Genomic DNA, 72,089 nt, shown 5'->3' on the forward strand with positions numbered 1-72,089 from the left:
GTATTCGCAAAAAGTCCGACAAAGTACAACTGCTCACAGAGGGAGGTACTATCGTCCCCAAGCGGTACTACCGCTCAACTCGAACGGTACTACCGCTCATCTGGAGCGGTACTACCGTTGGACCCTTTGGCAAATGCTGGGAAAGACCGAGCGGGTGCTCCATTGCCATAAAGAGAAGGTGATGGAAAGAAAATGTGCGCATGTGTGAGTTGTATCCACCCAAACCTTTCCGACGCGGACCCCCTCTTAATAGTACGGCTTTCCTACTACTCAACACTACCAAAGAGAACTGTAGGAAACACCGTGCTCCAACAACACCGAGGGCGACGAATCATCTTGTGCCCCGTGATGTATTATCTGAAATTCTCAATGCGCACGATTAGTCCGCAAAGGTGTTGTCATCAATCACTGAAAATTCCTTAGAACAAAATATGCCCTAACAAGTGGGTTCAGCAAGATTGGCAGGAAACCAACTGCACATGCCATCGCCTCTCCCACATGATTCCTGAAAACCGCCCCCACCCTCCATTACACTCGTTTGGATTGAACGAGCCATCGATGTTAATTTTAATCCACTCAATCGGCGGTGGTTTCCATCGCTTCATTGGAATCATCCCAGTATTTCTTGGCTCGAGCTGGATGTCTCAAAACTCGCCCGTGTGATGCTCTATAATCCAAACGAGCTCCTCGCTCAGTTTTCTTTTTCTCCTTCTATGCGGTTGTTGCGTTCACACCACCAATTACACATGAGAGTGGAAATGAGAGCGTGCTTCTCCCCAGCAAGATTTGTCAATTTCTCCATCATTGAAAAAGTTGTGCTCTGATTCATAGGGAACATTCTCTCCTCCTCCAGCCCACACAACCTCCATATCTCCTTTACTTGTTTGTAGTTGAAGAGAAGATGCCCTCCATCCTCACCATTTTCATGAGAGATAGGGCACCACATGGAGATATTTAGACCTCTTCTCTGAAGGTTCACGCAGACAGCCATCAAGTTGTGAGTCAACCTCCACATGAAATGTGAAATGTTTTATCTTACCTGGGACCGTCGTCCGCCAGATCTTCTTCCACGTGGATGTGTTGTTCACCTCCTCAGCCCCCGATGCAACACCTCTCGGCCCCTCCAAGTTTTTATCGTGCATATGCACCCAGTATGCAGACTTAACAGATAATTTGCCCCTCCTTTCAAAGTGCCAAGTCGGTAGATCTTCCAGCTCACAATTTATGGGGATTGCCAAAATCCAAGAGGTATCTTCCGCATTGAAAGTGGCCCTAACAAGTGCTTCATCCCATGAACCCATAACCGGGTTGAAAAGCTCTCCGACCTTCGACAAAATGTTTGTGTCCCTTGGTGTAGCCGGCTACCTAGTTGTTCCCCTAGGTATCCAAGGGTCCTTCCACATATTTGTTGACTATCTGTCGCAAATCCTCCAGATAAGCCCCTTCTTCTGAATTTTGATTCCCTCCAGAATACTCCTCCAAATATAGGACATATTGCTCGTTTCCTCCACATTCAACAAATTTCCATCAGGAAAATATTTAGCCCCCAGAACTCGTGCACATAGGGACTCTGGCCGTTGCAACATTCTTGTGACAGCCCGAGACCGACGCCCTAGAAGACTCTCCTTTTATTCCGTTGTTGGCGTGTGATTATTTATATTTGCCGCATCATCATCGCATCATGCGCATCATCGGCATTGCATCGGCACTCCGTTGCCGCCAGTTTTCAAAACTTGCATCGTTATTAGTTGTCGGTTCTCTTCATACTTGTCGTTGACCGTCTTGAGACCAACCACACACGCACGCGCCCGCGGCATCGTTTAAATCTTGTTTTTAAGAGTGTGTTTAAAATATTCTTCGATTGGGATGAAACTTGGCATGCGGTCTTATTTTAATATAGGTAGGCCGTCTGTCAATTTTCATCGCAATCGGAGTCCGTCTGGTACCCGAACGGTCGTCCGTAGCGGCACCGTATTCGGTTTATCGTCGGACGTTTTTCGTGTTTTAAAATACGTTGCCGGGTGCCCATTTTCCCTCTCATCTCTAGTTAGCATACTCTACACAGATTCTTATCCCTTCCCACGTTTGAGACCGTCCGATTTAGATCGTGCAGTTGAAACCGGGGCGAAAAACTACTAACGCTATCCCCTCTTGCTATAAAAGGAAGGCTACCCCTTCCTAATCTGATCCCTCTCTCTCTCTCTCTCTCCTCCTAGAAATCCGTGCGCAGCAAACCCTAGGAGTCAGCCTCCCACCTCCTCCTCGCGTCGCCGGGCCTGCAAGCCCAGATCCGTCCCAGGGGCCCGGATCGCGCGTTGCCGTCAGAGCTCTAGATCGGGAGAGAGCCGATCCAGCGCGCGAGCACCTCCCACCTCGCGTCCTCCTCCCACGGCTCTCTGCCCCACCGCGCTGGACCGGCCCATGCCCCGCCGTCGCCGGCCACGAACGCCACCTCGTCCAGTGACCAGTCGCAGCCCCCCCCCCCCTGGTGCCAGCCCGTGCAGCCACCGCCGCCTTGGGAATTGCCGCCGTCCGCCGCCAGCGGATCCGGAAGCCCTGGTCCGATCCCCGCCGAATCCGCCTTCTCGCCGGTCCCGAGGCCTCCGCCGGCCGCCGCCCCTTGACCTCCAGCCTGCGCCGCCATGGCTCGGGTCCTTGCTTCCATGCACGACGGGAGGGAGACGAGGCTCCTCCTTGGGCCGCCTCGAGCCGAGGCCCAGCAGGCGCGCCGGCCCAACGTGCCCCGAGTCGGCGTGTCATCGCCCCGTCACCCGGTCTGCTGTGCCAAGGCTAGTCGGCCTGCCTTCCCCGCCGACCAGGCCTTGGCCCATTAGGTGAGTGCCCCAAGCCCTCTATCAAGCGCCCCCGGCGTATTTTAGTTAAATGTCGCATGCCCCTATTAGGCATGTGTAGCATCAGATTTCGGCACATTTAGATTTTTTCGGTGCGTGCGAATTTAATAATTTCAAGAAATAGGATAATTCAAATGTGTGTAGCTTTTAATCCGTGCGTCGGATCGGAATATTTTATATATATATATATATCGTGTAGAATTTCGCGTAGATTATCATTTTACAACTTGAATGCATGTTTGGAGTGGTTTAACCTACTATATGCCTAGATTGCGTGCTGTCCTAATAGGGAATTATTCTGTAGCTATTTTTGTGCGCACCGGATTGCTCAAATCCCATAGATTAAATGTTCATGTTGTCGGGGACCCTTTGCCATGTATTTTAGAGTAGTTGTTTGTACTTTTGCATGAAGGTTCCGTCAATAGTTTGAGATGTCGTGTTAGGACATATTCTCGCATATATGTGTGGTGTTAGTTTTATTTTGCAACCCCACATATTATATATATTTTCGGGGTACAAAAATCCATAGAATTTAACTATGCATTTAGTTTTCGATTTTGAACAAGTTAGCGTGCATGATATTTCTGCCATGTTGCCCTCTTGTCTATTTTGTGGGATATATTCCGTGCGTGATATACATGAGTTGTGAACAAGAGATATGCTCTTGGATATGTATGCTAGCCCCTCGTAATTTTGGTTGCAATAGAAATCCATGTTTAGGTGTTGTTTGCTTGTTCTCAACATGCTAGAAAATAGTGTTGATTTGGAGATGCTTAAATATTTCTAAGTCTGAAATCTGTTATATTTTGTTTCTGTCTTGCCATGAGTTCTGCTAGTAATCTACAGCTCCTTTGAGGTTGGTTCAATGGAGTTATTTGTGTTGGAATTATGCCCTAGAGGCAATGATAAATATAGTTATTATTATAATTCCTGTATCAAGATAATAGTTTATTATCCATGCTATAATTGTATTGAATGAAGACTCATTTACATGTGTGGATACATAGACAAAACACCGTCCCTAGCATGCCTCTAGTTGGCTAGCCAGTTGATCGATGATAATCAGTGTCTTCTGATTATAAACAAAGTGTTGTTGCTTGATAACTGGATCACGTCATTGGGAGAATCACATGACGGACTAGACCCAAACTAATAGACGTAGCATGTTGATCGTGTCATTTTGTTGCTACTGTTTTCTGCGTGTCAAGTATTTATTCCTATGACCATGAGATCATATAACTCACTGACACCGTAGGAATGCTTTGTGTGTATCAAATGTCGCAACGTAACTGGGTGACTATAACGATGCTCTACAGGTATCTCCAAAGGTGTTAGTTGAGTTAGTATGGATCAAGACTGGGATTTGTCACTCCGTGTGACGGAGAGGTATCTCGGGGCCCACTCGGTAATACAACATCACACACAAGCCTTGCAAGCAATGTAACTTAGAGTAAGTTGCGGGATCTTGTATTACGGAACGAGTAAAGAGACTTGCCGGTAAACGAGATTGAAATAGGTATGCGGATACTGACGATCGAATCTCGGGCAAGTAACATACCGAAGGACAAAGGGAATGACATACGGGATTATACGAATCCTTGGCACTGAGGTTCAAACGATAAGATCTTCGTAGAATATGTAGGATCCAATATGGGCATCCAGGTCCCGCTATTGGATATTGACCGAGGAGTCTCTCGGGTCATGTCTACATAGTTCTCGAACCCGCAGGGTCTGCACACTTAAGGTTCGACGTTGTTTTATGCGTATTTGAGTTATATGGTTGGTTACCGAATGTTGTTCGGAGTCCCGGATGAGATCACGGATGTCACGAGGGTTTCCGGAATGGTCCGGAAACGAAGATTGATATATAGGATGACCTCATTTGATTACCGGAAGGTTTTCGGAGTTACCGGGAATGTACCGGGAATGACGAATGGGTTCCGGGAGTTCACCGGGGGGGCAACCCACCCCGGGGAAGCCCATAGGCCTTTGGGGAGACACACCAGCCCTTAGTGGGCTGGTGGGACAGCCCACAAGTGCCCTATGCGCCAATGAGAAGAAAATCAAGAGAGAAAGAAAAAAAAAGGAGGAGGTGGGAAGGGAGGGGGACTCCCTCCCACCAAACCTAGTCCAACTCGGTTTGGGGGGGAGAGTCCTCCCCCTTGGACTCGGCCGACCCCCTTGGGGCTCCTTGAGCCCCAAGGCAAGGCCCCCTCCCTCCCACCTATATATACGGAGGTTTTAGGGATGATTTGAGACGACTTTTCCACGGCAGCCCGACCACATACCTCCACGGTTTTTCCTCTAGATCGTGTTTCTGCGGAGCTCGGGCGGAGCCCTGCTGAGACAAGGTCATCACCAACCTCCGGAGCGCCATCACGCTGCCGGAGAACTCTTCTACCTCTCCGTCTCTCTTGCTGGATCAAGAAGGCCGAGATCATCGTCGAGCTGTACGTGTGCTGAACGCGGAGGTGCCGTCCGTTCGGTACTAGATCGTGGGACTGATCGCGGGATTGTTCGCAGGGCCGATCGAGGGACGTGAGGACGTTCCACTACATCAACCGCGTTCTCTAACGCTTCTGCTGTACGATCTACAAGGGTACATAGATCACTCATCCCCTCTCGTAGATGGACATCACCATGATAGGTCTTCGTGCGCGTAGGAAAATTTTTGTTTCCCATGCGACGTTCCCCATCAATTTGTAGTCCTTAAGATTCTCTAGCATGCTGTAAATTTTCATCTCATTCGGAGCCCTGTAGCATATAGTTTTGCTGCTGCCAATATGCCTTCTAGTTGAAAACTGCATTGTCAAAACTGTAATTTTCTCTAAGTCTGAAACTGTGTGCGAGATGCCATTTTGTGAGTTCTTTTCCTAGTGATCCATGCTTCTATGTTAGATGTTATTAGTAGGGGGTTGACGTGCATCTTGACTACTACTGTCTCATGCCTTGATTGAGCATTTAGATTTATGTAGCTTGTTGTTTTGGGGTGTAGAAAATATCATGTTGCTATTTTGGGCAGATTGTAGCTATTTCTTGTGTAGCTTGTATTTGTTGAGCCGTTACTCCGTTTTGATCGTGTCCTATATGAAACTTGCTTAGAATCTCGTGTAGTTTCATATTATGTTGCTGCCTTCTTGGTTTGGAATGCTTGTGGCTGTCATTGCATACATATTGCATTCATGGCATCATATCTTGCGGTGATCATATCTTTTGAACCGTAGCTCCGTTTGCAATGGTCTCTATGGGTAAATTGATTGGAACGACGCGTAGAATCAAGTGAACCTATTTATTTTGCTGTTTAACAAATATTAAAACGTGTTAGTTCAGATCTGGACAGCATTATAAATTAACATATGAGGTCAGTTGGGAGATGTTATAAGTCGTTTCCGACCTCATTTGAAATGCCTAGATAGGTAGGTTAATTACGCTTCACCTCTTGCCATGTTTATCCACAATTAATATTGCCGTGTACCTAATCGGGATAGAACTAAATAATTCGTATCTGGAGTTTCGTCAATATGCAACTCGTTGCATATTGAACTTCACTTAATGTGTAGTGTTTGATTGGAGTGAATTGCCATGTCATGCCTTGCATTAGACTAATCATGCATCATACATGTTGAGCATTATGTCGTGCATGTGCTGTGGTGAATATTGTGTGTTGATTCTTGTTTCCGATTTGCTTCCTCTCGATAGAGTTCCGCAAGCGTGTCGGAATGTGAGGACCCGTTCGACTACATCGGTTCGTCCGATTCACGGAGTCATTCTTCTTCCAAGCGGGATCTCAGGCAAGATGACCATTTCCATAGATACCATTACTATCATTGTCATGCTAGTTATTTCGTTTATTTCGCTATGTCTCGTTGCCTACCACCTGTTAAATATCAGCCTCCCAACATTGCCATGAAAACATTCAACCCGTTCACAACCTAGCAAACCACTGATTGGCTATGTTACCGCTTTCTTAACCATGTGTTAGCGTTGCTAGTTGCAGGTGCAGTTTCTTCCATGAGATAACATGGGCTCCTTGTTATATCACCCTATTAATTGATATTTAATTTAATGTACCTATATACTTGGTAAAAGGTGGAACGCTCGGCCTTCTAGCCTGGTGTTTTGTTTCACCTTTGCCCCCTTAGTTTTGGCTACCGGTGTTATGTTCCATAAATGAGCGCTCCTAACATGCTTGGGGTTGTTATGGGGACCCCCTAGATTCTCGTTTTGGGATAAAGCTCGCCTGGCAAGGCCCAACATTGGTACTATATTTGCCCAACATAATAACTTTGTTAATACTGAAAACATAGGGAGTTAGCGCTACCCGAGGAGTAATTAAACATAATACAGGGAGGGCCAGTGCTGACGGTGTTGGTCCAAAACAGAGCCACTTGCGGGGCCACCTGGGGCAACTCAGGGGATTTCTATCCGGCCACCGTACGTATTGCTCATCTGTCGTGTCTTGAGAACGAGATATGCGGCTCCTATCGGGATCGTCGACCCGCCGGGCGGCCTTGCTGGACTTGTTTTACCTTTATCGAGCGTCTTGTGCGAGGGATTCTGAGGATGCTTTGAGCTAACTCGAGGTTGAGGTTTTCCAATAGGAACCTGAGGAGATCACGGGTTTCCCTGATCGAGGTCATTCTGCCGCAGCATGTGGTAGTTTGTGATGGACTAGTTAGAGCACCCCTGTAGGGTTAAATCTTTCAGAAAGCCGTGCCCGCGATTATGTCGCAACATGGAAACATTGTTTAACATCCGGTTCTAGATAACTTGAAGTAAGCTTAATTAAGATATGCCAACTGAGTGTGTAACCGTGACTGTCTCTTTTGTGAGCTCCTTCTCCGATCGAGGACACGGTGGGGTTATGTTTGACGTAAGTAGGTGTTCAGGATCATTCATTTGATCATCGGTAGTTCACGTCCGCTATGCGTAGATCATCCCCCTCTTATTCTTGTACTCGGAAGTTAGCCACCTCAAATAATGCTTACTCACTTGCTGCAGCCTCACCACTTAACCATAACTCACCCATTAAGCTTTGCTAGTCTTGATACCTTTGGAAATGAGATTGCTGAATCCTCTGTGGCTCACATATTACTACAACACCAGCTGCAGGTACAGGTAAAGGATATTAAGACGTGAGTGTGATGATTGTTCATTTGGAGTTTCTTCTTCTTCCTCTTTGTTGATCTAGGATGGGTTCTAGGCCGGCAGCCTGGGATAGCAAGGATGGACGTCGTTCTTTTCTCGTTTGTTTTCGTCCGTAGTCGGACCCTGCTCTTCTTCGTGATATTTATGTATTGTACTGATGTGACTATGATGTAGCTTGTGGCGAGTGTAAGCCAATTCCATATACTCTTCTCTTCAGTACATGTACTTGTTACGATATGCATTCTTGCGAAACGACGAGATGCGCTTCTATCCCTGTTGAGGCCCTCGCGCCAAAATAAGGATAGGGTCGCATCTTGGGTGTTACAATTCTCCATCCTTGTCTCGCGAGCATAGCCATGTTGAACCTTTCGATGTCACGGGAAACCAGACCCCCTCACTCTTTGGCTTTATCATCTTCTCCCAACTCAGTAAGTGAATCTTATTTGATTTATCCTGCAGGCTCCACCAGTATTTGCACACCAAAGTGCTAATTTCCTCACATATGGTCTTTGTCAAAGTCAAAACATGACATAATGAAGGTGGGAATCGCTTGCGCCACCACCTTGATCAAGAGTTTTTTTCCCATCCGAGAGAGTAGCTTCTCCTGCCAACCACTAATCCTTTGGAGAATCCTATCAATTATATGCCTGAAGGTCTTGGATCTTGATTTCCCCACATGGATTGGCATGCCCGGGTATCTTTCATTCAGAGCCTCCTTCTCAATTCCCAGAGTGCCCATGACATCCTCCTTATCACTTGCCTTCACATTACCACTAAATGAAGCCACAAATTTATCTTTGTTAATGGTTTGGCTCGAGCTTGCTTCATAAACCTGCAGTAAACGCTGAATTTGCTCCGCACTCTCTTTATTTGCCATGAAAAGAATGAGGGAATCATCTGCAAAGAGCAGATGGGAAATTCTAGGGGCATTCGGACACACCTTAATCCCCTGGATCAAATTGTTCTCCTTTGCTTTTGTTAGTAAACACGAGAAAACTTCCGCACACAGCAAAAAAAGATAAGGGGACAGTGGGTCACCCTGTCTCAGCCCCCTCTCAGGTAACACTTCCTCGGTGAGGTCTCCATTGATTTTGATGCGGTACTTTACTGTCCTCACACACTTCATAATCAGTCCCACAAACCTTCGGTGGAAACCCATTTTAGCCATCGTAGCTTCCAAGAAATACCACTCAACCCGGTCATATGCCTTGCTCATATCCAATTTCACTACAGCATAGGCCTCGTTCTCACTTCTTTTCTTGCGCATATAGTGGATAGCCTCATAGGCAAGCAACACATTATCAGTCAGGAGCCTACCAGGCACAAAGGCACTCTCGATCGGAGAGACGATCTCGGGCAAGATCACTTTCAACCTCTTTGAGAGAATCTTGCATATGATCATATATACCACATTACAAAGACTCGGAGGTCTCAGGTTCTTGATGCAGTCTGGGTTCTTCACCTTTGGGATCAGCGTGATGGATGGGTTGTTCTAATCACTTCGCATAGGCCACCCATTCAAAAAATCTAGCACTTCCTGTGTGATTTTGTCACCCAGTTCCGCCCAGTAGTGCTTGTAGAAAATTGTTGGCATACCATCCTCCCCTAGCACCTTTAAGTCCCCAATATCCTTCAAGGCCGCCTTAACCACATCAGCACTAAAATCTGCCATGAGGCCACAATTCATCTCCCTTGTTACCCTACTCTCGACAGAATTTAGAACCTCATCATGATTTGTTATGCCCTCTGACCTAAACAGTAGCACAGAATAGTTAGTGATAACCTCCTTCCTGTCCTCCTCTTTCAGCGCCCAACTCCCATCTTCACACCTCAGCTTCCCTATCCTATTAATTCTTCTTCGCTTTTTAACACTTGCATGGAAGAAAGAGGTGTTTATGTCCCCCTTCCTCAACCAGGTCATGTGTGCATGCTACTTATAGTAGGTGTTCAGTTGCTCCTCCATCCTCTCCAGTCTATATCGTGCCACTCCCTCCCCTCCCACCTTCTCCTTACTTACCGGCATCCGCCTCCATCTCTCCACTTCTTTCCTTGATTTCTTCAGCCTTTTCTCCAAACCGCCCAAGACGTTCCCACTCCAATATTGTAGCTTCCCCGCCACCTCCTTCGGTCTCTCTCTAACACCCTGACCACCCTCTGCCATTATGTGACACCACGTCTCCTTCACTATTTGATCACACTGTTGCTCCTCCAGCCAACACGCCTCAAACTTGAACTTGTGGCTCCCACCTCCCATTCTTCCCTCTCTTGTTCCTCCCTCCCCCTCATGTTTCTCTGTTGTGATGATGATGGGCCCATGGTCCGAGTGTCTAGGATCCCCATTCACAACCTTAAACTCCTCAAAATGCTTCCTACATCCCTCATTTGAGACTGCTCGACCCAATCTTTGCTGGATATAGGTCTCCCATCGGTGATTCTTGTTCCGCCAGGTGAATTTGTCCCCCTCAAACCCCAGGTCCTCCAACCCACATACCTCCAAGGCTTCTTTGAATCTTCGCATGCACACCTGGGCTTTTTCATTTCCGGCCTCCTTCTCATCAGCGAACAACACCTCATTGAAATCTCCCGCTCACAGCCACGGGAGTGAGGCCTGATTACGAAGGATCCTCATCAACTACCACATGAGAAGATTCTTCTCTGCCCTCGGCTCCACATACATGCCTATGAACCTCCACTTGAAACCGTCTTCCTCCTTGATCTCCAGGTCCATATGGAACCTAGAGAAATTTTGTAACTCCACACTTAAACCTCTTCTCCAAAACAGAGCCACTCCACCCCCTTTGCCCTCACTATCGCATGCCATCATGCACGGAAGCCTGAGAAACCACTTAAACCTCTCCATTCTCTTTGCCTTGAGATTTGTTTCACACACAAACAAAACGTCTGGGTCCTCGGAACTCTAGACATCCAGAAGTCCACGAACTATCGGGGCGTTTCCCAACCCCCCACAGTTCCACGTCACGATCTTCATTGGCGGTTGCAAGGTTGTGATTGCAGCCCAGCCTCTGTTGGAAGTTCACTAGCCATCTCCATGTTGATCTCCAGACTCCTCTATCTTTTTGCCTTTATCCCCTCCTCCAGTTCAGTCTCGATCTCCATTGCCATTACGTCTCGTTCTGTGCCCACCAAACTCACCACCCCTTCTTCGGGCATCTGTCCCTTTTCCTTCTGTTCACCCTTTTGTATGTTTTTCCTTTTGCCTATTTACCTCCCCCGCCCTTCTTACTGTTACCCTTTTTGTCTTTTGTACTAGTTCCTGCCTCTGCACTTCCAGCCCCCAGCTCGCTTGAGACAGGTCCCCTAGGGAAGTCGCCTCTCCCTTCTCTCGCGTCACCTCTCCCATGTCATCCTTATTCCCCTCCCTCCCTCCTTCCTTGACCTTCTCACCCCCACTGTACATTCCTTTTTAGTATCATCCTTCACCGTATCCCCATCCGGGAACACAAGCTTCTTGTAGTTTTTGGTCATATCCACTCTTGAGTCAGGGAGCTTTAACAGACTCGTTACCTCCTTCTCTTCCCCTTTCTTCTTTCTCGTGTCCCATGCCTACCCATCCTCCTTCCCTCTCCATGACTCTGTATCACTCCTGGTCCAACTTCACCTCCCACAAGAGCTATTGCTTTTAGCAAAGGAACCTCCCCTTCCGCCACCCCGCTGTCCTCTCTCCGCCTCACCGCCTAGCCTCCTTGAACTGAATAGCATGTTCACCTTCATCTCTTTGTTGTACAATTGCACCTCACCCCTTTTCAGCTTATAAGCACACTCTTTATCCGTATGGCCGATGATCCCACTAGTGTAGCAGAAATCCGGTAAGTACTCATAGGCGAATGAGCACCACTTTTTCTTCTTTATCTTCCTTCCGACTACCTCCATCCTCTCGCCTTCGTGGTCCTCATCGCTCTCCTCCTCACTATCCTCCACTTCTTCCTCTTCCTCCCCTTCCCCATTACCAGGGCTCACTTGAATTTTAATCCCACGCATCAGTGGCTCTTGGACATTGAGTTTGACCTTGATTCTCATGAACTCCCCCACTGCCATGTCCTCTGCATCGACCTCCGCTTCTAGGAATTCTCCCATTGCTTGTCCAATCAGCTCTCATGTCTCTTTGTTCATCATTCTCAGTGGGATGTTTGACACCCTAACCCAAATTGAGAAGTACCGGAACTCAAAATCATCCAAAGTTTTGCTTCCAACGAAATAGTCCAGCACTAAAAGTGCATTATATCAACTAGAGGGGGTGAATAGGAGATTTTTAGAATTTCATCACTGAGGAAATTCCTTTTGAGGAAATTTCTCAGTGATGAATAACTTGCAGCGGAAACAGCAAAGGATCAGGAGTGCAAAGTATTACTACAACAGTTTCCTCGATGAGGATTACGAAAAACAATTTGCACAGTACGCAAGCACAGCGTAAGCAGGTGAGGATTAACTAGTGTGAAGAATTTGAGGTTGAGGAAATTCAGAGAAAGTCTTCAGCAAATTCTTCAAACAGAGAAAATGAAAATATTCAATATACAATATTGAGGAATTGAAAGAGTTGAAGAAATAGAACCTGTCTCATAGTGAAGACACTTGTTGTTAATCCAGTTCCAACTGCTGTGACAGTCGTACGTCTGGTTTGGAGCGGCTTGGTATTGAAACCAAAGGACACACAGTCCTGGGACACACTGTCCCTATTGTATTCTCCTTGACCTCAGGACACAAAGTCCTCGCCCAACACTCGTGGTATGTCTTCAGGGCAGACTTCCAAACCCTCACAAACTTGGTCACCCGGCGATCCACAATTGACTACTAGATTGCTCTAGACCATGACGCCTAACCGTCTGGAGGATGCACAGTCCTCAAAGGTAAAAGGCTTTAGTTCCACACAGGAACAAATTCTTCAGTGATGCTCAATCACTTGGTTTTTGGTTTGTGGTTTGGTGTTTGGGGTATTTCCTCACTGATGATTTACTCTCGAAGACTCTGAGGAATTTGGGTTGCTCTAAATGACAAGTGTCAGTTTCTTGCTGAGCAGCCAACCAACTAATGGTTGTGGGGCGGCTATTTATAGCCTAGGAGCATCCCGACATGATTTGACATAAATGCCCTTAAATATTATGACCGTTGGTGTGGATAAGATCGGTGATGTGGCGCAAATTGCGGCAACGGTCGAGACCCTCAACTATGAGAGTCCTCATGTCTCTCATATTCCTCACTTAAGGCTTTTGTAGGATTAGGCTTGGGTTGAGCATCATGAGGAAATTCATTTCGTAGTGTTACCTCAACCCCCTTTAATAGTACAGTGTTCCTATGACTCAAGAGTGAAGAAAATGAAACAGTAAGAATAAATATTCACGCTTCAAAGTCTTCAGATTGTTTTTCTTCACGACACACCAAATTCCTCATCTTTAATATCTTCATGAGGAATATCAATTTCATCGCAATTTCTTCGCGATCAAAGTCTTCAGCAGAAGACCAATTTCTTCAGCATAAGATATACATTTTTAACGGTCGATATTCATCATATAATTCAAACTCCTCGGCGACTTATAGATCCTGTGTACACTCATGAACACATTCGATACTTAACCTATAAGTCTTCAAACCACCAAAATCACTAAGGGCACTAGATGCACTTACAATATCCCCCTTTTTGGTGGTTGATGACAATTAGGTTAAGTTTTCAACGAGGATAAAAATATGAAGTGTAAATACTCAGTTTGAGGAATTTGAAATCAAGATACTGAGAGACTCCCCGTGAAGATGTGCATATTTTGAGGATTTTGCTTTTCACAGCAAATGCACATTGATGATTTATATCATGGAGATCTCCCCCTGTGTCTTGTAAATCATGCATACATATGACATATAATATGAAGAATTTGAGAATGCATGATGAGAAATGGTATCTGACGAATTTCAGCATGCGTGCATTAATATTTTGAGGAATAAGCATGGGAAGAAAAATGTTCAAAAGCGTCAGAGTACCATCGGGCTTAAGTTACAACTCATTACATAAAACACTTCAGAAGAACCAAGAGTTTGTAACTTAATAAAGTTCATAAGCCCCAAAATATATCTCGCATGAAGACTAACTCAGATTTCTCCCCCTTTGTCATCAAGTGACGAAAAGGGACAAAACTGAGGACTAACGCCCCATGAATACTTTCACTTATTGGTTGATGAAGAGGCGTGAGGATTCTTGGCGACGGGCTTCTTCCTTGGTCCAGTAGCAGTGTCTTCTGGTTCTTCATCAGACTCTATAGTGCGGAATGAAGAAAAGGAACTGTCCTCAAGGTCTGGAATAGGAATTGGCTTGAATTTCTTCTTGGGCGGCCACGACCAGTTGAAGTCCTGAGTAAACTCCAATTCATCAAGCTCTTCTTGAGACTTTAGATGAGCCAGGGTGGCCCAGGTACGATCAAACACCTCATGAAGATAGTAGTGATTTTTCTTCACTGCATTCTGAGTCTCGTTGAGGGTTTTCATAATGGCGCTGAATTGACGTCCTACCCATTTGTGATTCCGATCGACCTTCTGATGAAGACTGAGGAGTAGTTCTCTGTTAGTCATTATCCTTGGGGCAATAGGGCTAGGCGGATCCTGAGTAGCTGTGTCATCATATGAAGAATATGATTCTGCTTCGCTAAACTGGCCATCAAGGGGCCGACTTCCTTCATCGATGACAGATTTAACTTTTCCTTCAACAGGCTCAAAAGTCTTCTTGATGATTCTAATCAGAGGCAGATATCTAATGTGATTGTTGAAATCAGCATGATAGTTGATGCCTGACCTGCGTCTGATGAGTCTCATGATCCATGGAGCATAAACCCTCATGTCAAATGGCGACATTGCATTGTCAGCCAAAGTCCTCAGGAAGAAATCATGAAGATTTATAGGTATGCAATGGATGATGTTGAAGAGGATATTCTTCATTATGCCTACTACATCTTCTTCATCATCATGGCCTTTGATTGGAGTGATGACATTGCACAGGATCCTGTAGATAGTTCGGGGTTCATACTTCAAGTCTTGAACCAGAAAGCGAGTCTTTGGAGGTTGATTCTTGGCCAAAGGCTTCGTGAGGACTTCCATCAGTTTGTTGGGCAGCTCCCGCTCATCATACATCAGCACTGCTTGTTCTGGGGGAATTGAGACTAGAAGCACTCGCAGCATTTCAGTGGCAAGAGCTTTGTATTGAGTGTGATGTGTCATCCAGTCCAGCACCCAAGTGTTGATATCCTTCGGGTCTCCAGAGATGTGCAAAGTAGCATAGAACTGAAGAATTATATCACTGTTCCAATCACCTATATCTGTGCACAGAGGCAGCAGTCCAGACTCATGAAGAACATTGAGGACTGGGGTGAAGCAAGGAATTTCTTCCATCTCAACATGAGGAATATGCTTGTGCTGAAATATTTTGTTTCTCCCACAGAGCACAGAGGCATAGTAGTTGAGCTGGGTCCTTGTCCAAAACTTCCTGTGCCTCATGCGAAGCTTGTCATATGGATTGTCGCCGATGAAATACATCCATTCTTCATAGAACGCTTCTTTCTGAAACTTTAGCCTTTTTGAAAAAGGCTGATTTTTCTTCGGTTGAAGATTATGTTGTTGTTCTTGAGGAGATACTATCATTGTTGTTTCAGTGTTGACCACAACAATAGCAGTTTCGGTATTGGGTGTGGGAGCAATTTCTTTAGCCTGTTCCTCAGGTTGAGGATTTTCTCCAGGTTGAGGATTTTCTTCCGGTTGAGGATTTTCCTCGGCTTAAGGAATTTGCTTGGTGGAGGAGGCAAAATCTTTAGTTGTTGCAGCTGATCCTTGAGCAGTTTCATCAAATGTCTTGTGAGGAATGAAGGACTGAGGAATATCATCAATTTGTATTTCCTCATCCATGGTTTCTTCAGATTCAGCATCTTTCATTTCCTCATCTTCTTCTGGAATGACATAATCAATTCCGAAGGGAATAAGTGCATATGATGGAGCTACCTTCAGAGGCATAGCATCCACTGGAGCAGTTTCATCAAATGTCTTGAGGCGCTTGGCCTCTGATGATTCTGAGGTCATTCAAGCTTTTCTTTTCTTTGCTTCTTTCTCAGCAGCCTTGGTTTTCTTCACGTCCGATGCACACGGAACCATGTTCTTCACCTTTGAGGGTTGAGGTGAAGGAATTTTCTCTTCAGGAGCTGGTGTAGTATCAGTCCTGGCAGTTTCCTGAGCTGAAGCATGTTCATCAGTTGTGGTAGATTCATCAGCTGGAGTATCTTGAGGTATTTCCTCAATAACAGGATCATCAACTGGAATATCTTCTTCGATCAGCTGAACCGAATAGCTAGACTCAGGTAGCTTTTGTTTCATAGGAGGAGGATCACTCTTGTTGTATTCATCAACTACATCAGTTGCAAATTTGATGAAATTCACCTTGAGATTTTGACGATCAGATAGGTTCGTGTACCTGTCAGTCAAAGTCTTCAGTTCAGCCTCGGTGGACACAAGAGCTTCACGCGTCAGATCGAGGAGATTCTGCCTAGGGAATTTCTCCTTTTTTAGTTTTGCAGCCTTTGCTTGCTTGGTTTGCTGCTCTTTCCATTTAGCCTCATTGATGAATGTGGCAACCATGTGGCTGAGACCAGGAGGAAGCTTCAAATCATCAATGGGAGTGTTTGGGTCTTCATACCAGACATTGATGAAATCGAGCAGAACCTTGGGGTCCATAGCAAGAGGAATGGAGCTACCCGGGGCTTGTGCAACTCGTTCCTGCTTGTTTCTGATGATGGCTTGAAGAGTTTCATCATCGAATTCATCACTTCCTTCTGATGCAGAAGGGATGTTGATAACTTTGCTTGGGCTGGGCCTGATGCCCCTTCCAGCGGTCATTTTAGTCTTCAAGGGTGTTGGTGAAGACTTTGTCTCTGAGCTTGTGGCAGATGGTACAAAGGAGCTGGAATGAGCAGGCTGATGCTCGACAATCTTCTTTTGTCCAGACTTTGAGGCCTGTGTAGCTGTTGAAGGTTTTGGCGCGGGTGCTGCCTTCTGAGGCAATTGCTCTTTAGGATTTGAAGTCTTTGGTTTCTTTGGCACAGGTTTCACTTGAGGAATAGCTCTACCAGAAGCTTCAGCGGCAGAAGAGGTGGCTGCAGTGGCAGCAGCAGATTCCTCATTATATTTCTTCACTACAGCTTCTGCTTTCTTCTGAAGTTTAGACAAGTGTTTGTCTTTCTCCTCAGGGTAATCCTCAATTGTTTTGATGCTTGAGGGATGTGCAACCTGATGATCACCAAGAGGAGGCCTTTTGCAAGGTGGCTTGAAGGCGAATTTCTTCGCATACTTTGGAGTGACGAAGCGATATTCCTTCCACTCCTTAGTCCACCTGCATTCTATCTTTTGAAGCCTAATTTTCCTCTTCGCCATAGGTTCTTTCTCATCTGGCGTGCAGTAATCAAGGTATATATCCTCAGGGATATCAACAGCAGTCTTCTGTTCAAGTTTCTTTCCACCCTTTTGCTTTCTGTCATCTTCCATTTTCTTCAACTCATGCTTTTGCTGAGGAATTTGCACTGTTGAAGATTCTGATGACACTGGCAAAGTTTCTTCGAGGAACGCTGCAAATGAGTTAAGTTGATGAGAACCTAGAGATTCATCAACTCACATTCTGTACCTATGAACAGAGTATAGGTGCAAGGAGGTCATATGCGTTCTCAGATTTGAAGAAATTGAAATTTTAAAAGTTGAGGAATTTGACCAGTGGGTTGAGGAATTTGACTAGTGGATTGACGAATTTGACTAGTGGGTTGAAGAATTTGACTAAGCATTCTGATCTTGGGTTCCAGAGTTGTGCGGATTCGGAAATTTGTGAGGAATCACATGAAGAATTTTTGCGGCTTAGTGAAATTCATCAAGTGTTTGAGGAATCGAGTGTGCGAAGCTGACAGACACTAAGGAAAAACACATTTCTCGAATCTAAGATGAAATAGTAGATCAAAAGGGGCAGTAAAATAAGATTTTAATTACCCTCTGAGACGAACACGAAGAACAGAGATAGTAACAGTAAGAAGCTCTTCGGTTCGAATCCGCTGCACCCTAACTTGGCGCCAGAAGACAGCTACAGTTGCGGCGGATGTAGATGTTCCGCTTCCGGCGTGAGTTCGGCGACGGAGAGGTCGAGGCAGTGAAGCTGTACCTCACCGGCGGCGAGATTGCTAGCCGTGGCACTAGGTTTGTGCTTGAGGCGGAGAGAAGGACGAGAGGACGAAGAGTTTTGACAGAGGGGAGTAAGGACCTATTTATAGCTCAGGTGCAAATGGTCCGGCCGAAACTTTTCGGACCGAACAGCCCTTGCCCATTCGTCTCCCCACGACACGTGTAGCCTGAGATTAAAGCGGTGGAGATCGTGCTTATCTCATTGTGGGAAGTGGGGTTCAGTTACTGTGTAACAATATAAATTTTATTTTTTGAGGATTCCGTTGTAAAATCATCGGCTGACAAGGACACACTAAGGATTTTGAACAAAGTTTCAAGTAGAACGCATATGAAGAATTGAATAGACTCGGTTGAGTATAGCATAGAGGGGAGTAGGGTCCGATCACATTCACTTAGATGAAATATCAAACTGAAGAAATAGCTATAAGTGAATGCTGTTGAGGACATTGAAATCTCAGTATATATATATAGGCAAATGAAAATCATCAAGTGTTTTGAAGATTTTGAAGATATTGAAAAGCTTGAAGATTTTCAAAGTTGGGTGGTGGCGTGACCCACCGTATAAGAATGATGATTCCAGGTGCCGCGTACAATTGTCGTAGGGCCCTGAGAACCAGATTCTTCATTAATTTCTTCATACTAAGAGAGATATTCTTCATTAATTGAAGAATATCGATTCTTCGTGTGTTGCACATCTAAGTCATCAATTTTGCATAGGTGTTAGGATGTGTGCATGTTTTTACAAAACATTTGAAGATTCTAAGATATTTAGCTCACACCTCAACTTGCAAAACCTTTTCTCATCCAAGAGCTTAGTGAAAATATCTGCTAGTTGATTGTCAGTCTTCACATGGTCGATGAGGATATTGCCCTTGAGGACATGGTCCCGGAGAAAATGATGACGAATTTGGATGTGCTTAGTCTTCGAATGTTGTACTGGGTTGTATGCAATCTTGATTGCACTCTCATTGTCATAGTAGAGAGGCACATTCTTCATGTTGATGTCGTAGTCCTTGAGGGTTTGCTTTATCCATAGCAATTGAGTACAGCATGATCCAGCAGCAATGTACTCAGCTTCGACAGTGGAGAGAGAAACGCAGTTCTGCTTCTTTGAGGACCAGCAGACTAATGATCTTTCGAGGAAATGACAAGTGCCAAAAGTTGATATGCGACCCACGCGGTCACCAGCATAGTCAGAATCAGAATATCCCACGAGATGAAGATTTGAGCCCTTGGGGTACCATAATCCTAGTGTTGGTGTATGAGCTAAGTATCGAAGAATATGTTTCACAGCCTTATGGTGTGATTCCTTCGGTTTTGCTTGAAAACGAGCACACATGCAAACACTAAGCATTATATCTAGCCTAGATGCACATAAATACAGTAAAGAGCCAATCATTGAGCGATATACCTGCTGATCGAATTCTTTACCATTTTCGTCAGTGCAGAGGTGGCCGTTGGTAGGCATGGGAGTCTTGGCGCCTTTGCATTCATGCATGTCGAATTTCCTCAGAACATCCTTGAGGTATTTCTCCTATGATATGAAGATGACATTGCGTTGTTGACGAATTTGAAGACCTAAGAAGAATTTCAACTCCCCCATCATAGACATCTGATATTCTTCACTCATCATGTAAGCAAATTCATCACTATAACGTTTGTCAGTACAGCCAACTATGATGTCATCGACATATATTTGGCACACAAATAGTTCATTGTCATAGGATTTTGTGAAAAGAGTTGGATTGAGTGAACCAAGTTCGAAGCCTTTCTTCATGAGGAATTCCTTCAATGTATCATACCACGCACGAGGGGCTTGCTTGAGGCCATAGAGTGCCTTTTTTAGTCTGAAGACTTTGTTTGGATTCTTCGGATCCTCAAAACCTGGGGGCTGAGAAACATATACTTCTTCCTCAAGCTTACCATTGAGGAATGCACTTTTCACATCCATTTGATATAAAGTAATGTTATGATGATTAGCATAAGCAAGTAGTATTCGAATAGCTTCAAGTCTAGCAACAGGTGCAAAAAATTCATCGAAATCAATTCCTTCAACTTGTGTGTAGCCTTGGGCTACAAGTCATGCCTTATTCCTCACCACTTGACCATCCTCATCTTGCTTGTTTAGGAAAATCCACTTGGATCCAATGACATTGTGCTTGCGAGGATCTGGTCGTTTGACGAGCTCCCACGCGTCATTTAGCTTGAATTGAAGAAGTTCATCTTGCATGGCTTGAATCCAGTCAAGTTCCATGAAAGCCTCAGCAACTTTTGAAGGTTCTGTGATAGACACAAAAGAAGAATGCCCACAAAAGTTAACTAAGTGTGAAGCTTTTGAGCGAGTGAGAGGACCTGGCGCGTTGATGTCATCGAGGATTTTTTCAAGTTCTACTTCATTTGCAATCCTCGGATGAGATGGTTGAGGATTTCGTCTGGGCTGAGGAATTTGTTCTGGAGCAATTTCCTCAGGAGCATCTTCTTGAATTTCATCAGGGTTGGGGATGATTTCTTCAGCAATTTCCTCAGTCGAAACAATGTCTTCAGTAGCTTTGAACTTGATTGCTTCCTCAGGAGATAGTTTATCTGGATTAGGAGGCAATTGCTCTCTTTGCGAGCCATTAGTTTCATCGAACCGCACATCTACAGTTTCAACAACCTTGTTGTGATAGGTGTTGAAGAGTCAGTAGGTGTGCGAGTCCTTTCCGTAACCAAGCATAAAACCCTCATGTGCTTTAGGTGCAAATTTTGAGCTATGGTGAGGATCTCTAATCCAGCATTTTGCACCGAAGACTTTGAAATAACTTACATTGGGTTTCTTGTCAGTGAGAAGTTCATATGAGGTTTTCTTGAGGAATTTGTGAAGATATACCCTATTGATGATATGGCAAGCAGTGTTGATCGCTTCAGGCCAGAAACGACGAGGATTCTGATATTTTTCAAGCATGGTCCGTTCTATTTCAACCAAAGTCATGTTCTTTCTTTCGACGACGCCATTCTGTTGAGGAGTATAAGGAGCAGACAATTCGTGAGTAATACCAAGTTCATCAAGATAAGCATCAAGACCAGTGTTTTTGAATTCTGTCCCATTATCACTCCTGATGTGTTTGATCTTGACGTCGAAGTTCGTCGAGGCCCTTGAGGAAAATCGTTTGAAGACTTCCTGCACTTCAGTTTTATACAGAATGATATGCACCAAAGTATATCTGGAATAATCATCAACTATGACAAAGCTGTATAAAGATGCTGCATTTGTTAGATGGCATAATGAGAAGGTCCAAATAGATCCATGTGAAACAATTCAAATGGACGAGTAGTAGTCATGATAGTCTTCGAGGGGTGTTTGGATCTGGTCATTTTTCCAAACTCACAAGCACCGCAGAGGTGGTCCTTGAGGAATTTGACTGATTCGATGCCAATGACATGCTTTTTCTTCGCCAACGTGTGCAAGTTCCTCATGCCTGCATGACCAAGTCTTCGATGCCATAGCCAGCCTTCTGAGGTTTTTGCTAGTAAGCAAGTGGCTGGTTGAGGACCTATAGAAAAATCAACAATGTACAAATCCCCTCTTCTAACACATTCGAAGACTTTGGATCTGTCAGATTCCATGATGACTACACATCTATATTTTCCAAAAAATAACAACCATATCAAAATCAAAAAGCATTGAGACTGACATGAGGTTAAACCCAGGGATTCAACAAGCATCACTTTGTCGATGTGCCTGTCCTTGGAGATAGCCACTTTGCCAAGTCCCAATACCTTGTTTTTACCTTTGTGAGCATAAGTGATTTGCTTCAGTGGTGATGGTGTCAGTGGCATATTCATCAGCAAGCTTTTGTCACCAGTCATGTGATGTGTGCATCCACTATCAAGAACCCACGCAGTACTCTTGGGTTTGTCATCCTTTGAACCTTTTGCCATGAAGAAATAGGTTGGAGCGAAGTCATCAGCATAGTCATCAGTGTGGATGGCGTTGTCGTTTTCTTCAAAGTTGAAGATTGACTTGCTCACGAATGTGGTAGCCAGTACAAAACTTGCCACACCAGACTCTGAGTCTTCTTCATATCCTTCCTCTTCATCACATTCCTCAGATTCTTCCTCAGAATCCTTTCCTTGCCAATGAGTGTCCGAGCCTTTCTGAAACTGGTCTTCTTGTGCGATGATGACTTTGAGGATGAGGATTTTGAAGATTTCTTCTTTTTCTTCGAGTCGTCACAACTTTCATCCTTGTATCTCTTCTTCTTTGATTCCTTCACCCATCGAGGACAATTAGTACCTGATTTCTTGCATTTGTGGCAGGTTCTTTTCTTGTAGTCCTTAGATGAAGATTTTGATTTCCTCATATCTCTTCTTGAAGATTTACCAAACTGGTCGCGTCTTGTAAACTTCTAGAATTTCCTCACGAGCATTGCAAGCTCCTGTCCAAGTTCTTCAGGATCACCAATGCTGCAATCCGAGTCTTCTTCTTCAGATGAGGAAACGGCTTTGGCCTTCAGTGCACGAGGTCTAGAATAGCTTGGTCCATACATATCTCTCTTTTCTTCCTGTTGGACTTCATGAGTATTGAGTCTTTCGAGTATATCAGCAGGATCAGGCATCTTATAGTCTGATCTTTCTTGAATCATCAGAACCAAAGTATCGAATGATGAATCCAAAGATCTTAGCAGTTTCTTCACAACTTCATGGTCAGTGATGTCTCGAGCTCCCAGTGCTTGTAGTTCATTTGAGATGTCAGTGAAGCGATCAAATGTATCTTGGCAGCTTTCATTGTCAAGCCTCTTGAAGCGATTGCGAACAACATCAACACGAGAGTCACGCTGAGTTGATATTCCTTCATTGACTTTGGACAACCTTTCCCAGATTTGTTTTGCTGATCCCAAAGCACTCACTCTGCCATACTGACATTTGCTCAGATGACCACAGATGATATACTTCGCTTGAGAATCAAGTTGCTTGAATTTTTCACATCAGCGGCAGAGACAGTAGCAGCAATGGAGGGAACACCATGTTCCACAATATACCAGACATCATTGTCAATTGCTTGTAGATGCATCTGCATCTTGGTCTTCCAGTAGGGGAAGTCCTTTCCTTTGAAAGTAGGACATCCTGCAGTAACCTTGATCATGCCTGCAGTCGATATAACTAAAACTCCAGGTGGTCAAACCAAAATCACACAGAACAAGGGAGTACCTTGCTCTAATACCAATTGAAAGTGTGTTATATCGACTAGAGGGGGTGAATAGGAGATTTCTAGAATTTCATCGCTGAGGAAATTCCTCACTGATGAATAACTTGCAACGGAAACAACAAATGATCAGGAGTACAAAGTATTACTACAGCAGTTTCCTCGATGAGGATTATGAAAAACAGTTTGCACAGTACGCAGACACAGAGTAAGCACGTGATGATTAACTAGTGTGAAGAATTTGAGGTTAAGGAAATTCAGAGAAAGTCTTCAGCAAATTCTTCAAACAGAGACAATGAAAATCTTCAACTTACCATATTTGAGGAATTGAAAGAGTTGAAGAAATAGAACCTGTATCACAGTGAAGACACTTGTTGATGATCCAGTTCCAACTATTGTGATAGTCGTACGTCTGGTTTGGAGCGGCTTGGTATTGAAACCAAAGGACACACAGTCCCTACTGTATTCTCCATGAACTAAGGACACACAGTCCTCGCCCAACACTCGTGGTAAGTCTTCAGGGCAGACTTCCAAACCCTCACAAACTTGGTCACCCGGCGATCCACAATTGACTACTGGATTGCTCTAGACCATGACGCCTAACCGTTTGGAGGATGCACAGCCCTCAAAGGTAAAAGGCTTCAGTTCCACACAGGAACAAATTCTTCAGTGATGTTCAATCACTTGGTTTTTGGTTTGTGGTTTGGTGTTTGGGGTATTTCCTCACTGATGATTTACTCTCGAAGACTTTGAGGAATTTGGGTTGCTCTAAATGACAAGTGTCAGTTTCTTGCGGAGCAGCCAACCAGCTAATGATTGTGGGGGCGGCTATTTATAGCGTGGGAACATCCCGACATGATTTGACATAAATGCCCTTAAATATTATGACCGTTGATGTGGATAAGATCGATGATGTGGCGCGAATTGCGGCAACGGTCGGGAACCTCAACTGTGAGAGTCCTCGTGTCTCTCATATTCCTCACTTAAGGCTTTTGTAGGATTAGGCTTGGGTTGAGCATCATGAGGAAATTCATTCCGTAGTGTTACCTCAACCCCCTTTAACAGTACAGTGTTCCTATGACTCAAGAGTGAAGAAAATGAAACAGTAAGAATAAATATTCACGCTTCAAAGTCTTCAGATTGTTTTTCTTCAGGACACACCGAATTAATCATTTTTAATATCTTCATGAGGAATATCAATTTCATCGCAATTTCTTCGCGATCAAAGTCTTCAGCAGAAGACCAATTTCTTCAGCAAAAGATATACATTTTTAACGGTCGATATTTATCGTATAATTCAAACTCCTCGGCGACTTATAGATCTTGTGTACACTCATGAACACATTCGATACTTAACCTATAAGTCTTCAACCACCAAAATCACTAAGGGCACTAGATGCACTTACAAGCACCAACAGATCTTTGCCCACTAGCCACGACCCCCCTTCAAGTGCTTTCCTCTTCCCCGAAGCGTGGCCGAAAGTGAGCAGGAACAAATTCCTCCTAAGCTTCTTGCACACTGTCCCCTCCGGCACCAAATCCTTCCCAGTGTCTGAGCAATGCCATCTGCATACAAAGCTTTTTCGGACAGCACTTTCCCGATAGCTTGGTTTGGGTTTACCTTCGCCCCTGCGCTCGCCGTCCCCAGCACCACACACTTCTTCTTCTCTGCAATCCTCAGGTTCTTGAGCAGGGCTTCCACTCCTTCCGCCCCCTCCTCCTTCCCTTTCCCCTTCCCCGTCGCTATTTCGGGTAGGTGTATTACGACCCCGGGCCCCGGGGCCCGGGGATCCTAAGGAAGGCTTTTGGTGGCAGGGGCGCTCAAGCTCCCCCCCCCCTCGTCGGCGAACTACTCACTCTCTCTTCCCATCTCCAACCTCCCCACCCGCAGCCAAAATCTACCCCAGCCACAACCAGGGAGCGGCGACAGTGGCTAGCGGTACTGGCAATGGGGGTGGGCAAGAGGACGTCGGATTGGACACGCAAGGCGGCTATGGGATAGACGACACAAACCCTAGTTGCCCACGCGTTGCTGCGGAGTACCCTACCGCCACACACAGGACGAACTAGCACCCACACTGGCGTAAGCTAGATGTCTTGAAACAATGGTAACAGACATAGGATGTACAAGTTGGAATGAGATTTGTGGAAATTCTGAGTGGTGTAGATATAGGTTGCCTTGTGAACCCACAACATTAAAGATTTCTTTTTAGAAGAAAAATAATATTTCTTAGGGAAGGGTGGTGTATATCCTTACAAGATTTTTGGTTCCTTGATCCACCTTTCTTATGGCCATAAATTAAATACAGTAAAAAAAATACTCCTTCCATCACGGTTTAGAAGGCACGTTTGGAAAATCTCTGGGACCAAGGTAGTCATCGATTGGTTGTGAGATGTGGCAGGTGTAAATGCTAATGCGTCTAATCAACTGAGAAAATACTAGTACTAATGTGTGAGCAACAAATTGGGAGGGCACATGCATGAGTAGTACTAGTTCTAATTAATAGGACTAATTGCTTTCGCGTCTTAAACCTTGTCTATTTTAAAAATGCGCGCAAGTTTAACTGTGCCTTCTAAACCGTGACGGAGGGAGTACAACAACAACAACAAAGTGTGGGTAGGCTAGAGCTGAAACCCATAAGATCTCAAAACAACTTATGGTAGTACGAGTAAACCATCAAAATTCAAGAAGTCCAAAGAAATCCAATAAAAGGGGCCAAAAATCAAGGTGTTACAACCACCCAATACTTTTTCTATTGGAAAATATGATACATTTGTAAGATAGTCACATTGTTTCACAAAACACAACACTTTCAAGACTTCGACCAGTCTATAACAAAATTATTATTTTTCCTTTAGTAAAAGTTGCACCCTTTTATCGTCTTTTTATCATTATGAAATGGCAAAAGGTTTCAGAATAAATATTTTTCCACTTTCTTGGATTTTTAGTATTCATCAGGGTGCATATGGCTTGGAACCAAATATCAATGTACCATAAACATCCACATAAGTAAAACATATCTATCAGCACAAGTTGCGCAGGTCACTCCACTAGTTAATTGGAATGGAGAAGACGTTAAGCCAACACCAAGAATTGTTTCTTTTTTCTTATTCGGATGATCCCAAATTCCCAAAGCTAGCACAAAAAGCAATGGAGGAAAAGGCTTGAAAACGTCTACTACAAATTATGAAATTGGAAGGACTCAACAAATGCAATCTCCGAGTTGATCAGCAATGTCTGGTCATTCATGTGATAGACGGCAGACGGCAACGAACTCTTTGTACACCAAAATATTCCCTCAAGAGTCAAGATTAATGAAACCAGCCTTTCGAGAAGCATTAGTTGCAACAATTTCAGTTCTGATTTACCAGCATAGATGGAGATATTGGAGCAAAAGCGAGATGACCACATGGACGCATCATATGAAGGTTGATGAAACTGTTGATGCCTCAGCTATCAACCAGAGAGGTTGTCGAGCTTGAAGACAAGCAGCAATATCAAAGGGGTGTAATTCGACTCCGTCAAAGATAAGGTTTAGTCCTGGCAAGGCTACATCCTTGCTGTGTGCATCTTCTTGATCTGGTTTTCCTTCATGGGTGCATGACTGTTCGCCAGAGATATGTTTGGTGGTAGCCTCGTCATGCTCCAGAGAAAGTGAATATGACCTTTTGAGGTTCACAACATTCGTCAAAAATAAATAAACATGAGAAGAATATGAAACATATGACATAAAACCATAAATTCACAAATACTCCTCCATTCACAAATATAATATGTTGGATATTTCAATATGGACTACATGCAGACTGAAATGAGTGAATACACTAAAACGTGGCTATATACCGATTCACAGAATAGTTAGAACATCTTAATACTCCCTCTGTCCCAAAATTCTTGTCTTAAGTTTGTCTAGAAATGGATGTATTTAAATACTAAAATGTGATTAAATACATTCATATCTAGACAAATCTAAGACAAGAATTTTGGGACGGAGGGAGTAGTATTTATGACGGAGAGAGTACCTGACAGTGCTCCCATCAAAGCCCACAACTTCTGTGTGGCATCTCTGTCGCCCAGCAAGTTTTAGCCTCTCGTGTTCACTTGGTGTTCTTCTGTTGGTCGGTGCTGAAGGATCATTTGTTCGATCCCATCTGCCACTAATACTATTGATTAAAGTGCGAGGTAAATCCCTTGAGCTTCCCTTCTTGTTATATAACTTAGCTACTGGACCAGTTGCTTGATATTCACTACAAAGTTCTCTGAGACGCCTCCTTACATTTTGCATAACATCATAATGTTCTGTGAGATCATCTTTCTGAAGTATATGAGACGCAACCACCCTTTCACAAATCCTCTCACATAAGATTGGATTGAACAAGGGAATTCCAAACTCCAAACTCAAGGGCACCCACTGGTAACTTGCATTTTCTGGGTGAAACTTATCGGATTCAACAAGATTGTTAAGTCTTAATAGACGAAGATAGCCAAGTGTGGTCAACCTAAATTTACTGGATAGATCTTTCAGTACTGAGGTCAAATTAAAGATCTGTTCCTTTGGTAAATTTGCTTGAGCTACCACAGATGCAATTGATTTATCATCATTCTTCAGGGGTAAAGGGATATCCACTGTGACAAGGTTTCCTGATGCGTTAAGATCATCTATGCTAAGTGGTTGCACTAACACAGCAGATTGCTTCAACATTGAGTTCAAGCAATGTAAGAGTAGATTGCCCTTGACCAAATTACCTTCAAACTTCCCTCCTAGTCCACCAACCATAGAGCCATCCCAAGACCATATCAATGCTTTCTCACAACCAGCTAATGGTTCAGGAAGCAATCTGAAGCGCTGTCCTTTCAAGAAAACAGCAGATAGTGGTCCTAAATGGCCTGCGGTGTACAATACTAGCTTCATCCAAGGTGTCATCGCAGAATAAGAGGGTGGACCAAAATGAATTGTGCCTGAAGGACCAGGAAGAACTGATGAAGAAGGAAGAGGAACCATTGACACAATAATGTCATAGTCACGGAGAAACAGCCGTTCTAGTGTTGCTGGAGCAAGCGAAGCAAGGCTCTCACATCGCAGGACATCAACAGTGTACTTCCTTTCTATGAACACATTCGTGCCAGTTGAGCCATTCTCAGCCTCAATTCTAACCATGTTTTCCCCACGTTCTGGTAAACCCATTGTCACCAATGATTCCTCGTCTTTATTATCTAAAACACCAGTAGAGCAGTTATCTTGGGGCACTTTACCAAGGCCATCCTCGGCTCCATCCTCGATGTTCGCCTTGGCCAGATGGGCTGTAACATTTTCACGCAATAAATTTGTTGGAGTCTTTGTTTCACCATCTTTATCAGTATTATCATTAGTAGAAACTCCACCAGACTTTAAACACTCGAGGGACCACCGCAGACTGAATGCATGATTAGCAAACTCCTCTAGCACACCCTCAAATCTTTTTCCTTCTAAACTAGCCAGATCACTGCATAGTTCCGCAATGCAAGAATCACCTAATTTCCCAGCTTCATACAGCGTGACAGCATGAGATTTTAGACCTGCAGTAGGTCAATTAAGGTGCTTAGTACTGTACTTATTTAGGCAATGCACTAGGTACTAGACTATTAATAAGTACTAAACTATTAATAGGAGAAGGGATCACTTTATTTCTATATATTATATAAATAAACAGAAGTAAAATCTTAAACAATGAAACATGAAGGTGTCCCAAGTAATTGCTGTTCAAGAGATTTCATGTTCTGCATTACAAATAAAGATAGTACCTAACCTGGGGACAATGAACCCATCATCAAATATGAAGTAACATTGGCATCAACAACAAAGCCTACATGAGCTGTCCCAGATATTCTCCTGGGTCCATTAGTATCAACGCTAAGCAACTGTTGATTGGACTTTTCTGAGTTGATACTTGCATTTGAACCTTCATCATCATCACTAAGAATGTTACTGGGAGATGGAGGTTCACCTTCGTCTTTAAATACAGAGTCACCATCCACAAGTTTTACAGCCCAGCCCAATCGGCAAGCAAATGATGCCGCTGCCTGCAGCTGATAAAGGTCAGCTTGTAAAGTTGCAGCCAGTTCAGCCACAGTAGCACTAGCACTTGACACAACAAATACAGCATAAAGTAACCTGAAATCAAGAAAATCAGGTAATGGTTTATCACGATACAACATTGCACGTGAAATATATATTGGAATAAGAACTAAAGGTCATCCACACAGAAGGATTGCTAGCCCTTACTCTTCGATTGGGTCTTCATAGGATTGATCCTTGTTAGAAACAAAGCCTTCAAGCCTAGAAACTGAACAAAAAGAAACAATATAGTAACCTCAATACATGTTTTCTTAGCACAAATCGCAAGGCGTGCTTATTACTTCAATCAAAGGAACAACCTTACATGGCCAATTTACCAATTCTTATTACCAAAAAAAAGTAAGAAAACGACTAGGAGATTTTGATATGATGACTAGCAGCATTAAACTGACACCATTACATTAAATGGCACTTCTTTTCTAACAATGCTCTTGGGTTTGATATCCATAAGAATGACTAGTTTTACATTGTTGTCTTTTCTAACAATACTAACATGGTGAGCTACACATAGATTGAAAAGCCATTTAAGATAGCTTTGTTCGCCATACTAGCATGCAATTTCGTATAGAAAGCAAAAGAATGTGATCCATGGGAAGGGGTCTCGGACCACGCGACCATGGCAGAGGCATTTTTCAATCACTTCCTCACTTCTTGGCTAAGCCTCCTTGGTTCCCACTCGAAAGATTGGACATTCGAGGGGAAAGCTGACATGATGGCTGGGTATGTGGGGCAGCACGATTGTGAGGTGCTGGCTGGTCCAACAGGGCGTTGACCTGGGCGGACGGCACGATGGCCAAATCGCAACAAGAGGCAAGTGTGGGTGGCAGACAGCGGCAGCAGCAGTCAGAGGTTCGGCAGCAGCAAGGGAAAAAGGAAAAGCGGCGGCCAGGAAGACAACGGTGCAGCATGAGATCGGACCTTAGCACGAGTCCACGTGCGAAAAGATAACCTAGGGCTCTGATACCATGTTAGAAAATATGCAACTTGTATTTCCAGGTGGTCATAGGCCGCCAATATATTATGCAGACCCCTTACAGAACGGAGAAGATACAAACGGGTACACAGTACTTCTCTAAAATGCACAGGCGATGTGTTAAATGCTGAACCTGTCAAAGCAGAAAAACTATTCGCTTGCATCTTTGTACAACATATATGTTTGGTTTCCACCAAAGATAAGAAATTTAGGACAAAATCATTTAGGTCATAACTCAATCGGAAAGGGAAAAGCCTATCCAAATCATTTATTGGCAGTCACGAGACAAGATATTACATGCCCATGAAACAAAGAGAATACATGAATGCGGCATTTAGATCCAAGACAGCATGAGCAACAACGCCAACCAATTAGAGTAATTTTAATATGAATAAACTAAACATTACATGGGTGTCTTATCCTCAAAAAGTATTTCATGAACTCTAAAAATACCTTTGAAGCGGTCATCACTGTAAACAGGCACATCAAAGTACACTAAACCTCTTTTATAGAGGTCATCTATAATCTTCATATCAAAAAGAACATATGAATTGGCTTCCTCTTTGCAGATTTTGTCTATGGTTGCTGTTTCTTCTTCTGAAAGTTTCTACAGTACATTAATAAACATTAATTCTTATCAGTTCTACATAAGACTTCACAAAGAAATGATAGCTTCATATAGAACAAACAAGAAGCTCATCTTCCACACTGAGAAAGAGGGAACCTGACCTTGAACTCTTCCAATGTAAAGTTAACCAGACAAACTCCCCACCAAGGCTCGATTGGAAAGTTAACAGGCTGTGTAGGCAGTAAATCTTTTGCGATTGATTTGTTCAGCTTCCACATTAGTTTCTGAAGAATTAAACAGAGGGAAACCCATCATTTACTAGGAAGATCCATCTTGCTGCAAGATAGTTTACCAACATGATAAACCTCTCTAGGTATACTGAGAACAAAGTTAACCTGATTTCCAAGACTAATCATGAACTAAACTAACTTGATTTTTTTCAAAAAGGAGGGGGAAAAACCCGGCATAATAATACTTTCATGACTTCCAACTACACTAGACATGACTGGCTAACACATTGCATTACAGTAGATAAATGATGTGGCTAGACTATACCTGGGCATGGGCAGCCCGGCCCGGCCGGTCCGACCCGGCCCGGCCTGAAAATCCCGGGCCGGGCCAGGCCTATTTGTGCCATCGGGCCGGGCTCGGGCCGGAAAGTTGAGCCCGATGGTCAGGTCGGGCCGGGCTCGGGCCTATGGAAAAACAAAATTAAACCGCGGTCGGGCCGGGCCGGTCGGGCCTTGTCGGGCTTTTTTGGTCTCGGGCTGGGCTTGGGCCCAACATTAAGGCCCGACAGTCGGGCCGGGCAGGGCTCGGACCCGGGTTTTCAGCATCGGGCTTGTTTTTGCCCGGCCCGAAGAATGCCTAGGTATAGGCTAGACTCTCCCTTTAAGCACTCGTGCATAAGTACCTCACACTATACATGCCCTTAGGGTTCACCAGATTAATGGCTAAATGAATTTATTCTTGAATGAGAAAAGCTACTTCGATTTTTTTGGCAAGCTGAATCACAACTTGATGTCTGACGGATGGCTCCGCTCCCATCCCTCCCTAGCCTAGGTTAGCCCACCCCACCACGCCGCCGTCGATTCCCGCCGGCAGCGCTCCTCCAAGCCCCACCCCACCTCCATGGCGTCTCCCAGTGCCTCCCCTTCCCGCTCCGGCGACCGCGTCTCCTACGGCGAGCGCCGCTGGGCCGAGTCTGATGGGGAGTCCTCCTCGGCGCGCTCGTACTGTGAGGTCGCGCGCACGCCGGCGGCCCCGCTGCGCCTTGCTGCCGCCGAGCCGGAGGCGGCCGGCCCCGCGGCGGCCACGGCGACGGCTGCGGGCAAGCTCCCCGCCAAAGACCGCCTGGGACCCCGCTCCGAGGTGCACCGCGTCGGACGCGAGGTCACTATGGACGCGGACGGGTTCCAGCACCCCCGGCGGAAACACCACAGCCGGCCTCATCGTACACCTACGCCGAGCCCCCCATGCCCGCGCAGCCCCTCCCCGGAGGAGGTTGCCGGCCTGTGCTTCCGTTGCCTAGACCGCTACCACAGGGTGCGGGACTGCACCAATGATGTCAGGTGCCGACGGTGCCTCATCTCCGGCCATGTTTCCCGCGACTGCGAGACCCACCTGCGCGCCAGGCCTGCGCCTCTGCCCGCCGCCGCGCCGCGTGCTGCACCCGCACACCAAGCTGCAGCCCCACCCCCTCCGGCCCCAACTCCGGTAGCGCCGATGGCCGCTGGCCCTGTGCCAGCGCGTATCATCATGGCTCGCTCCGTCGAGATGGAGGAGGCGGAGGTGGTGTTGTCCCACGCCCTGGTGGCCACCATCGCTGGAACCAGGCCGCGTGTGACCCCGGAGGACGTCGCCGGCGAGATGTACCGCTCGTTCCAGCTCGAGGAGGGGGACTTCACGGTCCACTCCCACCACCCCGAAGATTTCCTCATCATCTTCGGCTCCCAGCATTCCATGGACCGACTCCGCGGCGAACACTTCGTGCGAGGACTGCACTTCACCGTCACGCTTCGTCCCTGGAGCAAGCTCGCTCATGCCGGCTGCGGCGCGTTCGAGTATCGCGTGGAGCTCGAGCTCCGCGGTATTCCCGCCCATGCCTGGCACCTCGCAACGGCAGAGCACATCCTCGGGCCCAGCGTGTGGATCGAGCGCCTCCACCCACACACGCGTTCTCGCGCAGACCTCGGCGTGTTCCGCCTCTCTGGCCGCGCCCACGACCCCAGCCTCATTCGCCGCTCCGGCGAGCTCGAGATCGTTGAGCTCATCCCTTCCAGCTCCACATCCGTCGCGCCCTCCGTCTGCACGCTCATCTACCCCTTCACGGTCGCGCTCTCTCGCTCCGAGGTGGACAGAGCGGTCGCCCGTAGCGCGGGGGGTAGCGCAGACCCTGGCGACGGCAGCGGAGGGGCTGGAACCGGCAACGACCCGGCCACTGGCCCAGGGCCTGGCCGCGCCCGCCGCCGCGGCCGCAAGCGCCGCCGCAACGATGCGCCGCCGGCCGGCCGTGCACATGGCATGGCAATCGACACCCTTAGCTGGCACACGGCAGGCCGTGCGCTTTGAGCCGACGGGGTGGTCGTCTCTAACTGGCCATCTACTCGCTCGGCAGCGCCGCCGCCCGTACGCTACGCGGGGAACAAGATGGACGGATGGCCCGGTGAGCGTGGCGGGGCCCAGCACCCTCGTCGCTTTGCCAAAAAGGGAAAGCAAGTTTGGCAGCCAAAGGGGCCACCCCCTGTGGCCGCTCCTGCGAAAGCTGTCGTGCCAACAGTGGCCTGCCCGACAGGATCAGAGGCACCGCCAGCTGGCGAACACTCATTGGCCCAGAACCCACCCACGACTGCGGCCCGGACCAACGACGATTCAAAACGCATGTCGCCTAGCGCGGGGTCGTGCGGACCCATTGGACCTAGCAACGCTGCGACCAACCAGGGCGCACCTCGGGATCAGGAGGACCCCCCTCCCTGCAGCGAGGTACCAGACACCCAGCCAGCGGGGCCCATCTGCGCCCCTGGCATTGATCCTGTGTCGGGACAAAGCGGCGATTCGCCTGGGTCCCGCCCTGCTCCTGGTTTGGAGCCTTCTGCAGACTGGCCCACACGCAGCCTGGCGCGGGAGGATGAGACTAACGGTGCCTCCACCGCCACACCGGCCGGTATTGACCCCGACAAGGACGGCCCATGCGAAGGCCCAGACGCAGCAACCCCGTGTGCAGGCCCAACTCCGCTCGGGCCCCTTCCGCTACTGGGCCAGGAGCCCAGCTTTGTGGCCGAGACGCCATGCACGCCGCAGCTGATCAACGACGAACCAACACCCGTGTTGGCTACCCCAACGCCTGGCAAGTTCGCTTCGCCTCCGGTCACGATGCGTCGCACAGGAGTGCGGAAGATGAAGCCTCGCGCGCTCATGCTGGGGGAATTCCTCACGGCCGCCACCAAACACCTCAACGCGGCTCTCCCCGCACCCGAGAGACGCCCACGACATCGCCCATTGAACTTCTCCCCCACCCAGCGCCGCGGCAGATCAGCCACCAAAGCTGCACAGTCAGCCACTCCTCCGACCGCGGAGAGAAGGGCGCAGGTCCAAGTGCTGCGCACACTCGGCATCATCGGGCTAGACCAGAAGATCACGCAGGCCGAGATGCGCGCCTACGATGGGGTCTTCGCCACGCCCATCCCCTTGACCATGCTCGCAGCCATCGCTGCCTTGGTGGACCGGGAGATTCCATCTAGCCTTGAGGAAGCGTCGAGCCCCTCCGACCCCATCGTCGCCACTGTCGCAACTTAGCCATGTCGCACCGCAAGGCCCGTCGATCTCGTGTCTATGGATCACGGCCTTCAGATAGTTGTGGCAAATGTGCGAGGCATGAACGCCCGCGCGCGCAGGTCGAGCATTAGGTCGCTCCTTGGCACAACGAATGCATCGGTTGTATGTCTGCAAGAAACGAAGATGGCATTGATTTGCTCGTCGACCGTCCTCGAGGCGTTGGGATCGGAGTTCGATGATTACACGTACTTACCCGCCGATGGGTCGAGAGGAGGCATCCTCCTAGCGTGGAAAAGCAAAGTGGTGTCCATCACAGACCCTTTGTTCACCACAAACGTTGTCTCCGCCAAGCTCTCTACCGCGACAGGGACACCATGGTGGATCACCGTGGTATACGGACCACAGGACGACGCGGCAAAAATAGCGTTCATGCAAGAGCTCCGTAATGTGCGTGCAGACTGCACCGGCCCATGGATGGTGTGTGGGGATTTTAACCTCATATACAAAAACGAGGACAAGAACAATGGGAATCTAGACAGGCGCATGATGGGCCGCTTCCGACGCCTCATAAACGACCTGGCGCTCAAGGAGATCTACCTAAACGGACGGCGGTATACCTGGTCCAGCGGGCAGTCAGCGCCCACCCTGGTCCACTTGGACCGTGTGTTGTGCACATCCGACTGGGAGGACATGCACGGAGAATGCCACCTACGCTGCCTTGCGTCCGTTATATCGGACCACAGCCCGCTGCTCTTGGATTGCTCGCCACTGCCAAAAGGACGCCCACGGTTCCATTTTGAAGATTTCTGGCTACGCCTCGACGGCTTCTAGGAAACGGTGCAAGCTGCATGGCACTCTGTCCACGACGACGACCCATTCCGGCGCCTTGTGCTTCGCCTCCAAGCCACTGCGCGCAGCCTGACTAGCTGCAGTGCGCGCTCCGTCGGGAATGTGAAACACAAGCTTGCGATAGCCAGGGAGCTGTGCCTGTGCTTCGATGGTGCGCAAGAGACCCGGATCCTAACCCCCAGCGAGCAATGGCTGCACAAGCAGTTGAGGCTGGTCCACCTCGGCCTGGCCTCCCTGGAGCGCTCCATCGCACGCCAACGGTCGCGCATCACCATGCTCCAGGACGGAGACACCAACACCTAGTTCTTCCATCGGCAATGCACCTACCGCAGGCAGAAGAACAGAATCCATACCCTAAACGCTCATGACCAGATTCTTACGGACCAGAGAGATATGGTGGAGGCGGCCTTCGAGCACTTTGACGCACTGTTGGGCACGCCGTGGAGCACGACTGTGCGCTAGACCTGGAGCAGCTCATCGAGCCTCGCGACCTGCTCGACCTCGACGCGCCCTTTGGGGCCGACGAGATCTGGAACGCCGTGAAGCGGCTGCCGGCCCGGAAGGCGCCTGACCCGGATGGATTCACTGCTGAGTTCATCCGTGCCTGCTGGGATATTATCCAGCACGACTACGTCGCCGTGTTCCAGCAGCTCTACGAGATGCGAGGGCGAGGGTTTGGCCGGCTCAACCAGGCCCTCCTCACGCTGATTCCGAAGCGACCCGACGCGAGCAGCCTGGGCGACTATCGCCCAATAAGCTTGATACACCTCGTGGCGGAAATCTTCGCCAAGGTCCTGTCCTTGCGACTAGCGCCAAAGCTGAATGACCTGGTGAGCCGCAACCAGAACGCGTTCATCCCCGGCCGCAGCCTCCACGACAACTTTGTCCTTGTGAGGCAATCAGCCCGGATGCTGCACCAGCTGGGAGCGCCACGAGTGCTGCTCAAACTCGACCTAGCGCGCGCCTTCGACTCCATAGCATGGCCCTTCTTGTTCGAGGTGCTGCGTCGGTTCGGGTTCGGAGATAGATTCCTGGAGTGGCTAGCAATCTTGCTATCCTCGTCAAGCACTAGGGTGCTCGTCAACGGGGAGCCTAGCCCTCCCATATGGCACCGGCGCGGGCTTCGCCAAGGTGACCCGCTATCGCCGCAGTTGTTCGTCCTCGTCGTCGACGTGCTGGGAAGGCTGGTCAAGTGCGCTGTCGATCTGGGTATCCTACAACAGCTACATCCACGTCGCGCCATCCCAGCGATGTCCCTCTACGCGGACGACGTAATGCTATTCTGCCACCCCGTGCGCAGCGACATTACTGCAGTCAAGGAGATGTTGCTACTGTTTGGGCGAGTGTCAGGACTGCACGTCAACTTTGGTAAGAGCTCCGCAACACTCTTACGCTGCAACCAAGAAGAGGCTGGACCGATCGTTCTTCACCTGGGATGCCCAATCGTGGAACTACCCATCACATATCTCGGCATCCCGCTCACGGTGCGACGACCCACTGCGGCGCAGCTGCAACCGGTCGTGAGCCGGACTGCCGATGCACTGCTGGCATGGAAGGCGCACCTCACAAACCACGCCGGCCGCCTCGCGTTGGTAAAGTCAGTCCTCGCCGCGATCCCCATCCACCAGCTCCTCGTGCTCGCCCCGCCCAAGCGAGTCATCAAGCAGCTCGAGAAGATACAGAGAGGATTCCTATGGGCTGGAAGAGCCGAAGCTAAGGGAGGGCACTGCCATGTCAATTGGCGATGCGTATGCCGGCCTATCTCCCTTGGAGGCTTAGGCGTACGCGACCTTGAGCGTGCTGGGCTTGCATTAAGGCTGAGATGGCTATGGTTTTCACAAACAGACATAGATCACGCATGTGCTGGGCTCGACCTTCAGTTCTCAGCCACCGAGCGTGCGCTGTTCTTTGCCTCCACGACCATGGAGCTGGGAAACGGGCAGATGGCCCTGTTCTGGGAGGATCGCTGGATCCAGGGCGATCAATCAGCGAGATCGCGCCAGTGGTATACGCCTGCTGCCCCAAGCGACGGCGGAAGCAGAGGACGGTGGCACAAGGTCAACATGGAAATAGCTGGACCCACGACATCCAGGGCATATTTGGCATACACGAGATGGGGCAGTTTCTCCAGCTCTGGCAGATGATTGCGGACACCATCCTCACCGAGGAACCTGACCGCCTGATATGGAAATGGACTTCCACGGGCGCATACTCAGCACGGTCTGCCTACCTCGCCACGTTCCATGGATCAGTAACCTGCCCTGCTTGGAAGATGATATGGAAGGCATGGACGCCGCCAAAGGTTAGGTTCTTCCTCTAGCTTGCGCAGCAGGACAGATGCTGGACTGCAGACCGACTCGCCCGTCGCGGCCTGCAGCACCATCCACGATGCCTTCTATGCGACCAGGCCTTTGAGACTATCCACCACATCATCATTGCATGCCCATTCACCCAACAGATTTGGCATGAGGTCCTCGCGTGGTTTCGATTGCCAGTAGGATGCCCCAACCAGGAGGACTCGCTACTCGACTGGTGGAACCGCGCGCGACACAACACCCCCCACCCACAGCGGAAAGGGATGGCATCCATCACCCTGCTCCTACCCTGGATGGTATGGAAACACCGCAACGATTGCGTGTTTGACAGGGCACAACCCTCCATTGCTGCACTAATGTCAAATATCAAGGAGGAGGCTACCTTATGGGCACGGGCTGGAGCCAAAGGGCTTCGGGTTATCCTACCGTAGACATGGGATGTACACTAAGTAGCATTAGAATGCTTGTATCCTGCCTCCTAGGAGGATTGTAACAAACTCTATCTTTTCAATATAATGAAACGCAAAGGTCCTTTGCGCTTTCTCGAAAAAGAAAAAGAAAAGCTACTTCCTCCGATCCATATTACTTGTCTTAGATTTGTCTAGATGCGGAGGTATCTAACACTAAAACGTGTCCACATACATCCGTATCTAGACAAATCTAAGACAGGTAATATGGATTGGAGGGAGTAGTATTTTATTTTAGAATACTTTTAAATCACATGTTATTGATCTTTCTAATAGATAACTCAAAGTTCCACATAATCAACTATTTAGGCCAATACTAAAAGCAATATGCCAGAGATATAAATGCATGTGCAAACAGAGGACTGGAAACACAGAGGAAATTAGATCATATTACATTGAACGTGCAAGAGCACATCCTATGATACGAAGAAACAACAACAAAGCCTTTAATCCCATACAAGTTGGGTTAGGCTAGAGCTGAAACCCATAAGATCTCGCAACCAACTCATGGTTCTGGCACATGGATAGTTAGCTTCCGTGCATCCCTGTCCATGGCTAGTTCCCATCACACGAAGAAAAGCAAAACAAATTTACAAGTCCAGACACGTCAGGCTTTTCATCTGAAGGGAAAGGAAAAAACTGAGGACCAAACCTAGCAATACACACCCTGAAGCCTATTCCTTGGCGACCCAGAGCTTAGATTCTATGGAAAGAAACCATTTGATTTCATAGTAAAGCTATGGTGTTCTCATGGTTAGTTTGGGGTGCAGAATTGGAAATGGAAAACAGAATTTAGCAACTAATTCCAATTTCATGGAACCGAAAATAGTAGATGAATTTCAACTGTTGGATCACAATCTATTCAGCCAGAGAGCACCTTAAAGCCTATGTATGTTTCACAAGATTGAAAGGGCAATTGATACAATGAAAATAGAGTAATGAGAACATTGACAATAGTGTAGTACTACCTTTGATCTGCATTTGTTCATGATATCAATAAATTCATTTCTTCCAATACCAGTAAGCCTTAGGGCATCAGCAGCAGTGAAGTTTGGAATACTATCATATGGTTGTTCTGCAATGTAATTACACATGTAAGAAATATAAATCAATATTGTCGATGAATAAAGCGAGTAAAAATCCCATCACATGTGATATTTCATCTCATTTGTTCCAGCGTGGCTCCTAACTATTGTTAGAGTACTATATATATAGCCGTGTAGCCTTCTGTATTTACCCCATTGTATAAGGTGTTTTCTGCATATTTCCTGCACCTATACACGGAGGGAGTACAAGACTAAAGAGCCATATTTGCTTCTACTATCATTAGTGATTGATTATAGCTGGACATGCTAAACATCCAAGTGCATGAGACGCCCATGATAAAGCAAGAGGTGGAAAACCAAAAAAAATTGTGTGTGTGCGTGTGTGAGGGGGGGGGAGAAGGCATGAATGCCATTACATTGCCCTGTTCTACAAAACTGAAAAGGACTCGCATGAAAACCTGAAGCATTCAGTTTTGTAGAACAGGGCAATGTAATGATAGGTGTGTGCCAACCTGAAGCATTCATGCCTTCGCCCCCCCCCCCCCCCCTTCGCCCCCATGATAAAGCAAGAGGTGGAAAACCAAAAAAAATTGTGTGTGTGCGTGTGTGAGGGGGGGGGGGGGTGGGGGGGGGGGGGCGAAGGCATGAATGCTTCAGGTTGGCACACACCTATCATTACATTGCCCTGTTCTACAAAACTGAAAAGGACTCGCATGAAAAACAATTGAGTCAACCTGGGATACCAGCAGATTTCAAAGAATGAAAGGTGGAAATTTTCCAGCAGAAAATAATTAAAACGGATCTGTAGGACTACAGCACAAGATATAATTCTTTGAAAGAATCTTGCAGTTAACAACACATTACCGTTCTTCATAGTTTCGAACAGGATGTCACAGTAATATCTGAATGGCGAGATCCTCAATACTCGGCATATATAGTCTGCAAGATGGTATGGATATAACTGCAAAAAATTATGTATGAAGTGAGATATTTGAGCTTTTCAGGTTGGGTTAGACTGGTTTCTGTTACATACACAAAAATGACAGTTCCATGCAAGATGTAATTCCAAGTGCTGTTTCATCTTTTCAAGATAAGAGAATGTTGAATCATACCATATACCCAACAACCATCAGAACACATCAACAAAAGAGCAACATGAGCTTGCAGAAACAATTACAGAAAAATAATAGAAACTGTAACTGGCAAGATACAGTGAAAACAAAGTATCCAAAAATCAAAGAGTAAATTCCACATTTTACCCATTTGATGTTTACCACATATAAAATTTTCTGCCACATTTTACCCCAAAGTTGTTACATTGTGTCAAGTTCAACCCAATTTAATAAGTTGCACCAATTTTGAGCGGCTGGGTCCACTTGTCAGGCCGACATGGCTGGTGACTGGCATTCCAACTCAGAAGCATAAACCAGTTGGGAGTGTACTACCTACCCACACAACCTGAACCAGCAACCCCGCCCATGTGGAGAAACCAGCGATCGCTGCCGCCGAGCTCTATCATGCGCTGCCGCTCCTCCTTGCCGCTGTTTGCTCATCTCTAGCCCACTATGTGGTCTCACAGAGTGAATCTGGCTTGACCACATCAACAAATAGGCGAAGTCTAGTGGGCCGGGTTTGCGGGTTCTGCTGATGGGCGAGGAAGCAGGTCTGGTCGTGCGGATAGGGAGGACATACCGAGCTGGTTTGCACTTTGGAGTTGGCATCCAATTCACTAGCCATGTCATCCAGACATGTCGGCCTAACTGATCAAAATCAAAGAAAAAACATTAAATGGGAAAAACTTGACACGACGTAATAGCTACGGGTCAAATTTAGCAGCAATATCTAAATGGGATAAACACTGTCATAAATGTACAGATGCGCGCGCGGGGGGTGGGGTGATTAATTAAACTTGAAAATTCCTCAAAAGTTCAAAGAGAACTTCACTATCCTAATTTTGGACACAAACTTAATTAGTGTGCGCAGGCCAGGTCAAGGTGACACCTGGGCTAATCTCACTTTCCCAGGGGCCGATGCACCACGTTGTATGTGTGGGTCTCTTGGAATTTTGCAAAACATCCCACTGAACCTAGCCATAACATTTTCTTCCTCCACTCTATTCACCTTTATGTTACATTCTTGTGATTCGTCTTCTCTGACAAAATGAACATGGAGACAAATGAACAGGCTGGTCTAAGAGATAGAGAAATTCTGCTGCTGCCGTCAAGAATCGGCAGCTGATGGAGGTTAGATTGCTTTGTTCTCCCGAAAAGAGAACATATCTATGCGGGCAATGCAACACCTACTCATTGCATCCCTATATCTGCAATCTCGGCTACACAACACCATGACATGTTGGTAGGCACGCACGACGCAGTGCAATGTAAGTGATTAGGTGCTGCCCTTGTTCGGCATGACCAAGTCGTACCCAGGATCAACATCTGATCAGTCTTCTCCTCCAAATTGATTTTGTGTGTGTTTTCGACCTCTCGCGTCACACTGCTAAAGACTTGGTGTGAGAAAAGGTATCAAATGGAGTTGGTGATGCATGCGTCTCGCAGTTGATGAACAAAAAGGCAGCCACCTTTGACCATCATCCAGCAGGTGCTGATTTTAAATTTCAGGAGGGCTGAGCGTGGCACTTGACAGTCAGGGTGGCACCTAATTGATCAGGACTGCGCCCAATGATCAAGTTATCAGACCGAAATGAATGTTTATCAAGTTCTGTGACTTGGTTGCACCCAGCACAAAAGATGTTGTATTCGCACTGTATTTACTCATAAAAAAAGGGGAGCCCGGTGCACGTAGCTCCCGCTTGCGCAGGGTCCGGCCACTTTGGGTCTATTGTATGCAGCCTTTCCCTACATTTCACATTTCTGCAAGAGGCTGTTTCCAGGACTTGAACCTGTGACGCAGCTTTACCACTGCGCCAAGGCTCCCCTTCTGTATTTTACTCATAACAGGTAAAAAAAAATGGGTACAGTGATGCGCTAGTGAATGTTTATCAAGAGAGGATTGAAATTTTCCTTCAACAAGTGCCCAACCTTATGCAAAATTTCCATTCTGAAATGTTATCAGGAAAATGGGAGGTATTAGAAACATACTGCAAGATTACGCCGAAGATAGTGCATCATTTCTTCATAGTATTCCCCTTCCCTGTAAACTCGACGGGCAAAGCAGGTATTCCATTGTAATCGTTTTCGGATGCAATAATCTACAATCCTGCCACAAAAATTAACACAAGATTACTCCTGAAAATTTAAATCTATACCAAGAACGGGAATCAAGATACGAAGTACTACAAGGGAGTTCTTTGAGAAGGTCTCTTATGAAGGAACGTACAATGATATTTGTAAGACACGAAGTATTGGTACAAAGGTACCTTGTTAGGACACCAACCCTAGCTACAAGGCTCCCTCCTTTACACCCACTCCACAAACACCAATATTTTTGTGTCCCAAGTCATGCAGAATGGATTGCACTCCAGCCTCCAAAACCAACACCAATATATTTGTATTTATTGTTGCAGGATTGTCATCTCTCGGATGTCCCACCATAACAGTGTATGCTCGAGGTAACACAAGTTCTGAACCTGCCACACCCGCCTGACGAGAACGGGCACAAGCGCCCCTGGATGCCGAAATGGAGTTCCCCAGATGTGAGGGAGAAGGGGTTCGACTTTGGTCACGCATATTTCCTTTGGTACCAACTCTGCACTTGCATGGTAATGCAGCACAATGGTTTCATGCGTCCCCTCAGTTCAGTGCTCTGCTATTTTACAGTAATTTTATATGAGAATGTGCACAGAATTGTATGCGAGATTTGCTTGTGCTGAAGCAACAGGGATCAGTGGAGTATTGTAGTTAGGGCCTGTTTGGGACTGCTCTGCTCCAGAAAAATCAGCTCCGCTCTAGAAAACGTAAACCAAACGGGATAGCTCCACGATATACCGCCGCTCCGCAAAAAAACTAGAATCTGGGGTACAGCTCCTTGTTTTTTTGTGAAGCTCTCTAGTAGGTGCTCCATAAAATTGTAGAAGCTGGAGTTGAAAGAAAATTACCCGCCACTGCCACCAGTAAGTGGATACCCCTTCGTTTCTCCCCTCTCATCCAATCAAATAGATCCTTTACACCAAATTTTCCATTCGTGAAGCCGTAGCTAGATGAAAGCCAAACATTCTCTTTGAAAGAGTTCCAAGTCCTGTATGAAACTGCTCTAAAGTGAATTTGGTGGAGCGGAACTGATTTTGGTGGAGTAGAGCAGTCCCAAACAGGCCCTTAGTGAGACTGTGTATTACTGTACGACGTTAGATTGTATGAAGGTGTAATTAGTGAGACTATGTTAGTCATTCATTTCATTCTGGGCCTGAAAGAAGAAATTAGACATGCAGTTGAGCTCCAGTGCGTCAGGAATGATTATTGTGTCCAACGGCGGCGTAGGTTGCAACCTAGGGCAGAGGCTACCTCCATGAAAGAAAGAAGTGGAGCAGAGAAGGAGGCTTGGCTGCTGTTGTATTTATAGGAGGACGGTTAGGGGTGGCTGTGAGTGTTTGTGTTTTGCACGAAAGTCATGACGACGTATTGCTGGGCTATTGAAATCAACTATGCATGAGTCACAATCGGACGCGCTGATAAGGAAGACCAGATCTTTGAATTTTTCCGGTACTTATCGTGACAGACGAAAATATTGGAACAGGAAACAGATATCAAGAATATGTTGCCTTCTTTGACACGAAGGTACGTGAGACAAATTGGTTTGTGAATCGCACTTGAGGTTGCGTCCTGGGTTCAAATCCTAGCGACATGCATTTATTTTTCTAAGCCGCATTGCCGCCACAGTAGCAGGCTGAAGCAGAGACCCAACATGGCCCATTAACAAAGTGCGCAAGCAGCACGGAATGGAGGGGTCAGCCCATGTTCTTCTAAACCGCTATTGCCGCTGCACTAGCGGGCAGGCCGACGCAGAGGCCCAACATGCCTCATTAAAAAAGTACACAAGCCAGCGAGCGGAGCAGCATGGAGGAGCCAGGCAGCCGGCCCAAGGGTTGTGTGCAAGACGTGAAACCGGGGACCGATGTAGAAAACAATTTGCAGAAACAATCCCCCCACCCCCCACCCCCTTTAATAACATGCCGGGAGAAAAAAAATATCGCATGCCCCTAACTCAATAAGCATGGTTCAAAACCCTCCTTCCAACAGGTCCACATCCTTTATTTCAACATAGCATCCCACTCGTGTTGTCGCTTATCCTCATTTTCGTCCCTGCCAAACGCGGTATACACCTGACCACAACACATTGGAATGTGGTCAATCTCAAGCCAATGAGCTCGGCCACCGCACGACACATCTGTCATTGAACCGCGCTAGCGCAAGAGAATGTTTCAACCTTTAAAAACTAACTCGTCGAGTTGGGCGTGAACTCGCCCTCCACAAGGTATTCCCTACACTCGATGTAGAGGCTACATATAAGCTAATAAGACATGGAGCAGTAGAAGCAGTTTTCAAGAAAAAACGGTCAGAAAAATTCGCAAAACATGAAACAATAGAGGTGAGGTGGGAGATGGAGCGTCACAGCCCTAGAATAATGTTTGTTATTAGTTGCATTAAAGCATCCATGCATCATGTGTAAATTCCATTAAATTTTGAAATGGGGATGAGCAAAACCCTAGCACCAAATAAAATTCAAATAGGTTCAACTTAAAGATACTTTCAATGCCGAGGAACAAAAGAAACATAAAATAGAACCCTACATATTCTTGCATAATCTTGTAACAATAAAATGACAGACAAACCATGGTGACTACATATAACATATTTATGACCCATTACAACACACGGACAATAAAAAATTTCCTTTTTCTCTCCGGTGAAACATAACTCTTATGGGCACAAAATACGGCCAAAAAGGGAGGAAGAAAAAAAAGTAAAGGCATGTCTCATCATATTACTCATTGCCTAGTCCACATGATCTTTATGACTACAAATAAATTTTGTCGTGATGTAGTACAAAACAATTGTCTTAATATTGTGGCTAGCGCGTATGCTAGATTTTGAACACATATGGCAAGGAAATAAAGCTTTCGTTTTCTAAAAAGAATGAATATGTAAGCTAGAACCTCGTTTTTCAACATTTTGATCTTATACGTTTTTTCGGGAACGCGCATGAAAATTGTGTGTCGATATATTCATTCTTACTAGAGGCCTGCCCTTAGGCTAACCGAAACCCTTGTCCACCATCCACCACACCCCCTAAGATAGACTACTCTCAGTCGCCCACAGTTCCACGAATTACCCGCCTCTTCTGCCACGCAAACTGGCACACTTTCCACTCATCAACAATGTGAGTCGTTATTCCCCTGATGGCCAAGGAAATTTTGTCAAAAACTCTCCTACTTCTTTCTTTCTGGATTGAGTTTAGCACTAGGATGATGTAAGAGTTGAGCTCCATCCTTACCGCCGCCGCCGTGTTACTAGTCCTTGTGCACCAGTGCATCACCATGTCCTGGTGGGAAGGGGTGAAGCTTTCCCGTCCCTTAACCCTCAACACCTCGAACCACACTGTGCACGCAGAGGGCATTGCACGAGCAAATGATCAAGAGTTCCTGGCTCCTGCAGACACTTCAAGTAGCTCTGCTGGTATGGTAGGCCCCTTGCGGCAAGGCGGTTAGAGGTCCAACACCTGTTCTTGACGACCAACGACGTAAAGAACTTCAATTGTGGCGGCGCTCAAGAGTTCCAAACTTCATTTGCTCCAGGCACCTCAGTTAAGTAAAAGAAGAAAGCACGGTATGTAGTCCTTCCCAAGTAGCACCCAAATTCCGTCTAGATCCATATGAATGTGTCTGGCTCGTCGTTCATGTGCACGACCTCCCTCTGCATCCTGCCCCACAACCTGTAGAATTGAATGATCATGGCAATTGTAAACAGACATTTGATGTGTTCTGTTAGAGTACTATATATATAGCCATGTAGCCTTTTGTATTTACCCCATTGTATAAGGGGTCTTCTGTATATTTTCTGCACCTGTACATGTATATATACTGGCCTATGGCCTCATGGGAATACAAGTTACATATTTCCTAACATGGTATTAGAGCCTTAGGATTTTTTTTCGCACACGCAACTCGTGCTTTCAACCGGCCATTGCCTTCCCCCAACGGCCGTCGTTGTCTTCCCATGACTGTGCTGCGTCTGCAGGTAAACGCCCCTGCATACCCCGCGCAGGTGGGTTGCGTGCCTGTTGCAGCTCCCGTGCTCCTGGATACACAAGCACGTGGCATGTTGTTGCTGCTCCACCCAATCCGATGAACCTGGTCTTCCGCAGCTGCCAGCTGTCCACGACTGCCTTTGGCCTGAATCGGCGTTGCCTCGTCCTCTTTGGTCGCTTCCTCTGGCCGGCTCTCACGCCCGGATCTACTGATTCGATCTACTGGATTGGTCATCTGCTCCTTCTGATCTGTATAAAAAAAGAAGACTGCTATGGTGTCTTTGTCCCGCTCTCCGGCGATTTTTTTCGATGTTCCCTACACCGATCCCGTCTCGCACATGTGCCTTTCCACAGTGCTTGGTGCTCGTCCATCTGCGCAATCGTCCCCTATGTCGATTTCTGTAGATGGTGATTCTCGTTCTACACCGTTCTCTCCAGATGGTATTGGTGGTTGCTCTTTCGCGACTCCTCCGGCGACATGTACACATGGTGATTGTCGCTCTACACTGACTCCTCTCGCGACTTTCACCAGTGAATGTCGCTCTTCCCCGACACCTCTCGCGACTTTCACCGGTTGCGCTGATACATATGACACCATCGATCGCGCCTCGCACATGCGCCTTCCCTTGGCGCTTGGTGCTTGTCTATAATTCTACATGCGGACTCGTCTCCTCCACCGGCCTTTGCCGACGCTACTGGGCATGCTACACCGACACATTTAGTGACTTCCATAGGTGGTGGTGGTCGCTCCTCTCCCGATGCTACTACGTCGACTACTTCAGTTGTGTACTTCACCGAGGAGGAGATTGCGCGACTTCGTGCCTTGTTGATTGCCTCCAACTCTATTGCCGGGTGCATCTACGTCGACCTCTTCAGTTAAGCCCCTGACGGAGCAGGAGATTGTGCGACTTCGATGCCTGCTAGCTCCATCTTCCGGCTCTCCATCGACAGGTTCTATTGGTTCTGCTAGTGACTCTTCTGGCATTATGAGACACAAGCAGGTACATCTCCGTGGATTCTTGATACAGGAGCTTCTTTTCATATGACTCATGATTCATCCACTCTGTCCTCTACTCGACTTCCCGATTCTCCCGTTCATGTTCTTACTGCTGATTGTACCTCTCTCCTGGTTACCGACTGAGGCACTCTTAGCACTTCGTATTTTTATGTTCCTAATGTTGCTCATGTTCCTCGACTTACCATGCAGCTCATTTTTTATGGTCGGATTGTTGACTCTGGTTGCAAGGTCATTCTCAACTTTGACTCATATTCCGTTCTCGACCGTCACACCGGTGCTCTTCTTGGTGCTGGCCCCCGACGTCGTGACTCTCAGGGTTTTGGGGTGCTTGACTGGCTTCACCTTCCATCCGCTGCCACCGCCACCAGTCTCTCCACCTCTGTTGCCTTGTCTACCAGCTCTTTTCAGCAGTGGCATCATCGCCTTGGTCACTTATGTGGCTCTCATCTCTCATCCTTAGTTCGACGTGGTCTTCTTGGATCCGTCTTCGGTGGTGTGTCTTTAGACTCTCAGGGTTGCCGGCTCGTCTTCGGTGGTGTGTCTTTAGACTGTCAGGGTTGCCGGCTTGGTAAACAGGTCCAGTTACCTTATCCTCATAGCGAGACTGTGTCTCAACGTCCTTTCAACCTTGTTCACTCTGATGTCTGTGGTCCAGCTCCCTTTGCCTCGAAGGAAGGTCATCGCTACTATATTATCTTTATAGATGATTTCTCGCGACACGCGTGGATATATTTTATGTCTTCTCGTAATGAGGTCTTATCTATATATAAACGTTTTGCTGCCATGGTTCACACTCAATTCTTTACGCCTATTCGTGTGTTCCGTGTTGACTCTGCTGGAGAGTATATCTCCAAGATGTTACGTGGAGTTCTTGCTGAGCAGGGTACTCTTGCTCGGTTCTCTTGTCCTGGTGCTCATGCTCAGAATGGCGTGGCTGAGCGCAAGCATCATCACCTTCTTGAGACCTCATGCATTGATGATCGCCGCCTCTCTTCCGCCTCACTTTTGGGTTGAGGATGTCTCCACTTCCACCTACCCCATCAACCTTCAGCCATCCACTGCTCTGCAGGGTGGCGTTCCTTTCGAGTGTCTTTTTGATCGTTCTCTTGACTATTCGACGCTTCGTTTGTTTGGTTGTGTTTGCTATGTTCTTCTTGCCCCTCGCAAACGCACCAAACTAACCGCTTAGTCTATTGAGTGTGTCTTCTTAAGTTATAGTGATGAGCATAAGGGTTATCGTTGTTGGAATCCTATCAGTCGTTATATGCGTATTTCTCAGGATGTGACTTTTGATGAGTCTCGTTCCTTCTACCCACGTCCATCTTCCTCGACCCTTTTACTAGAGGATATATCTTTCCTCACTTTTCCTGACACACATATCACTCCCGTTGAGCCCTTGCCCGGCCGCCCTACTGTCCCTGCTTCTTCATCTGTTGCAGATCCTACGCCACCATCTCCCATGGTTTCTTCCCTCGCTTGTCACAGGATTTTGCACCTTCATCCACGGTGACTTCCCTGTCACCTTTGCCCCATCCAGAGATCCCTCCTTGCATTCTTCCATCTTTTCCTCGGTATTATACTCGTCGTCCACGTGTTGTGGATGCGTCTACTGATGTGCCATCTTCCTCGTCTCAACCTAGTTATGGCTTGCATCCTCGTCCACTTCCGCATGTTGACCGCCCTGGAATTCCATGCGCTGGTGCTGCTGTTCTTGAGCCAACTTCTTATCGTCAACCTGTTGTTCATCTTGAATGGCAGCTTATGATGGCAGAGGAGCTTGCTACTCTTGAGCGCATTGGCGCATGGGATCTTGTTTCTCTTCCTCTTGGAGTTCGTCCCATCACTTGTAAGTGGGTCTACAAGGTTAAGACTCACTCCGATGGCTCTCTCGAGTGTTACAAAGCTCGTCTTGTGGCTCGTGGATTTCAGCAGGAGCATGGTCGTGATTACGATGAGACTTGCTCTTGTGGCCCATATGACCACTATTCGCACACTTCTTGCAGTGGCCTCTGTTCGCCACTGGTCTGTATCTCAGCTTGATGTTAAGAATGCTTTTCTTTCGCCACTGGTTTGTATCTCAGCTTGATGTCAAAAATGCCTTTCTTAATGATGAGCTGCGTGAGGAGATTTACATGCAGCCACCACCTGGGTATTCCGTTCCTGATGGCATGGTCTGTCGTCTTCGTCGCTCTATCTATGGCCTTAAGCAAGACCCTCACGCCTGGTTCGAGCGGTTTGCCTCTGTTGTGACTATTGCTAAATTTTCAGCGCGTGTTCATGATCCGGCGTTGTTTGTCCACCTTTTAGCTCGTGGTCGGACTCTTCTTCTTCTATACGTTGATGACATGATCATTACTGGTGACGACCCCGAGTATATTGCCTTTGTGAAGGCACATCTTAAGGAGCAGTTTCTTATGTTTGATCTTGGTCCTCTTTGCTACTTTCTTGGGATCGAGGACTCTTCTACCTCTGATGGCTTTTTTATTTCCTAGGAAAATCCAAGATCTTCTTGCTCGTGCTGCTCTTACTGATGACCGCACTGTTGAGACTCCCATGAAGCTCAATGTTCACCTCCATGATACTGATGGTGACCCCTTGTCTGATCCGACGCGTTATCGTCATCTTGCTGGGAGTCTTGTCTATCTAGTTGTCACTCGTCCAGATATATCTTATCTAGTCCATATTCTGAGTCAGTTTGTCTCTGCTCCCACTTCGGTTCACTACAGTCACCTCCTTCGTGTTCTCCGCCATCTTCGTGGCACGACCTCTCACCGTCTGTTCTTTCCTCGCTCCGGTTCATTACAGCTTTAGGCCTATTCGGATGCTACGTGGGTTAGTGATCCCTCGGATCGTCGTTCACTCTCTGTTTACTGTGTTTTTCTTGGTGGTTCTCTCATTGCATGGAAGACAAAGAAACAGAATGCAGTTTCCCGTTCGAGTGCAGAGGCCGAATTGCGAGCTATGGCTCTTTTGACGGCAGAGGTGACTTGGTTATGGTGGTGGCTTCAGGACTTTGGTGTTTCTGGCACTACACCTACTCTTCTACTGTCTGACAGTACATGTGCTATTAGCATTGCGCGTGACCCTGTGAAGCATGACCTCACCAAGCATATTGATGATTGCATGGAAGACAAAGAAACATAATGCAGTTTCGCGTTCGAGTGCAGAGGCTGAATTGCGAGCTATGGCTCTTTTGACGGCAGAGGTGACTTGGTTATGGTGGTGGCTTCAGGACTTCTGTTTCTGGCACTACACCTACTCTTCTACTGTCTGACAGTACATGTGATATTAGCATTACGCGCGACCCTGTGAAGCATGAGCTCACCAAGCATATTGATGTTGATGCTTTTAATGTGCGCTATTGTGCAGGATTGGGTTATTGCTCTTCGGTATGTGCCTTCTGAGTTCCAGTTGGCGGATTACTTTACGAAGGCCCAGACTAGAGCATGGCATGGCTTCTATCTCTCCAAACTCGGTGTTGTTTATCCACCATGAGTTTGAGGGGGGGTGTTAGAGTACTATATATAGCCATGTCGCCTTTTGCATTTACCCCATTGTATAAGGGGTCTTTTGCATATTTCCTGCACCTGTACATGTATATTAACTGGCCTATGGCCTCATGGGAATGCAAGTTGCATACTTCATAACATGTTCGATCCACTTATTCAGCATTAACCCATCCTTGATTGCACAACCCACGCAAGCGGCCAAGGGAACCGCCGCCACAACGTCAGGTGCGATCTCGGCGGCTGATACTCCATCAATCTATTGGTCGAACCAGAACACTGCATCCATGCCATTGCCAATCAAACAGGCCGATGCGGCGAACATGCATGTCACCTCTGAAACGATGGGAACTTGCAACCCGTGCCATGGCCTCTCTGGATCTGTCCTTGCAAGCCAAGAACGACGCACCCGTAGCGCCGCATTCAAATAATATAGATTATGAATACCTAGGTCACCAAGCTCTTTGGGCCGACACACCATCCCAAGCCACTTTGCAATGACCCGCCTTAGCCTCTGCAGCTCCTCTCCACAGGAAGTTACGGCTAATTGTGTCAATCGTATGCAAGACCCATGGTGGCAAGTCCATCGATAACATGTGATACATTGTCATGGCCGTGAAATCCGAATTGATCAGGACCACCCCTGCCTCCGTTAGCAATCCGCACTGCCACAACTGAAGCTGGTTCGCGATCTGATCAATGAGTTGTTGCATCTCCTCTTTCTGTAGATTACGCTGCGCTAGTGGCAACCTATTTGCAGGGGAAGGCAACCACCATGCAAGGTGGGTTGGGAAGCACACTAGCCACCATATCCTACGAATACCTGATCAGAATTACTGAGCTTTTCTGCATGTTATCTCATAGCTCTGAGGCCTCGCCAAAGATCTCAAAAACTTCCTTGATCACAACCATCTCGCACGCCACCAGCCTAACAAAAAGCACCACGTCGTCTGCATATAAAGAGAGGGCATGTGACTGAAACCCATGCTTGCAATCGAGTCCAACAAATCAAGTTGTTCCACCTTGCGAATCATTGCACTTAGGATGTCCATAGCCATGATGTATAGCATCAAAGATATCGGGTCGCCATGCCTTAGGCCTCTCATGTGCCAAAATATTTCTCCGGCCCGGCCATTGATGATCACCCTCGTGGATGCCGACAACAAGATCGAAGAGATTCAATATCTCCACCTCGCAGCAAAACCCCTGCACTCGAGCACCTCCAAGAGAAACGGTCAGGCAAGCGAGTCGAATGCCTTTGCCACGTCTAGTTTGAGAAACAACGACGGCACCTGCTTCTTGTGTAAAACCTTAACCGTCTGATGGACCAAGGCGAAGTTGTCCTGGATACTTCTTCCCAGAGTGATGATTGCATCCCACTAGACTGCCCAATTCTTTTGGGAGACAGCTCACAAGAATCTTTGCGATGATCTTAGAAGAAGACTTATGTGTCGGCAATCGCCAATGTCCACCGCGTCCTCCTTTGGTAGTAGGGTGATTAGGCTTCATTAAGCAATTCAAAGCTACGGCTATCCCCATGAAAGAACTGTTGCAGTGGGACCAGCACCAGATGATATCCCACCTTACTTGGTAAAATTGTGACATAAACCCATCTAGCCCGGGGGGCTTGTCGGTTGGCAATGATTTGATGGCTTTCCAAACCGCCTCCGCCGTGAAAGGTTCGTCAAGCTCTACGGGCTCCTCGTGAGATAGATCCAACTCCTCCAAGTTAACCATGTGCCTCCTCTCGGTCAAGCTTCTGAACAGTTACACAAAGTAGCTGAAGCCAAGCTCTTCCAATGCCTCTTGATCGTTGCATTCTACCACCCTTTCCTTAAGCATGATGTTACGCCACCGACGCTCCGTCGCATGTGCATGAAAGAATGTTGTGTTTGCATCCCCTCGAAAAGGTAAGTGATACGCAATTTGTGAAGTGCAATGGTTCGCTGTAGGGAGGCTAGACCCAGGCATTTCCGCTAGAGATCTGTCGGTAGCCATCTTTCCTATGTATTGAGCACTCTTTCATCTCGAGATTCATTTCAACGATTAAGATCTACTAACATCAACAAGTTGTGGATCTAGGAAATTAATCATGGTGTGTACTTGTGGGAAAGAGTTAATTCTAGTTTTCCTACTTATACACATATTCTAGCACGTGTACACCTTATTAGACTTGCTTGGAAACAAATCTTGCACATGGATTTCACTTCCTTTTGCATATATTACTCGCGAAACAGGATTTCGCCATGCTTTATAACAGTTGGTTGGTCCTAGGTTCAAATCACAAGAAACTATATTAGAGTCACATGTTGTATGCTCTTTAAAGAAACTGAATATCATGTGCTTCATAGACTTCGGGGAACTTGACAGGCTTGGTTCACTTTCACCCAACCTACCTATACCAAACAAAAAGCTTTCACAAGCTAATGCGAGAGGTAACGAGAGAGTCCATCTTTCACCTATGATGTACCCTAAACCCAAGCCCTGCAATGTTCCACACCAAAACTGAGACCATCACATGCCACTCTGAAGCCTACTACCTAAATGCAGTTGAACCTTTGTCAAAATTGTCCGTACTGAGACTTATCGTAATGGGAGTATCATAGCTAGTATCATGCATGCCAACTAGACTATTTTACCGAGGTGACATAGAATTAAATGAAGAACGAAAGGGTTAAGTATCATATCATGATACAATATCACATTAAAGATTATGCTACTATGCGTCATACATGACAACAAATAAAGTCATCTAAGATACTAATATATAATATTGTGTATTATGAAGATAATATCATACATTAGTATCATATGCTACTGATACAACGGGCAGCATGAATTGTACGGAGTTGTAGCTTTTTGAACTCAAAAGCAACCACCACAGGTTGCAGGTTGCAGCCGAGCGAAACCATGGAGAGTTATGAGAGGTGGGCAGTAAATACCTGCGGTGCCACTTGTCCTTGTTGTGGAGAGTGGACTGGAGACGCTTGGGGAGGGACTCCCACGGGCACTCCTCCCGGATCGCTTTCACTACCATCTGCTCCTCGACCGCCGCCGACATCGGGTCTCCGCAGCGCGATGGCTTGGTGAGCGTGTGTGGTGGATCTGACCACGCACTAGCGAGATCAAGATCTTGCCGTGTGGAGTGGGAAGGGGGCTAGGGAGCTTGCGATGCCTAAGCCGGTGTGTGCTTCCCGCGGTGATGCGTCGCTGTGCTGAGGGTGGGGAGTAGTAGGAGGACCGTGGAGAGACGATGCTTCTTCCCCTGTCCAGCTAAACCACAGACGAAGCCTTGAAACTTGCCGACTACCGTGTCAAACGGGTCCGTGTTTAGACTTTGCTTTATATTCCCGTTGTAATGCCGAAATTGCATTGGAGCACACCGCGACCACACTCACGGCAATCTGCCTCGTTCATTTGCCGTCGGCATTAAGGTACGATCAGCAGGCTATAAAAATTAAAATATTATATTTTTTAGTAGGGACGAAGCCAGCATACAAGCATAGGGGGCAAGTTTGTTCATGGAAGAGGCAAAGTTTATATGAAATGGATTTTTTTGACTATAACAATCATTATCATAGTAGAAAAATCAATTTGTTAGGGGTCTAGCCCCCCTTCTCCCCCTAGAATCGTCCCTGTTTGTGAGAGTGAAAGGTGGGACATATAACTATGGTAAACACTTCCTATCTATAGTCAGATACGAGACTATTCCCAGACCACTCAGCTGTCGTTGATTCTATTAGAATCTCACTGATTCTATTAGAATCTCACGGTGGTAGATATGCCTATCCCATCGGCCGAGGAGTTAATTACCAGCATAATCCACGCCTTAACTCCCTCCCTGATTACTCTCTCTTATCCCACCCCCTCCTTCCGTGGCCTCGCAGGGATCCTCCCTAGATCTTGCAACCGCGGCGGCGTTGATCGCCATGGTGGCGACGACTCTGAAGATCGCCATGGAGGGACGATCGGCGCGCACTACTGCATCCTCGACGCTCGGGCGCCTGGCTTTCTCAAGCGCCACATCCACACGGCGACGACTTGCAACGACAGGAAGGTGCAGATCTCCGCGGACGGCGGAGACATGCCGGCACCGCCGGTCTGGGTGTTGATCCAGTTCGCCTCCCAACGCCGACTCCGTGTCTCCATGCCCCACCAAGCAGCGGCACCCTCCTCCCTCCTCCACCAACTATGATGCGCCCTTGTGTGGTGATGTCTGCTCGCTAGTGTGTGGTGCTCGCATGTCAGGTAGTACTACCAGATGACAAAGTAGGTGATGGCCTGGATGAGGTGCCATCTTCACTGCATGCCGCTGCTAATTTTGTCAAAGTCTCACATGACATAGTTCGTTCTTCATTTTCAGGATCTGTTCATCCAATCATACATGCTTCCTTGGTTCATCCAATTATACATGCTTCCTTGGTTTTGTATAGACACCTTGCTTCAAAGAGTGCCCAACCATAATTCTTATTTTCTTGGATATGTTTCTATTGTAGACAAGACGATCTCACGCCATGTCTATGACAACCTCATCTGACTCGCACACGCACCATCGCCGATCTGTTCTTTTGAGGAAAAGAAGCTATGTGTTAGGAACCATGAAGCATGTAGCATCTGTTGAAAACATAGTTGTTTTCTATGCTGCAACATTCTACGAACCTGAAGCGCAAATCGGCTATGTACGAAGCAAGTTGCATAAATAATGAAAGCATACAAGATTACTAATTGAAGTGTACGTTTTGTTGTTTGGGAAAGAAACATTGATATAATAGACAGGGTGCATGCAACAATATTGTTGAAAGTATAGTTGAATGACAGTGGCAATGTATAGTCCCTTGAAACAAAAAATAATATCTGAAAGTAGGAAGCATGTAGCAAAAATTTCAGAAACATATGTCATTTTGTAGTGTGACATTCATGAGAAGCATTACATGTGTTCGAAGAGTCGCCACATTTTTACAACATTTATTTGATGAAATTATGCCACATTTGTAAGACGACATTATGTTTATTCTTCATACCGAGCTCATCTGCCTTCGACATCATTGGCATCATGTCGAACATGGCAGCAGTACGACAATACCTATGGTGACGATGCAAGGGTCCTATCGTATTGTGTTCACGCAACACATGAGGTAGTGCTTACATTCACCATAGAATCATATCCTTTGCACAAAAAATATAGCATAGATTAAATCTTTCCTCTGAACAATATTTTTTCATCAGTTTGGAGTGTTTTCATGGCACAACAACAATGTGGTCTTTGCATAAAAATGCGTCTTGGAAAACATAGGTAGTGTGCTAGATGCACATTATCTCCCGTATGCTTCCAACAGTTAAAAGGAATGTTTCCATGTCAAAAAGATGCACATTTTCTTTTGTAAATATGGATAACAAATTGTTTGGAAGCAATCCTCGGAAGCACAATCTTCAAAAACAGGAAAGAAATCATAACGATAATTAGCATAATTCTTGGAAGCATAATTTTCGGAAGGAGGAAACAAACAAATCCTAGCCATAATTACTGGAAACCGACCAGGCCCATCCCCGGAGGAAAATAAATGCACCAGTAATTAAGTCTACAATCCATCAATCACGTCTGGAAGTTTACTAGCTAATCTAACGACCAGCGTGCATTTGATCCAAAGGCCTTCGCCTAGTCTGATACATGTGAAGCATCAGTAGTCTGATGCCTAGTGATGGCCTATAACTATTATACAAGCTAGCTATAAGATGGCTTATAGCGAGCAGTTGGTTATACTATTAACCATGCTCTTAGTCTACCCACAATAGAAGTAAGGCCTCTTCTGAGACTACCCACAATAGGGAGTAACATAGAGTAGTAACATACATATGTTACTAGTCTAAGTTACTACCTCCATAGTGGATAGTAACATAGGGGTAGTAACATTGAGTCTTTCATTTAATAGCCTATAGACTCATCTTGTCTTGGTATCCGCTATGTTATTCCTAGCATGAGTAACTTGCTAAGTTACTCAATTTCTCTCTCTTCTCATTTATTAGTTGTCACATCATATTTTTTGCTTAGGTGGCATCTATGTTACTTCCATTGTGGGTAGTCTAGTGCAAAGGTATTTACATGAGGTGTTAAACACATTTAAAAGTTTAGCAACTAAAGCCCCAACACGTTGTTCATGCATTTTTCATTTAAAAGTTTAGCATTTTCTATTTAATAATTTTAAAACTAAAGTTGTTCATGCATTGGTGGGCTTCTTTTATTTAAGATTTTTGCGTAGATTCACGCGCTTAGCATTGTATTTTTCCTGCGTCACCACACTCATCTCTCTCATATTAATTAACTTGTCATATCATATATTTTGCCTACGTAGCAGCCTTAGCACGTGTATAAGGTGAATCATTGGGAGAAACCTAACATAAGTAGTAACATAGATGCCATCAAAGAAAAATTTAATGATGTGACAACTAATTAATGAGAAGAAAGAGAAAATGAGTAACTTAACTAGTTACTTATATTATGAGTAACATAACGCATACCAAGATAAGCTCGGGCTATAAGCTAATAAATGAAAGGCTCAATGTTACTACTACCTCCCTCACGGTTTAGAAGACGTGTTTTGAAATTCTCTGGAACCTAGGTGGTTATTGATTTACTGTAAGATGGGTTGAAAAATAGCATTCACACTACGCGTGCATATAGAAGTAGTACAACAAATTATTACTTAGTTTCTAGGAGTAAATGCAACGCGCCTTAAACCTTGTCTATTGTGAAAATGCACGTAAATTTAACCGTGTATTCTAAACCGTGACGGAGGGAGTACCCATATATTACTATTCACTCTTGAGGTAGTAACTTAAACTAATAACATATGCATGTTACTACTCTATGTTACTCCCTATTATGAGTAGTTTTAGGAAGTATATATCTCCTATTATGAGTAGTTTTAGGAAGTATATATCCACGTATCTCATATAAATATAGGCATGTATTCATATCATTTCCACTTTAAAATTGTCACTCTCGCAAAGACCACACCCGAGGACCTCAATTACCAGCTCCCAACAACCTAATCAATGCACCCACGTTCACAGAAAGTCTTTTTTTCCATGGACGTCCATTCTCCCCCACCGTGTTCATCTTCTTCTTCCTTCATTTAATTTTCTGATTCTTCTTTGCGGTCATGGTCTTCTCCTTTGGAAATATGAGCATGACAAATTTTAATGCTGACGATAAATGAGGTAACTGTCCGAGCTTATCGCGTACTGTGTGGACACGGCCAATGACACGACGGCCGTTCTAGCTGTTGAAACTGAGTACCGCTTTCTCGCGGCTATTGACAACAAGAAAATTGATGCGGCCATCACCCAAGCTTGTTGTTTCCTACATGGCTGCTCGGTTGCTGCTGGTGACACCCCGTCTGTCCTTGTCGCCGACACCATGGTATGCCTTCCTGCACCCAGCACTACCACTTCCAAAGCACGATCAGAAATGGCACATTCCCCCAGCTATCATGTGTGTCCTCGGCGTCCAAGTCGTCTCCGTCGCCGTCAAGCTCGACATGGTCGTGCTCCTCTTCAGCCAGTGCGTCATGTATGTCGTGCTACTGGTCAAGGACGTGAGATTCATGCTCGTGGCCCACACCCTTGACATTTGCTTCTGCCTTGGTTGACAAACCTTCAACATGACCCTGCTTGATGGCCACAAACTTGTTTCACCCCATCTCAGCATCTGACAAAACACAGTTGGGGTTGAAATAAATGTGATTCATTGTTCATGCGCGGTATACTTTTCGTATTGAATGAAAGCAAACTTAAACTGCATTAACTGCATCTATCCCGAGACAATAATGGACGGGTAGATTACAAGGAGTGGAGCCTCCATGTTCTCCTCGCCCGCTTCCGTTGTAATCCCACCTACTATCTCTCTTCCGTAGATATATCAAGCTCCCCGTAACAACAGTATTGTGAGCTACCTCTTTTTTAGGAAAGTTGCATGTCGACTTGTAAGCCATGGCAAGGACGTTTATGTTACATCAATACAATTCAAACGTGCCTCCTCATCGAGCTGTGGTAACGTTATTCGAAACTATAAGTAGTATTAAAGCCATCATTAAAATATAGGTGGGCCTTCGCCCCTAACAATTTTTGAAAATCTTCAAGGGCCCATATGAGTTAGCTAGATGGTGGGATTATCTCAAGAAAAAAGTCTAGATGGTGCGAAGTTTAGTCTCATCCCGATAGTGGAGGAGTTGGACCTCCTTGTAAGAGATTTTTTTTTCACATGATATTCGATCTTGAGAAGAAAAGTGGTTTCCGTTCGCTCACCCTCTTCCACTCGCCTCACCTCGACATGCTACATGGTTTGAGGAAATGTGCCAAGCCGAGCTCACACCTATGATGTTGCACCGCCCACTGTCGTCCCTTCGAATAGCAGCATATGTTCAACAATCAGTGCCATGCTCATGATTATTTTCTAGATTAAATTAATGAAAAAATGCTTATATACTAAACACCCTACACATCTAGCCACATAAACAAATCAATCTCATCAATAGTGCCTCCATGTCTTCCTCGACAAAGTCATAGCCCTCAACCTCGGTGCACCGCCTTCGAAGAAGCTCACAAGAGGAAACTTCATCCTATGGAAGGCACGGGTCTTGCGAGCCATGTGTGGTGCGCGGGTGAATCGCCTTATGGACAACACGAACGTTGCTTCGCCCAAGACGGTGGAGGTCACAATGTGTGAGAAGACAACATCCATGGCACTGAATCCTCATGTATGGACCCTGGATCGCAAAAGATGAGCAGGTCCTCAGCTACTTGCTAAACTCCTTGACACTAGAGGTCCTTGCGCAAGTCGTTGGGAAGGAATCCACCTTTGATGTGTTGGTTGCAGTGACAACTCCGTTTGCCTCATAGTCGTAGTTTCAGATTACTAATATGAAAAATGCTATCACCACCACCAAGAAGGGCACTATGACAAGCCGTGTATACATGGTGAATATGAAAACAACTTGGAGATGAGTTAGCTGATGCGAGCCGCCCTGTGTCAGATCCAGAGATGGTGGATTATATTCTTGTCGGATTGGATCGTGACTACGAATATGTGGTTATAGCAATTGGCGAGTCAAGAATACCTTCGCAACCGATGATCTCCTTGCTCATATCTATGTTTCTGATCGTAGAATGGAGATGGTGGGTGGCTCGTCAATTGGCGACTTCAACACATCTGCAAATGTGGCCTACAAAGCTCGCAGTAAGACCCGTGGAAAACCTTATCACAGGCGACGTACAAAATGGTGTGGTCGTGGTGATTGACGACCCTCTCTTACTGTCGTGGGGGCGGCTCTAGAGGACGACCACGGCAACCACTACAACAGCAAGCACGTGATCAAGAGGGAGGTCATGCTGAGTGTCATATTTACTACAAGCATCATCCAAGAGGTGCGCAAGTGTGTTGGTGGCACTATGAGGAGGGGGACATGAAGAAAAGGAGGTGCATGCAGACTCGTATGGTGCCAATACCAACAGGTATGCGCACACTAGAGCCACCAATCACATCACATGGGAACTCGACAAGCTCACGATGAGGGAGAAGTAGAATGGAGGTGACAAAGTACACATGACAAGCGATTTTGGTATGGAAATTACACATATTTGTAGCTTAACTATTAAAAACCCATCAAAGTTTTACATCTAAAAAATGTTGTACATGTCCCTCGAACGTCAAAAAATCTTGTCTTTGTTCATTGGTTCACCCTTAACAATAATGTTCTCATAGAGTATTATCCTTATTTTTTCTTGATTAGGGACTTGGAAACAACATGAATCATTCCAAGAGTACGGTGCGTGGGAGGACTCTACCCACTCATATAATCATCATGGTCAAGTAAGCAAGCATATAATTTTGACAGGCCATCTTCAGCAAAGTGGCATAGTTGCTTCGGTCATCCTTCAACTATAGTCAAGGATGTCATTATAAAAAATAAACTTCCTTTTGATTCTAGTGTTGAGTCATTTTGTGATCCATGTCAACAAGCAAAAATTCATCAAGTACCTTATCCTATTTCTACAATTGTACCGATCACTCCATTACAACTTATATTTTCACATGTATGAGGGCCAGCCCCTACCTTAGTTGGTTGATTTTCCTACTATGTAAGTATAACGCCAAATATGAGGTCCTACCCCCATGAAGACTTGGAAGTCAAGATAGGGATAGAAGGGCATATCGAGTACGCTTTGTCAAGATGGATATCATCGCAAATACATGTACTGAAGAGAAGAGAATACCAAATAAAGGCTTACACTCGTCGTAAGCTACATCATTAATATCTCAGTACATGAATACATAACAATCATCATCGAGAAGAGCAGGATCCGACTATGGATGAAATCAAACGAAAAGAAGATGATATCCACCCAACTATGCCCAGGATATCGACCAAGGCGGTTGCCACTACTCATCGGGATACCTCACGTACATACATCCACACTCTTCATCGTACTCCCATTGGAGTGTTGAGGGATCATCTGCTTGAAACTTTGTGGTACCTGCAAATGTTGTTGTAGTAATTTGTGATCCACAGGGACTCAACAATCTCATGACTAAGGGTACTGAAACTATTTAAGCCAATGGTTATGGGATAGTTAAGTGGCGAGGCTGCATCTAGAACTAAGCATTTTATATCTGGCTAACTTATGAGTACTAGATTAAGGAGAGTGTTTTACACATTCAGACGCTTACTTGTAACGACCAAGAAGTGATCATGAACACCTACTTAAGAGTCAGTCCTAACCTCACCGTGTTCTCTTCCTGAACTCCCTCGAAAAGAGACGATCACGGTTACGCACATGTTTGGTGTATTTTAATTGGGTTTAGGGTGATGTTTTCTACAACTAGATATTATAAATCTCCAAGTCGCCACATAACTGTGGACATGGATTTACAAAATATTTCACCCTATAGGGGTTCTCTAGCTCATGCATCATAAACTAACCACAAGATGCGGTGGAAAACCTCAATCTTGAGACAGCCCGAAGTGTCCTCGGAATCCCAATGCACATGATATTTCTTCAGAGGTAAAATAAATCCAGCAAGGCCTCCCGATGTATCGATGAACCCGGTAGGAGCCACGTATCTCGTTCTCAGGACACAGTCGGATGAACAATATGTACAACAGCTGACACCCAAGTTTCCCTGGGGTGGCACCGCAAGTGGCTTTGTTTTGGACCAACGCTCATGAGGAGCACTAGCATGGTTTGTTGATTAATTAGCTAATGGGTTAATTAATCCCTCTGCAAGTTTAATAGTTATGCCAATTTAATACCAAAGTTGGGCCTTGCCGGAAGAGTTTTATTCAATATGAATTATCGAGGGGGTCCATAAAACCCCAAATATGTTAGGAGCGCTGAGCGAGAAGCATAACATCGGTAAAATGGAAGCTAAGGCAACAAGAATGGAACAAATCACCGAGCAAAAGGCCAAGCCCTCCACACTTTTACCAAGTATATAGATGTATTAATTAAATAGCATTAATATGGTGATATCCCATGATATCCATGCTCCAACAAGGAACTACCTGCACCTGCAACTAGCCACACTATAAGATGGGCTGAGCAATCGGTAACTTGGCCAAACAATGGTTTGCTAGGATGGGGAGGATAGAGGCTTTTTATGGCAAGTTGGGAGGCCAGACAAACAATGGTAGGTAGCAAGACACAATGTTGAAACGAGATAACTATCATAGCAAATATAGTGACAATATCCAAGGTAATGATCAGCTTGCATGTTGTTCCTTCAGTGGGATCGAAAGCTTGCTCTTCATAACAGTTCTCGACAGGTTCCTCGATCTCGGAATCGTCTCCCAGTACTACCACAAGAAATAAAATGCATCCAATAAACAAACAATCATGGCATAACACACAAACAAGATGATGCATGTCAAGTTTCAAATAATTTTGCATGGCAACCTTACACTAGTAAATTTAAATGAAGTTTTGGTCCATGGGAAGCATGGATCAAGCAACACTTCATATGCAAACTTGTTGGTTTAACATTTTGTATAGAACAACAAGTTTAATTGTTTTAGCATACATGATCATGGAAATTTCATATTCTACACAAGAAATTGATGCAAGTGCATATAAAGATCTTATCAAACCGAGTTACAATTCTCTCAGAACGCTCACGACGAGATACATGAAAGATTTGGTGATAAACAAGAAGTACAAATTGATGTGGGCATTGTTGGAATTATGCCCTAGAGGCAATAATAAATATAGTTATTATTATAATTACTATATCAAGATAATAGTTTATTATCCATGCTATAATTGTATTGAATGAAGACTCATTTACATGTGTGGATACATAGACAAAACACTGTCCCTAGCAAGCCTCTAGTTGGCTAGCCAGTTTATCAAAGATAGTCAGTGTCTTCTGATTATGAACAAGGTGTTGTTGCTTGATAACTGGATCACGTCATTAGGAGAATCACGTGATGGACTAGACCCAAACTAATAGACGTAGCATGTTGATCGTGTCATTTTGTTGCTACTGTTTTCTGCGTGTCAAGTATTTGTTCCTATGACCATGAGATCATATAACGCACTAACACCGGAGGAATAATTTGTGTGTATCAAACGTCGCAACATAACTGGGTGACTATAAAGATGCTCTACAGGTATCTCCAAAGGTGTTCGTTGAGTTAGTATGGATCGAGACTGGGATTTGTCACTCCGTGTGACGGAGAGGTATCTCGGGGCCCACTCGGTAATACAACATCACACACAAGCCTTGCAAGCAATGTGACTTAGTGTAAGTTGCGGGATCTTGTATTACGGAACGAGTAAAGAGACTTGCCGGTAAACGAGATTGAAATAGGTATGCGGATACTGACGATCGGATCTCGGGCAAGTAACACACCGAAGGACAAAGGGAATGACATACGGGATTATATGAATCCTTGGCACTGAGGTTCAAACGATAAGATCTTCGTAGAATATGTAGGATCCAATATGGGCATCCAGGTCCCGCTATTGTATATTGACCGAGGAGTCTCTCGGGTCATGTCTACATAGTTCTCGAACCCGCAGGGTCTGCACACTTAAGGTTCGACGTTGTTTTATGTGTATTTGAGTTATATGGTTGGTTACCGAATGTTGTTCGGAGTCCCGGATGAGATCACGGACGTCACGAGGGTTTCCGGAATGGTCCGGAAACTAAGATTGATATATAGTATGACCTCATTTGATTACCAGAAGGTTTTCGGAGTTACCGGGAATGTACCGGGAATGACGAATGGGTTCCGGGAGTTCACCGGGGGGGCAACCCACCCCGAGGAAGCCCATAGGCATTGGGGGTGGCGCACCAGCCCTTAGTGGGCTGGTGGAACAACCCAAAAGAGCCCTATGCGCCATAGGAAGAAAAATCAAAGAGAAAAGAAAAAAAAGAGGAGGTGGGAAAAGGGGGAAGGACTCCTCCTTCCAAACCTAGTTGGACTCGGTTTGGAAGGGGAGGGCTGCCCCCCTTGGCTCGGCCGAAGCCCTTAGGGGTCCTTGGACCCCAAGGCAAGGCTCCCCCTCCTCCCCCTTTATATACGGAGGTTTTAGGGCTGATTTGATACAACTTTGCCACGGCAGCCCGACCACATATCTCCACGGTTTTACCTCTAGATCACGTTTCTGCGGAGCTCGGGCGGAGCCCTGCTGAGACGAGATCATCACCAACCTCCGGAGCGCCGTCACGCTGCCGGAGAACTCTTCTACCTCTCCGTCTCTCTTGCTGGATCAAGAAGGCCGAGATCATCGCCGAGTTGTACGTGTGCTGAACGCGGAGGTGCCGTCCGTTCGGCACTAGATCGTGGGACTGATCGCGGGACGATTCGCGGGGCGGATCGAGGGACGTGAGGACGTTCCACTACATCAACCGCGTTCACTAACGCTTCTGCTGTACGGTCTACAAGGGTACGTAGATCACACATCCCCGCTCGTAGATGGACATCACCATGATAGGTCTTCGTGTGCGTAGGAAATTTTTTGTTTCCCATGCGACGTTCCCCAACAGTGGCATCATGAGCTAGGTTCATGCGTAGATGTCTTCTCGAGTAGAACACAAAAGTTTTTGTGGGCGGTGATGTGCATTTTGCTGCCCTCCTTAGTCTTTTCTTGATTTCGCGGTATTGTTGGATCGAAGCGGCTCGGATCGACATTACTCGTACGTTTACGAGAGACTGGTTTCATCGCTACGAGTAACTCCGTTGCTCAATGATGACTGGCGGGTGTCAGTTTCTCCAACTTTAGTTGAATCGGATTTGACCGAGGAGGTCCTTGGATGAGGTTAAATAGCAACTCATATATCTACGTTGTGGTGTTTGCGTAAGTAAGATGCGATCCTACTAGATACCCATGGTCACCACGTAAAACATGCAACAACAAAATTAGAGGCCGTCTAACTTGTTTTTGCAGGGTATGCTTGTGATGTGATATGGCCAACGATGTGATGTGATATATTGGATGTATGAGATGATCATGTTGTAATAGATAATATCTACTTGCACGTCGATGGTACGGCAACCGGCAGGAGCCATAGGGTTGTCTTTATACTAACGTTTGTGCTTGCAGATGCGTTTACTATTTTGCTAGGATGTAGCTTTAGTAGTAATAGCATGAGTAGCACGACAACCCCGATGGCGACACGTTGATGAAGATCATGGTGTGGCGCCGGTGACAAAGAAGATCGTGCCGGTGCTTTGGTGATGGAGATCAAGGAGCACGTGATGATGGCCATATCATGTCACTTATGAATTGCATGTGATGTTAACTCTTGGAGGCAAAGTTCATTCGCGAGGTCTACCACTCCGAGTGGCTCGCGAATGTCGTCATGGTCCCCAAGAAGGAAAATTCCCTTCGTATGTGTATCGACTTCAAGAACATTAATAAGGTCTACTCGAAAGATCATTTCCCGCTCCCCCGCATTGATCAAATTGTCGATTCGACTGCGGGGTGTGAGCATTTATCTTTTCTTGATGCTTATTCTAGCTACCATCAGATCCGTCTGTTTGGTCTAGATGAAATAAAAACGGCCTTCATCACCCCTTTTGGGTGTTTCTGTTATATCACGATGCATTTTGGTCTGAAGAATGCCGGTGCAACTTTCATGCGTATGATCCAGAAGTGCCTACTTGATCAGATCAGTCGGAACGTCGAAGTGTACATGGATGATATTGTAGTCAAGTCTCGCAAAGGTTCCGACCTGCTGACTGACCTAGCAGAAACATTCGCTAACCTAAGGAAGTATGACATCAAACTAAACCCACCTAAGTGCACTTTCGGAGTCCGTGGCGGTAAGTTACCCGGTTTCCTCATTTCCGAACGTGGGATCGATGTCAATCCCAAGAAGATCGGCGCCATCGTCCGGATGCAAAGCCTCGTGCGGGTGCACGGTGTAGAGAGGCTCACAGGCTGTCTGGCAGCATTGAGTCGGTTCATCTCTCATCTTCGTGAGAAGGCATTGCCTTTATACCGACTGATGAAAAAATCAGATGTGTTCGAGTGGAATGACAAGGCACAAGCAGCGTTTGTCGAGCTCAAAGCCCTGCTTTCCACCCAGCCAGTGCTTGGTGCTCCACACAACAAAGAACCCCTACTCTTATACATCACAGCTACCAATCAAGTCATCAGCATGGTTCTGACCGTCGAGAGAGAAGAAGAAGGCAAATCCTACAAGGTCGAGCGCCCAGTCTATTACATTTCTGAAGTATTGACCCCTTCTAAGTAAAGGTATCCCCATTACCAGAAGCTCCTTTATGGAATATACTTGTCAGTGAATAAGGTGGCACATTACTTTCAAGATCATTCTATATCAGTCGTCAGCGATGCTCCACTATGAGAGATTCTTCACAATCGAAACACAACGGGTCGTGTGGCTAAATGGGACATTGAGCTGGTATATTTTGACATCAAATTTGAGGCAAAGAAAGCTATCAAGTCTCAGGCCCTTGCTGATTTCATGGCCGAGTGGGTGGAACAACATCAACCAGCTCAAGTTCACTGGATGCACTACACTATGCTCTTTGATGGCTCCAAAATGTTAAATGGGTCCGACACCGGTGTGGTATTGGTGTATCCAAAAGGCGACAAGCTCAATTATGTCCTCCAAATTCATTTCGATTCCTCCAACAATGAGGCTGAATATGAAGCCCTCCTCTACAGGTTGCGTATGGCCATCTCACTCGACGTCCGACGCCTGATGGTATACGGCGACTCAAATTTGGTGGTCAATCAAGTGATGAAGGAATGGGATGTCAGGAACCCCGCCATTACTGGATAGTGCAATGCAGTAAGGAAACTTGAAAAGAAGTTTGAAAGTCAGGATCCCCACCATGTTCCCCGACTGAGAAACCAAGCAGCTGATGAACTGGCCAAGATTGGATCCACTCGGAAACCTGTCCCCAGCAATGTGTTCGTGGAGCATTTGCATACTCCTTTGGTGCAAGAGGATCCTTTCACTGAAGAGCCCCCACAACCGATGAGCACCTCCAATCTGACTGAGATTGACATCCCTGCAGTGGTTGATTTAGTTATGGAAATCCCGGTGATCACACCCGAGTGGACAGTACCATACATTGCATACGTTCTGAGAAGAGAACTCCGTGAAGACGAAGCTAAAGCTAAGCAGATTGTTCATAGATTGAAGGCTTTTACTGTGATGGGCGATCAGCTGTACAGAGAAAGCGTTATCGGCGTAGCTCAACAGTGCATCTCCCCCGAGGAGGGCCGACTGATCCTCGAAGAAATTCACTCGGGGACCTGTGGCCATCATGCGTCCTCTCGGACCATCATAGCCAAAGCATACCAAGTTGGGTTCTTCTGGCCGCGTGCTAATGAGATGGCCAAAGATATTGTTGATCACAGCGAAGGTTGCCAATTCTATTCTAACTTGTCTCACAAGCCCGCGTCTGCTTTGAAGACCATTCCGCTCGTCTGGCCGTTTGTTGTTTGAGGTTTGGATATGGTCGGCCCCTTCCGTACAGGTCAGAGTGGATTTACTCACTTGCTTATTGCAGTCGACAAGTTTACTAAATGGATTAAAGCCAAGCCAATAAAGAATTTGGACTCGCGCACCACCATCAAGTTCATGAGAGATATAACATTTCGGTACGAAGTTCCTCACAACATCATAACAGACAATGGCTCCAACTTCGATTCAGAAGAGTTCAGGCGCTTTTGCTCTGCTCAAGGCACTCGGGTGGATTATGCGTCCCTCGCACACCCTCAAACCAATGGACAGGCTCATCGTGCAAATGACCTTATCCTTCAAGGGTGAAACCGCGACTCATGCGGGACTTGGAACATGCAGCTGGAGCCTGGGTAACTGAACTACCATCTATTCTATGGGGCTTGAGAACAACCCCTAACCGGTCGACTGGACGCATACCCTTCTTCTTGGTGCATGGAGCTGAAGCTATCTTGCCGAGTGATATCCTTCATAATTCTCCCCGTGTGGATTTATACTCGGAGGCTGAAGCTGAACAGGTGCGTGAAGACGGAGTGGATGTCTTGGAAGAAGAGCGTGAGATGGCCTTAAGTCGGTCGAGTGCGTATCAACAGGATCTTCGTCGCTGTCATGCAAGACATGTCAGGAGTCGGGCGTTCCACGAAGGCGATCTGGTGCTCCGAGTGGATGAACAGAGACCTCACAAGTTAGCCCCTACATGGGAAGGACCATTCATCGTCACCAAGGTAATGAACAATGGAGCTTACCATCTCTACAACCTCAAGAAGAGAGCCGATGAACCCCGAGCTTGGAATGCGGATCTACTCCGACGTTTTTATGCTTGACAACCAGTTGGATTGATGTAATAAGAGAGTTTAGTGAACAATGTTGCTTGTCAAAGTCATAATTTCTTCAATTTGTGTCGATTCCGATCGAGCAGTTACACACCCAAAACATACTCCGAGTGAAGAGAAATCCTCTCACTCGGGGGCTTAGCTACAAACATGTTTCGCCTAAGTTAAAAATTCGTCCGAGTGAATAACAATCTATTCACTCGGATGCTTAGCTGCGAACCAGTCTTCGCCTAAGTATAGAAACTACTCCGAGTGAAGAGCGATCCTCTCACTTGGGGGCTTAGCTACGAACATGTTTTCGCCTAAGTTAAAAACCCTTCCGAGTGAATACCAATATAATTGCTCGGATGCTTAGCTGCAAACCAGTCTTCGCCTAAGTTAAAAACCCTTCCGAGTGAATAACAATCTATTCACTCAGATGCTTAGCTCCGAACCAGTCTTCGCCTAAGTATAGAAACTACCCCGAGTGAAGAGCGATCCTCTCACTCGGGGGCTTAGCTGCGAACATGTTTCGCCTAAGTTAAAAACCCTTCCGAGTGAATAACAACCTATTCACCTGGATGCTTAGGTGCGAACCAGTCTTCGCCTAAGTATAGAAACTACTCCGAGTGAAGAGCGATCCTCTCACTCAGGAGCTTAGTTGCGAACATGTTTTCGCCTAAGTTAAAAACCCTTCTGAGTGAATAACAATCTATTCACTCGGATGCTTAGCTGCGAACCATTCTTCGCCTAAGAATAGAAACTACTCCGAGTGAAGAGCTATCCTCTCACTCGGGGGCTTAGATGCGAACATGTTTTCGCCTAATTTAAAAACCCTTCCGAGTGAATAACAATCTATTTACTCGGATGCTTAGCTGCGAATGAGTCTTCGCCTAAGTATAGAAAATACTCTGAGTGAAGAGCGATCATCTCACTCGGGGGCTTAGCTGCGAACATGTTTTCGCCTAAGTTAAAAACCCTTTCGAGTGAATAACAACTTATTCACTCAGATGCTTAGCTGCGAACCAGTCTTCGCCTAAGTATAGAATATACACCGAGTGAAGGACAATCCTTTCACTCGGGGGCTTAGCCGCGAATCAATCGCCTAAGTTAAAAACCTTTTCAAACAAATAGAAACTTATTCACTCGAGAACATTCAAAAATAAAAAAAACTCCAAATGTACATAAATTCAAAGGAATCCAACACAGATTAAAGTCATCCATCCAGACGGAAAGTACTCGGGTTCAACACCCGAATGAAGTTTTAATGATACAGTAATACGGCATACCGAGGCAAATTAAAGTTTGGCAGTGATCATAGTTGTTGGGAAACGTAGCATGGGAAATACGCACATGCAATACCTATCCATGGTGATGATCATCTACGAGAGGGGAGAGTGAATCTACATACCCTTGTAGATCGCTAAGCCGAAGCGTATATGACACGGTGGATGTAGTGGAACATCTTCGTGATCCAAATCGCATCCTGTCCCGCGATCTCATCACGATCCGTCCCGCAATCCCATCACGATCCATCCCGATCTAGTGCCAAACAGACGGCACCTCCGCGTTCAGCACACGTACAGCTCGATGACGATCCCCGCCTTCTTGATCTAGCAAGAGGGGCGGAGAGGTAGATGATTTCTCCAGCACGGAGGCATGGTGGTGGTGATGGTGAACTAGTCGAGCAGGGCTTCACCTAAGCACCGCCAAACTATACGAGAGGAGAAACAGATCTAGAGAGAAGTAGAGGGAGCACGTGGCAATTAGGGTTAGCCCTCACCTCTAAAACCTCTAGTATATATATGCACGAGGGAGGGGAGGAGGCAGCCTCAAACACTCAAGGTTTGGCCGAAATTGGAGGTGGAGGAGTCCTACTCCAATCCTACTAGGAGTAGGATTCCTCCTCCTCACTTGGAAACCCTTTCCACCTTTGGGTTTATTTCCTTCCCACCCCAATCCGCCTTGGGATTTAGTGGAGGCTTCGTCCAGCCCACTAAGGGCTGGTCCACGTCCTCCCATAGCCCATGAGACCCTTTGGGGTGGGTGGGACCACCTGATGGACCCCCGGAACCCATTCGTCACTCCCGGTACACTACCGGAAATGCCCGAAACTTTTCTGGAGTTCAAAAACCACTTTCCTATATATAAATCTTTACCTCTGGACCATTTCGGACCTTCTCGTGATGTCCGAGATCTCATCCGGGACTCCGAACAACTTTCGGTTACCAAACACACATAACTCAATAATACCGGAACGTCACCGAACCTTAAGTGTGCAGACCATGCGGGTTCGAGAACTATGCAACATGACCTGAGACACTCCCCGGTTAATAACCAATAGTGGGACCTGGATGTCCATATTGGCTCCTACATATTCTACGAAGATCTCTATCGGTTGAACCTCTATGCCAAGGTTTCATTTAATCCTGTATGTTGTTCCCTTTGTCCTTCGGTATGTTACTTGCCCGAGATTCAATCGTCGGTATCTCCATACGTAGTTCAATATCGTTACCGGCAAGTCTATTTACTCATTCCGTAATACAAGATCCCATAACTAACTCCTTAGTCACATTGCTTGCAAGTCTTGTTGTGATGTTGTATTACCGAGTGGGCCCCGATATACCTCTCCGTCACACGGAGTGACAAATCCCAGTCTTGATCCATGCCAACCCAACAGACACCTTTGGAGATACCTGTAGAGCACCTTTATAGTCACCTAGTAACGTTGTGACATTTGATACACACAAGGTATTCCTCTGGTGTCCGGGAGTTGCATGATCTCATGGTCATCTGAACAGATACATTGACATGCAAAAAGAGTAGCAATAAACTGACACGATCATATTCTCCATTTATAGTTTGGGTCTTGTCCATCACATCATTCTCCTAATGATGTGATCTTGTTATCAAGTGACAACACTTGCCTATGGCCAGGAAACCTTGACCATCTTTGATCAACGAGCTAGTCAACTAGAGGCTCACTAGGGACAGTGTGTTGTCTATGTATCCACACATGTATTTGAGTTTCCAATCAATACAATTCTATCATGGATAA

The 72,089-nt window shown here is 46.3% G+C and overlaps 1 protein-coding gene across 2 annotated transcripts; it reads right to left on the reverse strand.

The window, feature by feature from the left end:
• Positions 1 to 26,461: 26,461 nt before the first annotated feature.
• LOC123443658 (protein FAM91A1-like) lies at positions 26,462 to 54,541 on the reverse strand. Of its 2 annotated transcripts, XM_045120140.1 has the most exons (11): positions 54,163 to 54,229; positions 45,944 to 46,381; positions 42,595 to 42,712; positions 40,358 to 40,454; positions 39,416 to 39,522; positions 31,204 to 31,326; positions 30,928 to 31,081; positions 29,649 to 29,709; positions 29,173 to 29,537; positions 27,409 to 28,942; positions 26,462 to 27,051 (listed from the first exon to the last, which is right to left on the reverse strand). In XM_045120140.1, the coding sequence occupies exons 3-11, from the start codon at positions 42,622 to 42,624 to the stop codon at positions 26,805 to 26,807; spliced, it is 2,718 nt and encodes a 905-aa protein (XP_044976075.1). In that variant the 5' UTR covers positions 42,625 to 42,712; positions 45,944 to 46,381; positions 54,163 to 54,229; the 3' UTR covers positions 26,462 to 26,804. The 2 variants fall into 2 exon arrangements, with proteins under 2 accessions (XP_044976075.1, XP_044976074.1); XM_045120139.1 differs by lacking the exon at positions 45,944 to 46,381 and having other exon boundaries at positions 54,163 to 54,541.
• Positions 54,542 to 72,089: the final 17,548 nt, after the last annotated feature.

Source organism: Hordeum vulgare, chromosome 3H, assembly GCF_904849725.1.
Source record: "Hordeum vulgare subsp. vulgare chromosome 3H, MorexV3_pseudomolecules_assembly, whole genome shotgun sequence".
Lineage (NCBI taxonomy): Eukaryota > Viridiplantae > Streptophyta > Magnoliopsida > Poales > Poaceae > Hordeum > Hordeum vulgare.

Bases quoted from the DNA above. Each gene is read 5' to 3' on its own strand.
- LOC123443658 (XM_045120139.1), bottom strand. From the start codon at position 54,281: ATGTCGGCGGCGGTCGAGGAGCAGATGGTAGTGAAAGCGATCCGGGAG. The intron at 29,710-30,927 runs GTATTTTTAGAG...CTTTTTGTTCAG, and splicing joins CAGTGATGACCGCTTCAAAG to TTTCTAGGCTTGAAGGCTTT. The intron at 28,943-29,172 runs GTTAGGTACTAT...GACCTACTGCAG, and splicing joins GATGGGTTCATTGTCCCCAG to GTCTAAAATCTCATGCTGTC.